Genomic DNA, 72,089 nt, shown 5'->3' with positions numbered 1-72,089 from the left:
CTATAGAAGTAATGAAACATTAGTATGAAAGTTGTCTTCATATTGCAACTAAGAAATTTTTCAAACTACCTCCCTGTAGCACTTGTTCACAGTTTGTAGATATTGTTTAAAGGATATGTCTGCTTATGCCCATATTTTGTTTTTGTTTTTCATATGCACTCTTGTCAAGCATTTAAAAGTGACTGATGCAATGTCGTGGCACAGAGATGAGTTACGTAAACACTAGATAGGGATCTGTTTGCAAATGCTTTTTATTTCCAATATTGTCATTGTGAATGGCACAGTCTAGCTTAAATTCTCTTGTTATTAACCACAAATACCAATAGAAAGTGTGTTTTTGACATGCAAGTAAGAATCTTGAAGCCCCTAAAACAGCTTTTGTGAGGCGTTCAGTTATCAGCTGTACAAAATATTCCTATTGGACCCTTCAGTAGAATAACTACTTTTTCATCTTAACAAAGAACATTGTGCTGTAGGACAGTATGCTGAATGTTTGGTAACAATCTCATCTGCAGATCAACATAATGAGAGATTTGTATGTGTGGACCTGCCAGGCACTTTTTGATTAACGCATTGACTGCCACAAGGCTGGCAATGGCTACACCTTATCCGTGATACTGCGCCCGCAACGGCAACAGAGCCTCACTACTGACGCGGTGTCGTGCGGCTGAAGTACATGACTTCGTGCAGCTCTAAATATGTTGACTTATCCCTGTGCTGGTGTGAAGCCTCACCCATTATATCTCCAATTAATTCTATTTACGTTAGCAGCATGCTATTTTAATTTATTTGGATAAGCATAATCTTAGTCACTGTAAGATTATAGGTTAAGAAATTTGCTGTGAACCATCTGCAATAACTCCTGACAGTTTTGGCTATGGGTGTATTTGAAGAGTTCTCCACTGTCTGGTACATCAGTATGTCAGGAGCTGGCCAAGAACTGGACCTTGTATTACATCATATTTAAGGTTTTCTCCCCGAATATATTCTCATTCCTTTTATTTTTGGCAGTACAAGATTACAGTACTGGTTGAATTATTCACTGGTTCATATAGCTTAATTCAAAAGCATTCTGGGATGCAGGACAGAGGTGAACCAGACCCAGATGAGTTACAGTGGTGGATTATAATTATTGTTGGTATGCTTTTGAGCCAGTGATTTGTTGGCAGTTTCCCATACTCATTTGGGCAAATGCTCATCTCAAATCTCTGCTTCACAGAAGAACAGTTAAAAATGATAAAGACACAAAACAAAGGTTTGCAAAAATCTAATGCCTGCTGGTGTAGTATAAATTTAGTAGCCAGTGATTTGAATTTTATATAATTTGTCTATATTACAGTTTGAGGATTCAATATTACCTTTACTACTGTGAGTGTGCATTTCATGCATACCAATATTCCAACTTGATTTTTTTATTGGAATTTTTTGTGCATAGTGCTGGATGTTTGCCTTGCAGATGCCTCTGAAGAATTTGCATGTTTGACTGTGTGCATTTCTAAGCATTAATTAGAGCTAGTCTTCTCGTTTAAGTAAAGGTATTTCTTTCTGACCACAAGATTATGCTGTTGCTGCAGTTGTCCCTGGCCTGTTGTAAAGAAAAACAGGATTCATAGTTGATGCCACATGGGCGACTTGCGAGTCAATAATGATGAAAATGCTGAGAAGGACACGCAATACCCAGTCCCCGGCCGGGAATCAACCGGGCCCTCGAGACATGTCACTGTGTCAAGCAAGTTGTTCTATCACTACACCATGGGGATGGGCACCTATAAGCAACTGTTCATTCAACAGCAGATATGGGCTACCTACCAGACAGTCCTATCTATCACTACTTACTCAACCTCTCTCTCTCTCTCTCTCTCACACACACACACCTGACTTCGTAGTTAAGGCTATTTTTGGGAGATAAATTTTCCATCTACTGTTCCTATTTTTTCCATTCTGTAAATTCTGTCTAATAGTATATTTCAGCCAGCATTTTGCCCACCAAGCTGGAATAGCTCCTGAGAGCAGTTGTCAGTGCTCTTTATTGCTATCATGTCTGAAAGATTACTAAATGTCGCTGGTTAGTAGAAGTGAATGTGCAAACTGTTGCAATCTTCTGCAAGTGACATGTCCAACAACAAGAAATAATTTTGCTTTACAGTGTATTTGTACTTGTTTGCTCCCTTCTGTTAGCTTGTTGCATGCCATCCATATCACTGAACTGAGAACTGAACACTTTGTATGTAAAAATCTATCTGCTTGTGCATGTAAATTGCAAATGCCACTCAAAAAGCAGGAAGATATTTATGATGTAGGGTGGTGGCATGCTTCACAAAAGGCATGTAGAAGTATGTTAAACCACATGATGAAGACCACACAACAATAATTGTGTATAATTATTCTTATCTTTAAAATAGCCATTCCAAACCAACCCATTTTTATAGATGCTAGACACATGTCCTACTGACCTCATTTTTCTAACATGTATGCACTCTTGAGCACATCTAAATCTGTTTCTTGTAACATTATTTAAATGAATTACTTGAGACATTGTGATACATAAGAAACTAACCAAACGAATAGGAGAAATTTCATCAGTACCAGTACAATTCCTTTTCTGTAAAGCCTGTCAATGCTCTTATATGTTGTGCAATCTTATAATCCTGTCTCAGTCTTATCCTTTCTTTCTCCCTCTTCTCTCACTAATAACTTGATATCTCTTTCCACTATGCATTTTGGAAGACTATACCCACATTATAAAAAGTGGGCTTATATCAATAAGGTATGGCTCTATTTTATGTACAAATTTCAAAAGGTATTTGGCACTGTCTTCTGATGGTCAAAACCTAATTATCCCGTTCAGTTCACATCACATACTAAACTAAGCAAAGGTAGGATATTATGCACTTGACTCTGGCACAAAATTGCTTTTACTGCTGGTGAATTGAATCTCAGAACAAGCACCTGAATTCTCTGAATCATAAAATATCTTCTTCGTTTGGCTTTCACAAGCTCTGTATGATTGGAGAGTCTTATGTACATTTTTTTAAACAGTAATAAACAAAGATGGCATGCAAATGTTTTCTTACTCTGCAATGTAACTGTTGTCATCTGAGTGTTGTGTTAAATTTAACAACATTAAATTTTTAAAATTTTCTATTAATAACTTACAAAAATAGCCGGAAAGAAATTGAGCTCTATAATGGGCTGGATCTAACAGCACACTGTTCCTTGGAATATGGAATGAAAAGTACAAAAAAGTAAGGAGTCTGCTAATATGTACTACCCCAAGTACATATGAATGTTATGAACAAAATCATTGCTTCTGAAGCACAAGTCAGAAACTGCAACATAGTTCACTTGAAAATATCACAGAATAGTGGTTATGGTCAAATGCCAATAAAGGAAGAAAACAACCACAGAAATAAATTGACATGTTACTGATGACAGTAATGAAGCAGCTGCAGCCCTCTGAAGATAGTATGGTTCTAAGCCTACTGAAAAAGTATCGGTGCCTGTTTGCAGTTTCCCTCCATGATCCTTAATTGGGTACAAGTTTTGGTACAGTCACATTTAGTGCTTATGAAATGTGGAAGTAATTTAGTATATCATCTAAGGAATAACAAGTTTGGAACAAAAATTTGCACAAGATAATATCTTTACTTAGAAATTATCCTTACTTTTATTGAGTTCAACTTTTTAATGTCCCACTCAGTGTTTCCCTTTAACTTGGGCAACATGAGGGAGACAAGTACATGATGAACTATCATACTGAGTGGAACATTCCACTTCCTCCATTTCTATTCACCCTCATCCCATGTTAATATCCCTATATGTTGTGAATAGTCAAACATCCAATTCCCCCCTCCCCCATATTGATAGCCCTATACATTGACCTTGAGCAAAGACATCTTTCACTGCAATAATGGAAAATTTGGTGATTTGTATTAATCTTTCTATGTTAATTTCAGACATTACAATTAACATCCATTAATTTTAATATTTTATGTGAAATATCTAACTAGAATGAACTTGCTATTTTGTGATCATACAATCTGAGTCAGGTGGAAAGGTAAATACTTTGAGGGGTGATAGTATTAGAGATTTTGGCTAGAAAACATCATATGAACATACGTCCTGTTCATAACAGTTTATGAAGAAACTGATGAAAACAGTGGGGAACAGGGCAAATGCAGGTGACAGTAAATGAAACATTGTGATCCAATGTTTTGTTTCATTGTGCACATTTTCTCACAAAAGATGTCAAACAGTCCACCATAAACTGCAATGCATTTTGCAGTCTTGTAGACAGCTGCTGTGTAGATGATCTGTGCTCATTTGTACAATCCTTTAACTAGAGCACACGCTTGCAGGATTCGTAGCCCTCCCTCGACAAGTTAAGTGCACTGTAACACAATGAAGTAAAGTAAACACTACGTAATCTAATGTCACTTTGGTCATATCTGCACACGAGTGCTGGCGAAGATGGACATGCGACTCACTTCTGTGATTTTCAAACGGCTGTCTATGTCAGATATACAGTTAAGAAGAGTACACATGTTCATTTGGAGCTTTTGTTCAGAATCACCAATACTATTTATCACCCCTCAAAGCATGTACCTTGCCTCCTGACGTTTAAGGGGAAGTCAAACTAAAATGAGACAGATGGAAAAAGCAAGTAAACTGTTTATTATTTCAAAAGTGATTACCATAACTGTTAGGGCTAATATGTTTATCTCACTGTGTGACAGGATGATCAAGCCTTCATGTAAAAGTGTTTGCAGTTGCCTACGGAACCTTTATTATACCAGTGCAAACACCTCTCTGTCGATGGCCACAAATGCATTTCTTCAGGGCTTCAAAATATGGAAATCACATCGGGAGAGTCTAGGACTGCATTCCCAACGACAATTCAGTAGAGTCGTCTAAACAACTTTGGCAACATGTGGGCAGGCATTATCCTGCAACATAATGTTGTTGTCCATCAACAATACTGGGCATTTGGAATTGGTGTCCTTCAGTTTTTGCAAAGTGTCTATGATCAGTTTATACTCTGATAATGATAGCGCCCAAGATGTCATTACTGGCAACTATATTTTGGTAAAATTTCTGGATGATTTATTTTTTTGTAGCTAAAGTGTATGTATTATTTTGCAGCTAAAGCGGTGCCCAAAAATAAAAATAAATAAATAAAAACCTCAGGTTATGTATAACCAGAAGCGGAAGACTGCAGAGCACGTAGCTTGTATGTCACATAAAGATGTGATAATGTTCCTCCAATGTTGCCTGTGACTAAGAGACTGTCAAATAATATTCCATTTCCAATTAATTTTAACAGACTCTATGCACATTGAATAGAACTTTTTCTATCTTAACATTAATAATTTAACTTATATATTTACGTTTTATGTGTAATTGAAACTATTCAAGTTTTACATTTATTAAAACATAAATCACTGTCATACATAAAATAAGGGAAATGCAATCTTTCATCTATACTGAAGTGATGCATTGAGCACACTAATAACCAACAGAAAACACTGTTCTCCCTAGCTTTCAAGAACTAGCTCTTTTTCTAGCAAACATACACACGTTCTGTACTCCACCTATCAATCCGCTATAGATGAGCAGCTGCCATTCCTTATTTTATGTATTGCTCCACCCAGGAATTTTTGTCATTACCATAAATAAATGTGAAATAGTTGCCATGTTACTTTGAGTTGAAATTTCTTTTGGTAATTAGCTGCCAAATTATTATTTTGTTCCAAACAGTTGGCAAAGAAATGTCCCTTTAAGTAAATACAAGTATTTTGTTCTGTACCAAATAACTGCACAAAAATCATCAAAAGTATAATTTTTGTTTCACTCTGTATTACTTTCTACACGTATAAAAATAATTCATATTTCCTGCTGAGTGAATTTAGTGCTTCTGGTGTTAAAAGAAGCACTCTAATTAAAGGGAAACTGTCTTTTCTGTGGGTAGAATAGCCATGCTATGAAAACAGTTTTGATTCTGGTGGGACTTCGAATCTCTCTCTCTCTCTCTCTCTCTCTCTCTATTTTTTTTATTTTTTTAATCTTCCCCATGTTGAAAAATTACTTTTCTACAGATATGGTGCCTGGTAAACTAACAACTAACAGTGTCTATTTTTTGTACAGTTCAGGTGGAGCATTACATAAATTTCTATTCCTTAGTGAGAACATTAAAGAAAGTGGTACTTCTAAATTAATTCATCAATGAAATATAGCAATTCTTAGCCCCACAAAGCCTATGCTTCCTTTGAATTTCTGTAAGGTTTTCAAATGCAGAGAGAGAAATGTTTGCTCTGTATAGATTGTACCTGATGATATAAGAAAAAATCTGCAAATTGTTTATGGAGCCCATATTTAATCGTAATTCTACAAGTATTTGTTCTCTCTCATAAATAATTCTGCTTGTGTAGGTTTTTTTATGAGCAGTTTAAATCATTGTGGAAAATAACGCAAAGATTTGTAGCCCAGATTTCACATCAACTGACTGTTTTCACTTTTAATGTTTCCACATATGAATGGGATACATGACTCTGTACATTAAAAGTGAAAACAGTAAGTTGATGTGCAATCTGGGCTACAAATCTTTGCGTTATTTTTCACATTGATTTAAACTGCTCATCAAAAAACCTACACAAGCAGAATTATTTATGAGAGAGAACAAATACTTGTAGAATTACGATTAAATATAGGCTCCATAAACAAAGTGCAGTGGTTAGCTGCCTACATGGAGCACATAACAAACACTGATAATACAAGTCCATACATTTTAAACCATGTGATGCTTGCTATACACACTGCAGAAGAATTGACTGCAATTTAAGGAGAGCCATCAAAACAAATATAGAGAAAAGTAAGGCGAAGAAAAACAACAGTGATTCATCAGATTCTTTTAGATTAGCAGTTAACTTTAAATGCCACTGCATTAATGGGGTTGTAGAGGGATACTGCTTCATACAAGATTGTAGAGAACAAAACAAAGATGTGACAGCATTTCATGAAATCCTCCCAGACTCCACGTTATGAGAACATCAGGAAGGGATGCTGAAAAATAAACAATGCAATGACAGCATAAGATGTAATTTGAAAACATAATTGCCACAATAAATTCTTAATATGCTAGAGAAAGGACAGACTGCAACTAACACTTATTATCATGAAAATCGGAGCACCAGAAAAAGAGAATGGTGGTTATGGATTCAGGAACTTGGCATCAATCTTACAACTGTCCTGTCAGAAAATTGAAAATAGGTGATAACTATCTCAGGAATGCCTATTTAAACATTCAAGACACAGAATTGAGTGAGGAATAAAGGAGTATAATATAATCTCCAATCTATCATTTCCATAGGGGTGACAAAGAGATGATTACACTAGTAATAGCACACACAGAGGCAATTAAGTAAACATCTGACATTGAATGAAACAGAAGACGCCTTAGAAAGTGGTACAATGGAAAGTTCCCTCTGCAGAGTGATTTGCAGAGTATCAGTACAAATTTATCCACATGAAGTTATAACTGGTATTATATATTTAAAATGAGTAATATATGAAAACTTCAATTACAATACTGTTAATATTAGCAGCCATTCTTCTTAAGTTGCTGGAACAGTCCCAGTCACAACACAGATACTGTAAAGATAATACTACGTCTCTGTCAGCAGTTATCTTTCCAGATAACTGAAGGTCTCATACAGCATTAAATTATGGTCTTCCATTAATGTGCACTCTCCTGAACACTACATTAACTTCTACAAGCTACCATGAACTGTGCCACACTGGACTGGACTCCATATCTCAGCTATGCAGGTAGCCATATGTACAAACAAATTGTGGGGTGACATTTGTGGACGTCAGACTAACATTTTCAGTAGTTGCAAGGGAAACATACTGGGCGATAAGTGCTGATCTAGTATTGTAACATTAGTCAATATGGATGTACTATGTTCGTAAGTGGGATAGCTGTTAAAAAGGAGAAAGTACACCTATTTTCCAGTTCCATGCAGCTCTATTATCAGTTAATGATGGCACCTTCCTGGGTAAAATATTCCACATTTAAAATACTATCTCGTCATTGCAAATCTGGTGCTCTGCAAATGAAAGTGTGGAATGTTACATCCTTTTTTCACAAAGACAGATTAAAAAACTCAACTGAGCTTAAATATCCTGAGTTAGTGGAGTGCAATAGCAAGCAAAAGGACCATTTTTGACCAAGTGGGTACTGAGTTAACACAAAATCAAACAGGCATAATGCAATACATTTAATAAAGAAAAAGTATGTGACTGACAGCTAGGAACTGAATAGTCAACTTCACCATAACAAAGATAGACCAATTACAACAATACAAAAACATATGCCTTCTGGCTCCGTACACAATGAGACAGTACAGAAAGTAAATGTGAGAAGAAGAAGAAGGAAATTATTAAAAGAATGAATTCTTAGTTCAGATGAGAAACTGGAATTCAGTAGTAGGAAATGAAGAGAAGGAAAAATAGTAGTAGAACATGGACTGCGCAAAATAAACTGAAAGAGAAGCTACCTGATAGTAATAGTTAAACTGAGTCCTGCGGGAAATTCTAACATTTGATTTAGGAATCATAAAAAGAAGGTTGTATTCATTGTAGAGAACTGGAGACAGCAGAAAGTTTTGGGTAGATTATAGGTTGGTACAGTAGATTTAAGAACCAGATTTTAAACTCTTACTGTTTTAAAATCTGTAATACATCTCCAGCAGGTGGAATAGACTGTATTCCCTGAGAATTATTAATATCCTTGGGAGAACAAACCATAACAAAACTTTTACACCTGGAATGCAGAACATATACAAAGCAAATGTCATAAGTCATCTAGTGCAATGCAAATGACCCCAACTGGCTGATACCTGAATGCTAGTTTCATAAATCTTGTTGCTAAATACACATATCAAAAAAAGTTTTGCATCACCTTAGTTCAGAGAGTTCCGGATCCTGTACAGAAAATTGGAATAGAGATCAACATGAATATCATTTCTGCCCTTTTTATTGCTCATGAAAACCACACATTGCATGTTGTACCACCATACAGCAAGACCTTCAGAGGTGGTGGTCCAGATTGCTGTACACACTGGTACCTCTAATACCCAGTACCATGTCCTCTTGCATGGCATAATTTTGCTGGCCATTCTAGTTGAGCATTGTCATTATCCTGAAGAAAGTCATTCACAAGATATGCACAATGGGGGCGCGAATTGTCATCCATGAACATAGATGCCCCGCCGATATGCTGTCGGTATGGTTGTACTATCCGTTGGAGGATGGCATTCACATATCGTACAGCTGTTACGGTGCCATCCATGACCACCAGTGGCTTACATTGGCCCCACATAATGCCACCACAAAACAGCAGGGAATCTCTAACTTGCTGCACTCGCTGGACAGTGTGCATAAGATGTTCAGCCTGACCGGGTTGCCTCCAAACACGTCTCTGACAATTGTCTGGTTGAAGGCATATGCGACACTCATCGATGAAGAGAACTTGATGCCGATCCTGAGTGGTCTATTCGGCATGTTGCTGGGCCCATCTGTGCCGCGCTGCATAGTGTCGTGGCTGCAAAGATGGACCTTGTCATGGATGTCAGGAGTGAAGTTGTCCTTCATGCAGCCTATTTCGCACAGTTAGAGTCGTGACACGATGTCCTGTGGCTGTACAAAAAGCATTATTCAATATGGTGGCATTGCTGTCAGGGTTCCTCTGGGCCATAATCTGTAGATAGTGGTCGTCCACTGCAGTAGTAGCCCTTGGGCGGCCTGAGTGAGGCATGTCATCAACAGTTCCTGTCTCACTGTATCTCCTCCACATCCGAAAAACATCACTTTGGTTCACTCCAAGATGTCTGGACACTTCCCTTGTTTAAAGACCTTTCTGGCACAAAGTAACAATACAGAGGCAAGCAATGGAACTGTGGTATTGACTGTCTAGGCATGGTTGAACTACAGATAACACAAGCCGTGTACCTCCTTCCCGGTGGAATGACTGGAACTGATCGGCTGTCGGATCCCTTCCATCTAATAGGCACTGCTCATGCATGGTTGTTTACATCGTTGGGCAGGTTTAGTGACATCTCTGAACAGTCAAAGGGACTGTGTCTGTTATACAATATCCACAGGCAATGTCTATCTTAAGGAGTTCTGAGAACTGGGGTGAAGCAAAACTTTTTTTGATGTGTGTACTTGCAAAACTTATTTTCAAAACAATGAAACGATTATTAGAAGCTAAACTGGGAAGCAATCAATTTGATTCTGTTGAAATCTTGGAATGGGCGAAATAATGTTGACCCTATCACTATCTTAGCAGACTGTAGAAAGAAACATGTGTGTTCATAAATGTAGAAGCAGCTTTTGATAATGTTCAATGATATTAGGAAAAGGGTGCATTGCTACTCACCATAAAGATGACATGTTGAGTTGCAGACATCCACAATGAAAACATTGTTACACATTTAGCTTCTTTCAGAACCCACACAACATTCCACATGGGAAAAATATATTAAAAACAAAGATTCCAAGACTTACCAAGTGGAAAAGCGCCGGCAGATAGGCACAATAAAAAAACACACACACAAAATTTTGAGCTTTCGCAACTGGCAGTTGCTCCGTCAGGAAAGAGGGAAAGATGAAAGGATGTGGGTTTTAAGGGAGAGGGATCCCGGGAGCGGAAAGACTTACCTTAGGGGAAAAAAAGGATAGGTATATACTCGCATGCGACACGCACGCGCACACACACACACACACACACACACACACACACACACACACACACACACACACATTATTTAAAGGCAAAGAGTAAGAGCAGAGATGTAAGTCGAGGCGGAAGTGTGGTGTGGAGGCAAAGATGTTGTTGAAAGACAGGTGAGGTATGAGTGGCGGCAACTTGAAATTAGCGGAGATTGAGGCCTGGTGGATAATGAGAAGAGAGGATATATTGAAGGGCAAGTTCCCATCTCCGGAGTTCGGATAGGTTGGTGTTGGTGTGAAGTATCCAGATAACTCGGACGGTGTAACACTGAGCCAAGATGTGCTGGCCGTGCACCAAGGCATGTTTAGCCACAGGGTGATCCTCATTACCAACAAACACTGTCTACCTGTGTCCATTCATGCGAATGGACAGTTTGTTGCTGGTCATCCCCACATAGAAAGCATCACAGTGTAGGCAGGTCAGTTGGTAAATCACGTGGGTGCTTTCACAGGATGGATCTCATTTCGGGGCAGGATTTTAGGAAGTCGTATCCCTGCTGGAGAGCCACATTCAGAGTCTGATCCAGTCCCGGGAAGTATCCTGTCACAAGTGGGGCACTTTTGGGGTTCTTCTGTGAGAGGTTCTGGGTTTGAGGGGATGAGGAAGTGGCTCTGGTTTGCTTCTGTACCAGGTCGGGAGGGTAGTTGCGGGATGCGAAAGCTGTTTTCAGGTTGTTGGTGTAATGGTCCAGGGATTCAGGACTGGAGCAGATTCGTTTGCCACGAAGGCATAGGCTGTAGGGAAGGGACCGTTTGATATGAAATGGGTGGCAGATGTCATAATGGAGATATACACAAGTAAGCACACCTTCACACAAGACAGTACACTTCACGCACACTTGGCCGCTATCTCCAGAACCTCCAACTGGAATGCAACAATCATGTTGACTGAAAGCAGCAATCTGGGTAGGTGCGGAGAAGGAGCAGGGATAGACCGTATGAAAGAGGGGATCATATCCCTGGGAAAGATGTAGGTGCAAGCCCTACCAAAGCTATCCACCCAGCCATTCCTATTCCAGCCTTGTCATAAGGCTTATTCTACCCCAGCAGAGGCCAGGCCACCTGTGAAAGCTGCAATCATTGCACAGCTTTTTATACTTATATGACTACCAACCAGCTGTCCACCAGGATGAACAACCACAGCCAAACTGTGGCCAAGAGCAAAGTAGACAACCCTATGCCAAAACATGCAGTTGGACATAACATGCTTTGCAGCTGAATGTAACATGCTTGATTTCAATGGCTGCTTCATAGCTTGACTCATCTGGATCATCCCCTCTACCACCAGCTTTTCTGAACTTCACAAATGAAAGTTATTCTTACAACACATTCTCTGCTCCAAAAATTATCCCGACCTCAGCCTATAGTATCTTACTGCCCCAACCCTTCACCCAACAGTTTCCACCACTGTCCTATCACCACCTCCCTATCCTTGTCCCCTCACCCTCTGTGTGTTTCCCTCTGCCAATGAATCCACCTATCTTTCCCCATCCCCATCCCCCTCCCTACCTCCTTGCCTCACAGCTTCCAGAGACGCTGTGCCTGTTTGCACTCTAGTCACTGTACACTCCATAGCACGCCCCACTCCAGATTGCTGCTTTCGTTCAACATTCTGGTTGGAGCTGCTGGAGATACCAGTCGTGTGTGTGTGTGTGTGTGTGTGTGTGTGTGTGTGTGTGTGTGTGTGTGTGTGTGTTTCTTTTCTGAAGAAGGCTTTGGTGAAAGCTAAATATGTAAGAATCTTTTCGTTGTGTCTGTCTGCAACTTAATGTGACACCTTTACAATGAGTAGCACTCTATCCCTTTCATAATATTCAAAGAAATACTCACTTTGAAATTCTAAAGGTATCAGGAATAGCACACACAGAGCAAAAGAATATCTACAACTTTTACCAAAACAGACCACAGTGAAACGTCGTCGTCCTGAATGCGAGTCCAGTGTGCAAATGACTGTGCCACATCGCACCTGTCAAAAATTTAGAAATAAAACATTAGAGAAAAATCTGATTAACGCCATTTAATGTACACAATTTTGAGCATCATTCAAAGGAACACCATATGTTTCTCTCATCTATTTTATTTCTTACTTTTAGACAAAACATTTGACAAAATGTTTGATTGATTTCATTTAATTTTCAAATTTTGTTCAGAAAGCATGATCTTATTGACAGCTCATTTGACTTCCTCGCATCATCTTTTCACAAAATTTCCTGTTTTTGGTACTCAATTTGGAGGAAACCATTTTGACAGTTAAATATCACATCAATCTAACTTTTGATGCGCAAAATAGCTAGGCAAATAATAAAAAACATGGTCTTGAAAACAAACTTTTTGACACCTCATGTGCCTTCTACACATCTGCTGTTCTTGAAATGTCCTAAATTTAGTACATGATTCAAAGTAAGCCATTTTAAAAATCAAATATCGCAGCAATGCAACTTTCTTATGCAAAATAGCTAGGTCCAGAAGAGATGAAATACTGACACGTCATTTACACAGGTCGCGGCAAATATTTATTTTACAAAACTAGAGTTCAAGTTGGTCAATTTGACACCCCATTTGTCCATTTCCCACTCCTCACTTGGCTATGAAAAACCTGAACGAAAACCCATTAAGTAATTTCTTAAGAGTCTTGTTTTCATTCCACTCAAATATTTGACCAATAAGACACTAAGAGCAGCAGACAAGTTCTGCTATTTTGTGAAGTGAACTAATTGACAATGGCCAAAGTAGAGGATATAAAACAGACTCATAATAGCATAGGAAATATTAACATAAAATACAAATTTAAGTCAAAAAGGACAGACACTGAAATAATTAATTAAAATTTGTGCCAAGGCTGGGACTTGAACCCAGATCTCCTGCTTTCTAAGCAAATGTGCTGACTACTACATCATTGTGGCTCACACAGTTGCATGGACTTACTCCAATGCCCTCTTTAAGACAAACCTCAGTTAATGCCTTCAGCCAATTATCCCATTCTTACATAGTCAATATTCCCAAGGCTCTCCAATATTGGAATAGTATTCCAGTACGTAAGGGGGAAGCCCTGCCTGTGATCACAATTTTAGAAGGAAAAATGGACTGAAGGCATGAATTGAAATTTGTGTTAGGGAGAGCATTGGACTAGCGTAGTCTATGCAGCTGTGTGAGCCACAATGACACAGAATTTCAGTATTTAGCATGTCTGCCTAGTAAGCAGGAGACCATGGTTCAAGTCCCTGACTTGCCATAGATTTTAACTCATTACTTCAACCCTTATCCTCATTGAAGAAAGTTGAGACTCTTAAGCCTCCAAGAAAATTTAATTCCATTACATCAATAAATTTAAATGCTAGGAAGACTTTTCTGCAAGTATTTGACTGGAGTGGTAACCTATGGAAGCAGAATTTGGACATTATGCAATGTTGACACGAGTACAATAGAAACTTTTGAAATGTAGTGTTACACCGGGGAGTGCTAAGGACAGCAGAACACATCAAGTAACTAATGATGGGGTATATCATCATTCTTCCGGCTGACAAGGGTTCCACGACCGTGGTACTTGATCGTCGGGAGTATGTGGCTGAGGGACTGCGTCAGCTTTCACACGACTCTACATACAAAGTTTGCCAAGGTAATCCCATTCCTGATGTCCAAGTGGAGCTTCAAGGAATCCTCAGAACCTTAGGCCCCCTACAAAACCTTTCACCTGACTCCATCAAACTCCTGACCCCACCGACACCTCGCACTCCTACCTTCTACCTACTTCCTAAAATTCACAAACCCAAACATCCTGGCCGCACCATTGTAGCTGGTTACCAAGCCCCCACAGAATGTATCTCTGCCTACGTAGATCAACACCTTCAACCCATTACATGCAGTCTCCCATCCTTCATCAAAGACACCAACCACTTTCTCGAATGCCTGGAATCCATACCCAGTCTGTTACCCTCGGAAACCATCCTTGTAACCATTGATGCCACTTCCCTATACACAAATATCCCGCACGTCCAGGGCCTCGCTGCAATGGAGCACTTCCTTTCACGCCGATCACCTGCCACCCTACCTAAAACCTCTTTCCTGATTACCTTAGCCAGCTTCATCCTGACCCACACCTTCTTCACTTTTGAAGGCCAGACATACCAACAATTAAAGGGAACAGCCATGGGTACCAGGATGGCCCCCTCGTACGCCAACCTATTCATGGGTCGCTTAGAGGAAGCCTTCTTGGTTACCCAGGCCTGCCAACCCAAAGTTTGGTACAGATTTATTGATGACATCTTCATGATCTGGACTCATAGTGAAGAACAACTCCAGAATTTCCTCTCCAACCTCAACTCCTTTGGTTCCATCAGATTCACCTGGTCCTACTCCAAATCCCATGCCACTTTCCTTGACGTTGACCTCCATCTGTCCAATGGCCAGCTTCACACATCCGTCCACATCAAACCCACCAACAAGCAACAGTACTTCCATTATGACAACTGCCACCCATTCCATATCAAACGGTCCTTTCCCTACAGCCTATGCTTTCGTGGCAAACGAATCTGCTGAGTCCCTGGACCATTACACCAACAACCTGAAAACAGCTTTCGCATCCCGCAACTACCCTTCCGACCTGGTACAGAAGCAGATAACCAGAGCCACTTCCTCATCCACTCAAACCCAGAACCTCTCACAGAAGAACCCCAAAAGTGCCCCACTTGTGACAGGATACTTCCCGGGACTGGATCAGACTCTGAATGTGGCTCTCCAGCAGGGATACGACTTCCTAAAATCCTGCCCCGAAATGAGATCCATCCTTCATTAAATCCTCTCCACTCCACCAAGAGTGTCTTTCCGCTGTCCACCTAACCTTCGTAACCTCTTGGTTCATCCCTATGAAATCCCCATACCACCTTTCCTACCCTCTGGCTCCTACCCTTGCAACCGCCCCCCGGTGTAAAACCTGTCCTATGCACCCTCCCACCACCACCTACTCCAGTCCTGTAACCCGGAAGGTGTACACGATCAAAGGCAGAGCCACGTGTGAAAGCACCCACGTGATTTACCAACTGACCTGCCTACACTGTGACACTTTCTATGTGGGAATGACCAGCAACAAACTGTCCACTTGCATGAATGGACACAGGCAGACAGTGTTTGTTGGTAATGAGGATCACCCTGTGGCTAAACATGCCTTTGTGCACGGCCAGCACATCTCGGCACAGTGTTACACCGTCCGAGTTATCTGGATACTTCCCACCAACACCAACCTATCTGAACTCCGGAGATGGGAACTTGCCCTTCAATATATCCTCTCTTCTCATTATCCACCAGGCCTCAATCTCCGCTAATTTCAAGTTGCTGCCACTCATACCTCACCTGTCTTTCAACAACATCTTTGCCTCCACACCACACTTCCGCCTCGACTTACATCTCTGCTCTTACTCTTTGCCTTTAAATAGTGTGTGTGTGTGTGTGTGTGTGTGTGTGTGTGTGTGTGTGTGTGTGTGTGTGAGAGTGTGTGAGAGTGTGTGAGAGTGTGTGAGAGTGTGTGAGAGTGTGTGAGAGTGTGTGAGAGTGTGTGAGAGTGTGTGAGAGTGTGTGAGAGTGTGTGAGAGTGTGTGAGAGTGTGTGAGAGTGTGTGAGAGTGTGTGAGAGTGTGTGAGAGTGTGTGAGAGTGTGTGAGAGTGTGTGAGAGTGTGTGAGAGTGTGTGAGAGTGTGTGAGAGTGTGTGAGAGCGCGCACGCGCGCGCGCGCTTGCGTGCGTGCGTGCGTGCGTGCGTGCCGCATGCGAGTATATACCTACCCTTTTTTTCCCCTAAGGTAAGTCTTTCCGCTCCCGGGATTGGAATGACTCCTTACCCTCTCCCTTAAAACCCACATCCTTTCATCTTTCCTGTTTCTTCCCTCTTTCCTGACGAAGCAGCCGCCGGTTGCGAAAGCTCGAAATTCTGTGTGTGTGTTTGTGTGTTTTATTCATTGTGCCTATCTACCGGCGCTTTCCCGCTTGGTAAGTCTTGGAATCTTTGTTTTTAATATATTTTTCCCATGTGGAAGTTTCTTTCTATTTTATATATATATAGAGAGAGATTGGCAGGACACATCCTGGTGCAATGCTGAAAATATACTGATGTGAATAGACTTACACAGGACAGAGTAGCATCGAGATCTGTATCATCCTGCCTTCCAGCTGAAGTTCATGACAACAACAAGATCTTTCTATTTAGTAAAAATGAAGAAAGGTCCATGCATGCAGTTAAAATAGTCTCGTCGTCGTCGTGATTTCCTTCCAGCGAGCCGGGTAGCAACTTTGTGAATTGATATGCCTCCATTGGTTTCAGTTGTGGTATAGCTTTTCCCTCCCCACTACATCCCATGTTACTCCTCTCCTCCTGAGATCTTCCTTAACTTGTCCATCTCTTTCTAGACTGACCAATTGGTCTTCTGCCTGGTACCTCCATCTCCAAATACTGGCGTGGAGTTCGAGTTGGGTGTATTTGCCTCACATGCCTGAACCACTTCAATCTCAAAGCACTTTCTCTCCTTTGCAGTCAATGTCACCTAGAGGTCTCTCCTAGTTTTTTGTAGAGCTGACCTAAGGAACTTCATTTCGCATCCTTGTATTTCACTCTTCTCTCTTATTTATGACACAGGTCTCTAGAATATACATCATGATTGGCAGAAGATAAGTTTTATACATGGTATGTTTGGCTCTTTGAGTGACTTTCTTCTCCCAGATTAGATTTCATACTTGGTGGAAGAAGCTGGATCCTTTTGTTATTCTGTTTAAGACTTCTAGTTTGGAACTTCCATCATGTGATATGATGCTACCCAGATAATTGAAGCTTTTCACAAGTTCAACCTTCTCCCCCCTTCAGTATGATGTGACAAGGTGGGGGTGTCCTGCTTATCTTCATAGCCACTGTCTTGTTCCTACTAAGAGTTCACTTTAATTTCTTAAATTTGGTGTTCCAGTAATCTATTCTCTGAACCTCCATTTCCATCTCTCCCCAAACGGCAATGTCATCAGCGAAAACAAAAGCACTGAGATCTTCATTTTCTTCTTCCTTTATTTCTTTCATTATTGTGTCCATAAGTGTAATGAAGAGTAAAGGAGAGAACGAACTGCCTTGCTGAACACCTCTCTTTGTCTTAAACCATTTTGATCTTTCAGCTCCTACTTGTATACTGCTCTCACAATCATCATACAGCATCTCGACTTTTTAAATTAATCTATCAGGAACATTATGTTTCCTCAAGCGTTCCCATATTTTAACCCTTGGTACACAATCATATGCTTTTTCCAAATCCACAAATACTACTATCAATTCCTTTCCTTTTTCCCAATATTTCGGCAATAACTGATGAAGGAGAAAATGAGATCTATTGTTCCCCTATTACTTCTGTACCCATGCTGCTGTTCCTCTAATTGGTGTTCTAGAATTTTCTGCACTCTTTTTTCTATGACTTTTTCCATTATCTTAAGGCAGTGTGATAAGAGTGTGATTCCTTGGTAGTTGGTGCATTTCTTTCTACTACCTTTTTTGAACAATGGTATTGTAATTCTTTTTTCCATTCATCCCGCACTGTTTTCTTTCCATATCACCCCCAGCACCTGGTGTAACCATTGTATCCCATGGATTCCTGCGGCTTTAATCATATCTGCTGTCAGCTCATCTACTCCAGCTGCCTTTCCACTTTCCATCTGTTTCAGGGAATTCTCAGTTTCTTACTAAGAGATTGGCTCCTGCTCTTCCTCTAATTCAATGACTTTGGTGTCACTTTTTTTGTGCACCTACCCCATTCAGTAAGATTTCAAAATAATTCATCTCTTCTCTGATACCTTCCATGTCCCTGATAATATCCTCATCCTTTGATACAATTGCTTTTATGTCTTCTCTATCAGATATTTTCCTTTTCAATAACCAATATAGCAGTTTTTGGTTCCCTTTGCTATCCTGCCGTAGTTTCTAAGTGAATATTTTCCAATTATTTTCCTTTTCTTCTTTCACAATTCTCTTTGCTTGGAGTTTCTTTTGTTGCTATTTCTCCTCAAATATTGTAATCTTGTGTTCATCTTTTGGTACCAGCCCCTGGTTCTGATTTCTTTTTTCAAACTCCATGTTTTTGTTTGCCATATTATGTTTTTTAATTGCATCTTTTTTTCTCTATCGTTCCACCAACTGGTTTCTTTGTCTTTCACTTTACCCTTTGTTTTGTTGCATATCTGCACAGCATTGTTAACTATTGATGTTTTAAACAGGTACCACTCTTCCTCTACACTACCCGTTTCAGTTTTTGGCAATTTTTGTGCTACTAGATTTTGGAAACTTTTCTTATTTTCTTCTTCTTCCAACTTCCACTTCTAATTTTTGGCATTCTTTGTACAGCATTAAAACTTTTTCCATCTTATAATTTAGATCAGCTACTATAATCCGTTCATCATATGAATAAACCTGATGTAAACATTGCACTACGTATTCTTCCGCATTTGCTGGAACCTCATTGTGTTTCCATTTCATGTGGGACTGCAGCCAAGCTGTCTCGAGTACTGTCAAGTACGATAACAAGGGTGCGTTTTGTGCTGTGCGTTATACGCACATTGACTTAGCAACAATACGGGACAACAGCTTTACCTGCGCATTTAACTTGGACAGTACTGGCCGGGCAGCTGGTACAGCTAGCCTGCAATGACTTGGCCAGTTGCAGTTCACACATAAAAAGAGACGAGCAGAGGAGCAATACAGCTTCGAATGTCATTTAATTTTTAAGCAGAATGAAATAATACCCTGCACATCTCCCACAATACGCTCATTAGACGACTAGACGAAAACCGTGCCACATTATCAGTTTTAGCTTACAAACTATTGTAATTAAAAACAAGAATGGTGAAAGTTCCTGACTTAACCACAAGGTTATTTTTCTGTATAAGCTGTGTGTAACGTAAGAGTATTGAAGGATTTCACCGTATAGTTAAATATTTAAGCCACGTTAAGTATTACTTACAGTCAGTCATCTCGTGATCTCTGAGCTCCTTCCGTATCCAAATCCGAGAAATAGATTTGAGTTCTGAAACTGTCACCTGTTAAATTGATAATGAGCCTACCAACAATAGAATCCATGAAGCCAACCAGGCGCAACATTTTCTCTTCTTTTATGACGAGCCGTTCTATATCCCACCAGTGTTCGACAAGGACGCGTTAAAAAGCTGTGTGCACTAGTTCCAGTACCTCTGGAAGCTTAACAGCCTTGTTACTTCTCGGGCCAAATCCTGCAGCTTGGGTCCAAATCAGTTTTGCTGGGTTCATATTGTAATAGTACAGTAGCAAATGTAAAAATGCAGCATTTGTATCATGTGCTCGATGGTGTGAAAATTTTTGTTTTTCACATTTCTGCGATACTTATCTACCTCTGGGGTATAAAACGATAAACATATTCCAAATAAAGAGGATTTGGTTTTTCATTCTTACCTTAAAAATTAAACTTACGTTTTCTTAATTTAACCAACTTTTATCAACAGTCCTTCATAAAACATCGATAATTACGAATTTGTATTTGACATGGAAACAGGTATTTTGTGTTGAATATGTAATCAGCAACAAGAAGTGCATTGTTCATAAAAATGATGATGAATTTTATACTTACAACATGTAGGTATTTGAAAATGAATGAGAAAAAAAAGGTTGCATATTGATTTGTACCAGCGCACGAATAACCACAATTGGTCCAATACGCAACCAACTGCACTATACGTTCAATTTTATGATCAATATCAACTACAGTATATTACTGGGAAAACTTCAAAGCTGATTATCTCCATAAATTTATGAAAAACATTAAAAACAGCCTACTTTTCAGCACTTTTTAACTGTGTTCCATGAGCATGTTTCACTTCGGAACAGAAAGCAGCCTCATCCATTTTCATACTGCGCATTAACAGTGCTACAATCAGAAAGCTGCAGAAGCTGTGACTGTACATGATTTTTTGAAATAAAAACTGTTGTTGTTGTTGTTGTTCTTGTTGTTGTTGTGGTCTTCAGTCGTGAGACTGGTTTGATGCAGCTCTCCATGCTACTCTATTCTGTGCAAGCTTCTTCATCTCCCAGTACCTACTGCAACCTACATCCTTCTGAATCTGCTTAGTGCAGTCATCTCTTGATCTCCCTCTATGATTTTTACCCTCCAATACTAAATTGGTGATCCCTTGATGCCTCAGAACATGTCCTACCAACCGATCCCTTCTTCTGGTCAAGTTGTGCCACAAACTTCTCCCCAATCCTATTCAATACTTCCTCATTAGTTATGTGATCTACCCATCTAATCTTCAGCATTCTTCTGTAGCACCACATTTCAAAAGCTTCTATTCTCTTCTTGTCCAAACTATTTATCATCCATGTTTCACTTCCATACATGGCTACACTCCATACAAATACTTTCAGAAACGACTTCCTGCCACTTAAATCTGTACTCAATGTTAACGAACTTCTCTTCTTCAGAAACGCTTCCCTTTCCATAGTCAGTCTATATTTTATATCCTCTCTACTTTGACCATCATCAGTTATTTTGCTCCCTAAATAGCAAAACTCCTTTACTACTTTAAGTGTCTCATTTCCTAATCTAATTCCCTCAGCATCACCCGATTTAATTTGACTACATTCCATTATCCTCATTTTGCTTTTGTTGATGTTCATCTTATACCCTCCTTTCAAGACACTGTCCATTCCGTTCAACTGCTCTTTCAAATCCTTTGCTGCCTCTGACAGAAGTACGATGTCATCGGCGAACCTCAAAGTTTTTAATTCTTCTCCATGGATTTTAATACCTACTCCGAATTTTTCTTTTGTTTCCTTCACTGCTTGCTCAATATACAGATTGAATAACATCGGGGAGAGACTACAACTCTGTCTCACTCCCTTCCCAACCACTGCTTCCCTTTGGTGCACTCGACTCATAACTGCCATCTTGTTTCCGTACAAATTTTAAAACGCCTTTCGCTCCCTGTATTTTACCCCTGCCACCTTCAGAATTTGAAAGAGTATTCCAGTCAACATTGTCAAAAGCTTTCTCTAAGTCTACAAATGCTAGAAACATAGGTTTGCCCTTCTTAATCTAGCTTCTAAGATAAGTCGTAGGGTCAGTACTGCCTCACATGTTCCAACATTTCTATGGAATCCAAACTGATCTTCCCCGAGGTCGGCTTCTACTAGTTTTTCCATTCGTCTGTAAAGAATTCGCGTTAGTATTTTGCAGCTGTGATTTACTAAACTGATAGTTCGGCAATTTTCACATCTGTCAACACCTGCTTTCTTTGGGATTGGAATTATTATATTTTTCTTGAAGTCTGAGGGTATTTCGTCTGTCTCATACATCTTGCTCACCAGATGGTAGAGTTTTGTCACGACTGGCTCTCCCAAGGCCGTCAGTAGTTCCAATGGAATGTTGTCTAATCCGGGGCCCTTGTTTCGACTCAGGTCTTTCAGTGCTCTGTCAAACTCTTCACACAGTATCGTATCTCCCATTTCCTCTTCATCTATATCCTCTTCCATTTTCATAATATTGTCTTCAAGTACATCGCCCTTGTATAAACCCTCTATATACTCCTTCCACCTTTCTGCTTTCCCTTCTTTGCTTAGAACTGGGTGTCCATCTGAGCTATTGATATTCATACAAGTGGTTCTCTTTTCTCCAAAGGTCTCTTTAATTTTCCTGTAGGCAGTATCTATCTTACACCTAGTGAGATAAGCTTCTACATCCTTACATTTGTCCTCTAGCCATCCCTGCTTAGCCATTTTGCACTTCCAGTTAATCTCATTTTTGAGACATCTGTATTCCTTTTTGTCTGCTCCATTTACTGCATTTTTATATTTTCTCCTTTCATCAATTAAATTCAATATTTCTTCTGTTACCCAAGGATTTCTACTAGCCCTCGTCTTTTTACCTACATGATCCTTTGCTGCCTTCACTACTTTATCCCTCAGAGCTACCCATTCTTCTTCTACTGTATTTCTTTCCCCAATTCCTGTCAATTTTTCCATTATACTCTCCCTGAAGCTCTGTACAACCTCTGGTTCTTTTAGTTTATCCAGGTCCCATCTCCTTAAATTCCCACCTTCAGTTTTAATCTACAGGTCACAACCAATAGATTGTGGTCAGGGTCCACATCTGCCCCTGGAAATGTCTTACAATTTAAAATCTGGTTCCTAAATCTCTGTCTTACCATTATATAATCTATCTGAAACCTGTCAGTACCGCCAGGCTTCTTCCATGTATACAGCCTTCTTTTATGATTCTTGAACCAAGTGTTAGCTATGATTAATTTGTGCTCTGTGCAAAATTCTACCAGGTGGCTTCCTCTTTCGTTTCTTTGCCCCAGACCATATTCACCTACTACGTTTCCTTCTCTCCCTTTTCCTACTACCAAATTCCAGTCACCAATGACTATTAAATTTTCGTCACCCTTCACTATCTGAATAATTTCTTTTATTTGATCATACATTTCATCAATTTCTTCGTCATCTGCAGAGCTAGTTGGCATATAAACTTGTACTACTGTAGTAGGTGTGGGCTTTGTATCTATCTTGGCCACAATAATGCGTTCACTATGCTGTTTGTAGTAGCTTACCGGCATTCCTATTCATTAGGAAACCTACTCCTGCATTACCCCTATTTGATTTTGTATTTATAATTCTGTAGTCACCTGACCAGAAGTCTTGTTCCTCCTGCCACCGAACTTCACTAATTCCCACTATATCTAACTTTAACCTGTCCATTTCCCTTTTTAAATTTTCTAACCTACCTGCCCGATTAAGGTACCTGCTCCGATCCGTAGAACGCCAGTTTTCTTTCTCCTGATAACGACATCCTCTTGAGTAGTCCACGCCCGGAGATCTGAATGGGGGACTATTTTACCTCCGGAATATTTTACCCAAGAGGACGCCATCATCATTTATCCATACAGTAAAGCTGCATGCCCTTGGGAAAAATTACGGCCGTAGTTTCCCCTTGCTTTCAGTTGTTCGCAGTACCTGCACAGCAAGGCCGGTTTGGTTATTGTTACAAGGCCAGATCAGTCAATCATCCAGACTGTTGCCCCTGCAACTACTGAAAAGGCTGCTGCCCCTCTTCAGGAACCACACGTTTGTCTGGCCTCTCAACAGATACCCCTCCGTTGTGGTTGCACCTACGGTACGGCTATCTGTATCGCTGAGGCACGCAAGCCTCCCCACCAACGGCAAGGTCCATTGTTCATGGGGGAAATAAAAACTATGTAACTGAAACATAATTAAGAAAAACGTTGATGGCTATTAATACATTTTAATATCTTGAAGTTTCATTTAACGTAACTTAGTAATAAGATATCTAATACATTATTAGGACTTACTTCCAAGAGTGTAACACCACCGTGTACGTGTGCTACAGCTTCTGGCCAGTCATCGCATTTGTGTTTGTTTACATCAGGTTTATTGTTATGATAAACAGATTATAGCACTGGCAAAAAGGGCATTCCTGGCCAAGAGAAGTCTACTAGTATCAAACATAGGCCTTATATTATGGAAGAAATTTCTGAGAATGTAGATTTGGAGCACAGCGAAACATTGACAGTGTGAAAACCAGAACAGAAGAGAATCCAAGCATTTGAGATGTGGTGCTATAGACGAACGTTGAAAATTAGATGGACTGATAAGGTAAGGAATGCGGAGCTTCTAGACAAATTGAGAGAGGAAAGGAATATGTGGAAAACACTGTCGTCATGGAATGACTTCCATGTTACTAGAGGAAGCTGTAGATGGCATAAACTATAGAGGAAGACTGAGATTGGGATATGTCCAGTATATAACTGAGGACATAGGTTCCAAGTGCTATTCTGGGATGAAGAGCTTGGCACAGGAGAGGAATTATTGGTAGGCCACTAAGTAAAAACAATTCTCAACCCTATGGCACAAGCCTACAAAAACACAGCCTATCTTCTCACAGAATGTTTGCTCTCACTGGCTCCAGCCTTCCAGTCAACCTGGAACCAGAGGGCCATGAGCTGTTCTGGGGACAATTTTGCAAATTGTGGGGCTTTGTTGAAACTACATGAGCAAGTTGTTAACCACCAGATGGATTTTCTCAGGTTTTCAGACTTCCTTTATAATTCAGATTTCTTATTTTCAGAATCATATGAGGGGCTTTCAGTTAGTAATGCAACACTTTTTCTCCCACACTGTCGGTTGAGAAAAATGCAGGGCTTTTTGTAAGACATCATGCAATATTCCCCTTCAGCCCCTATACATTCATGAAGTTCCGAAGGTGGTGGCGCTATACGTAGCCTTCAAAATGGTGTAAGTAATGGATGTTCATTCCAAGCAGAAAGCTGTCATTGAGTTTCTTTTGACGGACAACGTTGATGGCTGTTAATAAATTTGATAGGGGAAGAAAGGGAACTGAGACGCAAAAATTGAAATCTAAACAACACTTTAAAAAAAAATCTTTATTGGTTTAATATCTTCTGTAACCATGTAAACTGTGCTTAAGTATGTCCAAAGTGGTACAATAATATTTAAATGTATTGTCTTTCCTTTAAAAAAAATTAATCACGAAAGTGTCTCACTGTACCCATGAATTTTTAATAGTGGGTACAGTGAAACAGTGCCTCAAATTCTAACAAACATCATAAGAAGCAAAGTTAATCTCAAATGAAACAGCAGATTGTTGTCTTTTTGTCTTGCTGTGTGTTTTTGTAGGGTTCAGCAATAACATTTATATGCATTTTGTGTCAATGAACGAAATATCTGGAACTACAGAAATCGCAAATTTGTTCTCTAGTTTCAAACTTTTCCTAAGAAATGTAACTTCGAAATTTAGATGACTCTCCTACAATTGAAAGAATTTTTCCTACATAATATATTTTCTTTTTTGCCTCAAACTCTGCTAAAACAAAGTCACCCATTTTGGGTGAGCGCTATAAGTTTTCAAAGTTAACCATTTCTGGTTCTGGACTCAGTTGTATCCGATTAAAGGTATCATCATCATAAAAATCGTGCAAAATTAATTCACTTTTGTCAGCATCAGTTTCACCAACTAGGAATAAAGCTTGCTTTGATTTAGGTCCCTTAATGTCTTTTCGTTTCCTTTTCATTTGTAGTTCATCCCTTTCTGGTGTGTCAGTCGCAATCATTGTTCTTCCTTTAGGTTTCAGGTTTAAGGTCTTTTTCGGGTGATGCGTGTTTCGAGGCTTTCATTTAGAGGTCTGTCAGTAACAGAGGATGGAAGAAAATCATCCTCATTGAACACATGGCAATCAAAAGGAAATATTCCTGTCTTCTTAAATCCAGCAATGATATTGACAGGAGTCATTCCTCGGGGATATGCTATCCCCACACAGTGAGCAATATTGTAAATTGAAAATGTTCCACCTAGATGAGACATCATCTATGTATCTACAGCAGCATCATGAAAGGTATTGATAGGTTTCATGACACTGACATCAAGAGGCTGCAGTATATTGGTGCAATGAGGTGGAATTGTCAGAATTGTTATCCCATTATCTTTGCACAGATCTATTGCCTCTATTGAGAGGATGATCTCATGGTTATCCATCAGTAACAAAGGTGGATTTGCTTTTGAGCTGGCAGAGAACTTTATGAAGCGACGAATGACATTCACAAAACATTCTGAGTTAACCCAGCTTCCTTTAATGGCAAGACCTAATGTGTCTGCAGGTGCTCCTAATATGATGTGATCTTTGAAATTCACATGTGGCAATATCATGATAGGGGGTTGGCTGCTAGCGAGAGCATTTATAATACAACATGTCATAACCAGTGTTCCACGTTCTGCACTGGTTGCCTTAACTTGTTTCACACCCTTTACGGCCAAAATCTTCTGTGACTTCTGCACCGTTGTTCCAGTTTCATCAAGACAGAAAATACCTGATCCATCAGCAAAATTTGGATGACGTTTGAGTATTTCTTCCAGTTTATCAAAGAAATTTGACACATTAAATTTAATAAAGCCTGTAGCTCTAGATAAGCTGCATCCTTCTGGGGTTTGAAGAGACAGTTGAGGGAATCTCTGTCAAAAACCTTTCATCCAGTCTATAGATGCTTTCTCACTTGCAGTCCAGATTTTGGGTAAAACAATGTTGTTTTTAATACTTAATTCATAAGCCAAGGCATGGCAGTTGTTCATAGTAAGTCCGTAAAACAATTTAGAACACTCAACTAGATATTCACATAAACTAAGCTCCAATTCTGGTGGAATCATGTGGTTCATTGAATAGGTGAGACAAGTTTGAAGTGTTATCCTCATGATATTTCTTAACGTATCGACTAACATTCTGAAAAACCTTCCTATTTCCTTATCAGTCTTCTTTCTCCTGGAATTTTTATAACCTAAAAGAAAAGTTTGCACACTCAAATCTACAGAAATCACTGTTTTATACAGCAAGCATGCTCTGTTGGACACTATGTGCAAGCATTGGGAACAGTGAGACATGTGCAAACACCTTCAGCTTAAAGCAACATTTCAATTAAGGGGATTTATATGTCTCGAAAAAACCATAGTTTTGAGTGACTATGGAAATGATGTGAAAATACCAATCGTCTACTGAGACACCAGCTACGTAAATTTAATAAAAAGATACTTTTCTTACCTCTGAGCACAAATATACCAACAACGAAATCACAACAAGAATGTCAAGTACGAAACATGGAAATCCACAGTCAATAGCACAGCACGGTGCAGGGAATGGCAATTGAATCTCAATGTAGACAAGTGTAAAGTGCTGCAAATACATAGAAAGAAAGATCCTTTATATTTTAGCAACAATATAGCAGATCAGCAAAAAGATGATCATTTGAAACCCAGCTCACGCTATTCGTCCATGAGAGTCAGAGGGCCATAGACACAGGTTTCCAGGTAGAGGCGGTTTGACTTCCGCAAGGCGTTTGATACAGTTCCCCACAGTCGTTAATGAACAAAGTAAGAGCATATGGACTATCAGACCAATTGTGTGATTGGATTGAAGAGTTCCTAGATAACAGAATGCAGCATGTCAGTCTCAATGGAGAGAAGTCTTGCGAAGTAAGAGTGATTTCAGGTGTGCTGCAGGGGAGTGTTGTAGGGCCATTGCTATTCACAATATATATAAATTACCTTGTGGGTAACATCGGAAGTTCACTGAGGCTTTTTGTGGATGATGCTGTAGTATATCGAGAGGTTGTAACAACGGAAAATTGTACTGAAATGCAGGAGGATCTGCAACTAATTGACGCATGGTGCAGAGAATGGCAATTGAATCTCAATGTAGACAAGTGTAATGTGCTGCAAATACATAGAAAGAAAGATCCCTTATCATTTAGCTACAATATAGCAGGCCAGCAACTGGAAGCAGTTAATTCCACAAATTATCTGGGAGTAGGCATTAGGAGCGATTTAAAATGGAATGACCATATAAAATTAATCGTCGGTAAAGCAGATGCCAGACAGATTCATTGGAAGAATGGAAATGGCAGTCCGAAAACAAAGGTAGTAGGTTACAGTACACTTGTTTGCCCACTGCTTGAATACTGCTCACCGGTGTGGGATCTGTACCAGATAGGGTTGATAGAAGAGATAGAGAAGATCCAATGGAGAGCAGCACGCTTCGTTACAGGATCATTTAGTAATCATGAAAGCGTTACAGAGATGATAGATAAACTCCAGTGGAAGACTCTGCAAGACAGATGCTCAGTAGCTCGGTATGGGCTTTTGTTGAAGTTTCGAGAACATACCTTCACTGAGCAGTCAAGCAGTACATTGCTCCCTCCTATGTATATCTCGCGAAAAGACCACAAGGATAAAATCAGAGAGATTAGAGCCCACACAGAGGCATACCGACAATCTTTCTTTCCATGAACAATACGAGGCTGGAATAGAAGGGAGAACCGGTAGAGGTACTCACCGTCAGGTGGCTTGCAGAGTATGGATGTAGATTACAGAGATAAAATCAATGTCTCACTGTTCCCACTCTTCCCCTACCTTAAAGTTTCATTTAACGTAACTTAGTAATAAGAAATCTAATACAGAAGTATGACCTACTTTCAAGAGCGTTACATCACCAGTGTATGTGTGCTACAGCTTCTGACCATTCATCGCGTTTGTGCTTGTTTACATCAGGTTTATTCTTATGTTGAACGAATTATAGTAACTGTGGTTTCTATACGGGCTCACTTGGTATGACTGTCCTCCTTACTTTTCCTCCAATTAATTTGTTCGTTAATATATTGTCTATAACTATCTTAGATTTGCCATCCCAGCCATACCTAGTAATCTTATGGCTATCTGGTTTCTTGAAGAATGTATTCATCGCTAAAAGATGATTCCTTCTGCACAGATATAGAATTTCTTTACCCTCAACATTACATCTTCCGTATCCAAAAGGGCCCATCATCACCTCATATCCATTTCTATTCGTGCCGATCTGAGCAGTAAGATCCCCAATTATCATAATGTTATCTTCTCTTACTTGGTCTTCAAGTAATTTTGTTTTTACTTCCTCACTGCACCCTTGCTGAGGTGTGTACACTTTAAGTATAGTAAAACTATTCTTTCCCAAGTTCACTCTTGCTCTAATTATGCTTTCACTTACAAAGCTCACATCTGTAACTGGGTCAATGTCTTTGTGAAACACAAACCCCACTCCATTTCTGCCTCTTTACTGTGACCCTGCCAGTATAATGTGTACTTACGGCTCTGCAATTTAGAGTTTTTTCCCTTCCACTTGGTCTCACTCAATCCAAAGATATGAATCTTTCTCCTCTCCATCATGTCTACAATCTCTTCAGTCTTTCCTGTCAAGGTTATTACATTTAATGTTACCACTCTCAACTTGTTTTCGTCTTTTTGTTGGGTTCTAGTTTTTTGTTCTTGTTTAGTGTATCTCTTTGTGTTACTTGGTTTTTCTTCAGGCTGTGAAGAGCTGACTGACATTCTTTCCAGGGGAACAAGAAGTGCTGTCTACATGAGGTATTTTTAATCAGAGTCTAGTTCTTTGATTGAAAGCAATGACAACTTTTTCTCATCTGCTGGCCTGTTAAGCCTAACAAGTGGTTCCACTCCTCATTTGCCCTTAGGAGGGAAAGGGTGCCTCCCACGCCAGCTGTGCCGAACCAAGGATGTTCTTTGCCGTAGCTGCCGTTAAGGACTTCACCATATCCCTAGCAAGTGTTTGATAATGGTAAGTAGATGGATTGGATAGGACAGGATACAGGCTAATGACAGGTCATTGTTAAAATAGTAACCTTATAATATGTGGTTTGTTGACCACAAAAATTTGGAGTGAGCTGTCAACCCTGATAAGTATCACTCATGTTGGGGAGAAGTTCTAGCAACACAAATTAAATACAATGAGAGAGAGAGTCTTGCACGTACTATAAATTTGTGTCTTGTCTAGATGGAGGAAGTAAAGGCACCTAGGAGGGCAACATCCAACAGGGCTGTTTCTTACTCGTAAGATGCTGAAATGATGTTGCAGAGTAGATCACCTTTTTTTCTCAGTACCAGGCAATAGGCTATAGTGTGCCACAAAGTGGTCTTGCCAAGCCCTTCTATGATCTAGGTTATTTATATCTTCTTCTGCTTGCTGTGATAGTCCTCCTCCTGAAGGAAATGTGCCAGGAATTATCCATCAGTGTTAATTTACAGTACATTTTTTGAAGATGATGCAGTACACTTAGAAGTCCAAAACATCTTAATTTGCAGAGCACCTTTTCTCTTCAGTCCCCTCCCACTGTTCAACTGTTTCACAACATAACAAGACGAAAGTTGGGAGATGGAGTTGCCATCAGCTTTATTATGGGTATTAAAAGAGAACCATGGCAATTTGGATACTATGAACTTTACTGGTGTTCAAACATAAAAAGGGTATACGGGGAACCTAACTCAAAATTTTTTTTAAGATTGTTCCTGAACATTTTCTGAACATTTTAGTGACAGGGACTCATGTCTCAGAGGCTCATTATTGAGAATAATGACTATATGATTTAGTACACACGGAACAACTTGGCATATCATCATCATGCTGCTCTTCCATTACATTCAGTGAAATCACAGTAGTCAACTACCTCTTCATCAGGATACGTATTCGTACTGTTGTGTTAACGCACAACACACACTACTGAAAAAGCACATCCGAGACAGAACCAGGCAGTACTGAATGAAAGCTGGAGGATGAAGAATGAAATGGATATTACTGGAGGAATAGAAAGAAAGGAGAAAGTATGAATGACTGGAATAAGTAGGTTTCCAAACAAGACACACAGCATATACTAACCACATTTGCAATATTGTATTGATATTTTCAGGTGCAACAGAGATACAAAGAAAGCAAACAAAATTATATCAAACTTCTCAAAACATATATCTGAACAACTTCTGAAATTTTATTGGAGTTTCTCATGTCCCCTCAGTATAATGATAAATGTCAAAGAAATAAATTAAAATAGCCTACATGTAAGTGAGGGAATCTCTATAAAGTGGATGCAGTGGTACCAATAGAGAAATAATATACATGATGTACACTGGCAAACAAGGAATCAGCCTAACACTTTGTGTAAAGTATATGGTGGAATTCACTATAAGTGTGTAAACTAAGTATACCAATGAAAATTAGGAGCAAGAGAATGAAGCAATACAAGGGTCAGACACAGTCATCCAGAGGAAATGATGATATAGCAGTGACCACTATATTTCTGAAAATGATGTACATAATCCCCCCCCCCCCACCACCAATTATAGGAAACCTGGAAGAACTGCTCAAGAATAATATTGTTACTGCCAGGGAGATACTTGTGTTTGGCAGTACCATTGATTTCATTTCAGTTTTTTAAATGTTTTGTGACTGTATTAAATTGTATGCCTTACATCAGCCCAAAGGCCGTGATAAGAAAAACAGAATTCTGGTTAGAATTATTTTGCTGAAGTGCTTAAGTTTTGTATCATTGCTTGAAACTCCCAAACAACTCACTAGAGTACTATGAATCACTAGTAACTATTTCATATATCAATGTTTGTTAATCCTTATGTCTCTGCTCACTGTTGCATATCATAAGTTTTGATTATGTAGTTTCATAGTCGCCATGTCTGTCATACAAGGCCAGATCATATGATCCACTTACAATGAATTTAGTTTTCAGTTCACTCTTCATCTGTAAGCTAACAGTTACAAAGGCAGTTATAATGGGAAAACAAAGAAACTGAAAATCCTTCACAGATCTCATATACAAGTCATAGTGTTGTTTATGCCATTGTGTGCCATTAAGGATAATTTAAAATTCACTGCAGCAATTATCCTTAACATATTAACATCTTAATTTGTTGTAAGTTTATACTTATCCATCAATGTTATCAACAATTTTAGCAATGTTGGGAATGTACAGATTTATCATTTGAAGGCTCATTTCGCAAGAAAAAAAAAGAAAGACAGTATAAACTGATATATGAATTTAAAAAATAAAAATAGGAATGCAGTGTCAACTCCTAAGGATTTTAAAAGAATGAGACTTCACATATATAACAAAATGTGTAAATAATACAGTAACAATTTCCTCTGTTCATTACAATATTACCAATAGATTTTTTGATCAACAGCAGCATTAACAATGATGATTACACTATGTATATAAAAGTCCATTGTTTATTATTAATAAGTAGCATATTGCAAAATACACATTTCTTTCATAACATAGTAATAAATTTTAGAATTCTGAATTTCTCGCAGAGCTTCCTTTTCAACTAAACAGTACACCAGGATAAATGACATAGGCTACTCAGACTATTGTGTACTGTATGGAATGCATGTAGTTTGTTGTGGGATACACAACTGAAAATAAATTTCAGTGACTTTATCACAAAACCAGATGACCTTTATAATTGTGTGTAAACTGATATCCCACTTTCATGTTGAGACACTATGCTTATAACACAAAATAAAAAGGCAGCACTGTGCATATGTCCAAGCACTAAACTAAAGTGTATCTCACAACTGATGATGTGGCATAAAGCAGAACAGCATAATTGAAATATGATAGCATTAGAAATACCACAAGTATGGCAACATCTGAAGTGGTGTTAAGGTCAACTCTCAGCTGAATGGCACACGTTTGACACAACTATGTTATATATATATTACTGTAATGAGATGAAATTACTTCTACACAAACAATGTAAAATACTCTCATAATTTAAAAAAATAAAGCATATTATTACCAACCATATAATTTTTTTTTTTTACCTTAAATGATTCCTGCACATGAATGTCAGATTCATCTCACTCCAGCTTTCCTCCAAAACAGAAATATACCCCACGACCTATACTTTAAACTCCAACAACTATTTCAATGACCCTGATCTATGGGGCTACAAACTTTATTTAAGACCCAATGTCAATAAATTCCACATAGTAAACTATTTTACACTGATGTTTGAGAAAGAATTACTCAGATTATAAATTATTACCGGTACAGCATAGAATGAATGTATAATTTGGACTGCGACACAACTGAAAATAACTGCCAGTAAAACTTTCCTGGCAGATTAACACTGTGTGCCGGACTGAGACACCATATCAGGAACTTTGGTTTTCACTGGCAAGTGCTCTAACAACTTAGCTACCTAAGTGCAACTCATGACCCATCCTCACAGCCTTACTTCTGAAAGTACCTCATCTCCCAACTTCACACAAGTTTTCCTGCAAACTTCAAGACTTGCACTCCTGGAAGAAAGAATATTGCAGAGACATGGCTTAGCCACAGCCTAGGGTATGATTCCAGAATGAAATTTTCACTCTGCAATGGAATGTGTGCTGACATGAAACTTTCCTTGCTAGTTTTGCAAGAGTACTTCTGTGAAGTTGGGAAGGTAGGAACAAAGTACTGGCAGAGGTAAGGCTGTGAGGACGGGTCGTGAGTCGTGCTTGGGTAGCTCAATTGATAAAGCACCTGCCTGTGAAAGGTAAAGGTAGCCTACTGAGTTCAAGTCTCTGTCTGGCACTCATCTGTCAGGAAAGCTTGATACCAGTGCACACACTACTGCTGAGTAAAAATTTCATTCTGGAACTGCCAGTAAATTTATCACAAGACAAGCTGAGCCTTATAAACATGTATAAATTGATAGTCCACATCGATCCAGAAGAGAACCAATCAATATGAACTAGTCACTTATTTGTACTATATTAATGAACAAAATGATCAAAAAGAGATGTGTACTACAAAGGAAGGAAGATTGGCTCTAACTGGGCCAGTATAAGATAGGAAATTATTATGCTCTATAGAAGGAATCATCTTAGCACACACCATATGATGTAGGGAAGCTGTGGAGAACCTATATATGTATCGTCACATGTGGGATTGGTTACCCATTCCTCCAAAATGGAAGTTTAGTTTGGTTAGCTTCATGTTCCATGGATCATCTGCACAATAAGTCATACTGATGTGAAACACTTCATTTTACATTCACATCACAAATTAATTTGTAAATACTAAATACGGCTCTATGCTGAACATTCATACGTTTTCTCCCCACCCCTACTTTCCTATATTTGTGGAAAAGCAGTCAAAGTACGTGCCAAAAACATGTACACTCCTGGAAATGGAAAAAGAACACATTGACACCGGTGTGTCAGACCCACCATACTTGCTCCGGACACTGCGAGAGGGCTGTACAAGCAATGATCACACGCACGGCACAGCGGACACACCAGGAACCGCGGTGTTGGCCGTCGAATGGCGCTAGCTGCGCAGCATTTGTGCACCGCCGCCGTCAGTGTCAGCCAGTTTGCCATGGCATACGGAGCTCCATCGCAGTCTTTAACACTGGTAGCATGCCGCGACAGCGTGGACGTGAACCGTATGTGCAGTTGACGGACGTTGAGCGAGGGCGTATAGTGGGCATGCGGGAGGCCGGGTGGACGTACCGCCGAATTGCTCAACACGTGGGGCGTGAGGTCTCCACAGTACATCGATGTTGTCGCCAGTGGTCGGCAGAAGGTGCACGTGCCCGTCGACCTGGGACCGGACTAGCGACGCACGGATGCATGCCAAGACCATAGGATCCTACGCAGTGCCGTAGGGGACCGCACCACCACTTCCCAGCAAATTAGGGACACTGTTGCTCCTGGGGTATCGGCGAGGACCATTCGCAACCGTCTCCATGAAGCTGGGCTACGGTCCCGCACACCGTTAGGCCGTCTTCCGCTCACGCCCCAACATCGTGCAGTCCGCCTCCAGTGGTGTCGCGACAGGCGTGAATGGAGGGACGAATGGAGACGTGTCGTCTTCAGTGATGAGAGTCGCTTCTGCCTTGGTGCCAATGATGGTCGTATGCGTGTTTGGCGCCGTGCAGGTGAGCGCCACAATCAGGACTGCATATGACCGAGGCACACAGGGCCAACACCCGGCATCATGGTGTGGGGAGCGAACTCCTACACTGGCCGTACACCTCTGGTGATCGTCTAGGGGACACTGAATAGTGCACGGTACATCCAAACCTTCATCGAACCCATCGTTCTACCATTCCTAGACCGGCAAGGGAACTTGCTGTTCCAACAGGACAATGCACGTCCGCATGTATCCCGTGCCATCCAACGTGCTCTAGAAGCTGTAAGTCAACTACCCTGGTCAGCAAGATCTCCGGATCTGTCCCCCATTGAGCATGTTTGGGACTGGATGAAGCGTCGTCTCACGCGCTCTGCACGTCCAGCACGAACGCTGGTCCAACTGAGGCGCCAGGTGGAAATGGCATAGCAAGCCGTTCCACAGGACTACATCCAGCATCTCTACGATCGTCTCCATGGGAGAATAGCAGCCTGCATTGCTGCCAAAGGTGGATATACACTGTACTAGTGCCGACATTGTGCATGCTCTGTTGCCTGTGTCTATGTGCCTGTGGTTCTGTCAGTGTGATCATGTGATGTATCTGACCCCAGGAATGTGTCAATAAAGTTTCCCCTTCCTGGGACAATGAATTCACGGTGTTCTTATTTCAATTTCCAGGAGTGTATATTTAGTTTATACATCATTTTTAATAATGAATATCTTGTTATGGTGGTGAAATGTCCTTTATTTTCTGGATGGCCCTCGTATGTAATTGTAGTATAATATATACAAAGGCCAACCAGATAGTGAAGAATGTTTCACCATCCTAAGATATTCTACAATAATAATAATACCCAGATGTCTATAAACATCTAGGATACAGACAAAAAAATAGGAATAGATAATACAAATATTAAAGAAGAACTAAAAGAAAAACATAGACCAAGACTAACAAAAATACTGAAAACAGAATTGACAGCAAGATACAAAACAAAAGCTATAAATACTTATGCTACACCAATATTGACCTACTCATTTGGAGTAGTGAAATGGAGTAACACAGACCTAGAAGCACTCAATACACTAACACGATCACAATGCCATAAATATAGAATACATCACATACATTCAGCAACAGAAAGATTCACATTAAGCAGAAAGGAAGGAGGAAGGGGATTTATCAACATAAACCTACATTATGGACAGGTAGACAACTTAAGAAAATTCTTTCTAGAACGAACAGAAACTAGCAAAATACAGAAAGCAATCACTCATATAAATGTATCGGCTACACCACTGCAATTTCATAACCACTTCTACAACCCTTTAGATCACATAACATCAACAGATACGAAGAAAGTAAATTGGAAAAAGAAAACACTACATGGCAAGCGCCCGTATCATCTAATACAGCCACACACCGATCAAGACGCATACAACACATGGCTAAGAAAAGGCAATATATACAGTGAGACGGAAGGATTCATGATTGCAATACAGGATCAAACAATAAACACCAGATATTACAGCAAGCATATTATTAAAGATCCCAATACCACAACAGATAAATGCAGACTTTGCAAACAACAAATAGAAGCAGTAGATCACATCACAAGCGGATGTACAATACTAGCAAATACAGAATACCCCAGAAGACATGACAATGTAGCAAAAATAATACATCAACAGCTTGCCTTACAACATAAACTTATAAAACAACACATTCCCACATACAAGTATGCATCACAAAATATACTGGAGAATGATGAATACAAATTATACTGGAACAGAACCAATATAACAGATAAAACAACACCACATAGCAAACCTGACTCATACTCACCAATAAAAAGAACAAATTAACACAACTAATTGAAATATCCATACGTAATACAACAAATATACAAAAGAAAACAGGAGAAAAAATTGAAAAATACATCCAACTGGCTGAGGAAGTCAAGGATATGTGGAATCAGGATAAAGTTGACATTATACCAATTATACTATCAACTACAGGAGTAATACCACACAATATCCACCAGTACATCAATGCAATACAGTTATATCCAAAGTTATATATACAACTAGAGAAATCCGTAGTTATTGATACATGTTCAATTACCCGAAAGTTCCTAAATGCAATATAACATATACCGTACAGTTAAAAGGAAGTCACGCTTGATCAGGGTCCGCGTCACTTTCTACTTCTGACCAGACATAACGTCTGAGATAAGAAAGAAATAATAATACAGAAAAAGAGTATACACATTTTGGCACATACTTTTCCACACAGTAGCCTTTGACATTTAGGCACTTCTTGTACGTTGGCACCATTTGGGTATACCCTCTTCATACCCTATGACTACATGGCTATTCAAGCAGGTCACAACATTATCCTTCAGGAAATCATCATTTGCGAAGCATTAACCAGAAAGTGCTCCTTCAAATTTGGAAACAGAAAAAAGTCTGATGGTGCCAGGTCCAAACTGTAGGTAGGACGCTCGAAAATGTCCCACTGGAATTTCTCATGCAGCAGGTTTGTGTCCATTGGGCAGGATTCGGACACACCGTGTCATGCAACAGAACAATTGAAGACATCCACGGAAAAATAAGCTAACCCTCAACTTAGAGATAAGTGTTGCCATCTGTTGCAGGGTACGTGATATTTAGGGGTGAGACCAATGTCAATTTTAATAGTTCCCGTACCCAGAAACAGATGGGAACACTTATCTTTAAGTTTTTACAGTCAAGGGTTAGCCCATTTTTCCACCCATAACTTCAATTCCACCTGAGAGCTTGCCTCTTCGGTGGTTGCGAATAGCCCAATGAAGACATTCAAGGGTAGTACAGTAAACTTCACTACTGCTTGGTGTGTTGCGGGGCACGAATTCGACAATAGGACCCCTTCACTGTCACAAATATAGAAGCCATCAGTTTTTGAGTTGATGTTTTGTTTTTTTTTGTTTTTTTTTTTTTTTTTTTGTTTTATTTACGCGTCTTCTGTGGCAACTGAAGATGCCTATCCATGGACTTGCTTCATTGTGTGGGTATTATGACAAACACATGTTTAATCCCCTATAACAATCTGGCCAATGAATATGTTGCTGTCCCTTTCATGATGCTCCAAGAATGTTAATGCAGCACCCCTTCTCACAGCTTTCTGGTCATCCGTGACTGTGTGGCAGCCCCTGTGCACAGATTTTGTGGTATCCCTAGTGCTGAGTGTTAATTTCATGTACAATTGGATGTGACACTTCCTAACATTGTTCATACATGCTGTTAATCATGAATCATTAATTTTTTTTTAATGATGCAATCCATGTTTTGTTTCAGTGCATCTGTGATGATGGAGGGTCACCCTTATTTTTCTTCATCATGAATATTTGTTCTCCCATTTTTAAACATTATGCATCGCTTTCAGACACTAGGTGCATTCATCGTACCTTCACCATAAATGCTAACAAGTCTATGGTGAATTTCACAGGGTCTAACGTTTTGCATTTCCAAAAAATGAATAACACTTCGCACCATGCAGTTGGCAGGATCCACAATTGGCACAGACATGGTCACAGCTATCTCTGCATTTATTGTGTAACAAACAGTCAAATGTTGAGAGTTCTGAAGGGACCAAACTGCTAAGGTCATGGGTCCCTATACTGTGTAACAAGATCCAACCTACAACTGCGTGCAGCAACTGTCTGCATCTCACCAAACAAGCGACAGCCTCAAGACAAGTGCATGAATTGTTTGCACAAATGCTCTTCACTTTCTGGATGGACCTCATATTTGAGAATACAAGTTATTAATCAGTTGTACAGTTATTTTTATTTTGCTTTGCCGGTTTTGACATCCTAATCTGTCATCTTCAGAAGCCTGCAAAATTTGGGATAATGTAAATAATAAGAATTTTATCATAAATTATTAAATAAGTTTTTCTAATACACCTCTTATGCTTTACATAAATGTACAGCCAAATTCTTACAATTTAAATTTTGTAGGCTTCGGAAGATGAACGCTTAATCTATCAAAACCGGTAACATAAAATAAAAATACTTTTAACACTGATAGCTGATTCTTCTATGGAATGGCAGGAGTTGTCAAGGAGAAACTTTTTAGTTCGTTTTCAAATTTTATTTTGACCATTGGGTCAGTGATCAAAAAACTTTAGTTGCAGCATTGTGCACCCCTTTTTGTGCTGACAACAACATTACTGTGGAGTAAGTTTTTCCTTCTGATATTGTAATTACATACATTATTGTTCCTTTTGAAATGCAATGGAGTCTTTATAACAAACTTCACAAAGGAATAAAGACACTTTGAACCAGTAGTCACGAGGGAATAAATACAGTGTGAAGCAGTATTCACCCTGCCTAATTCTTTAAATTGATATCTACAAGCCGATTGTGGGTGAGCACCACATATTGTTCTTAAAGTATATTTCTGAGCAACAACGACTACCTTCCTTAGAGATCGGTTACCCCAGAACATTACTCTGTATGACATTAGTAAATGAAAATTTGCAAAATATTGTCAGCTTACCGATTTGTCCCTCCCCATGCTCTACTATGATTCTAAGTGCACATGTTGCTGAATAAGTTGTTTTAAGAGTTCCAATACATGCTTTTTCCAGTTTAAATTCTTGTCTCTCTGGAAAAATACCTTGTATTAGTGATGGATTCAGATAAAATTACAGGACTCTTGTTCAAGCAATGTCCTAATGTTTGCTTGAAATGAATAGCCAATAGCAGACTACAGTAATAAAAAATAACCAGAAGAAGGTATAAACATAGAAAGCTTGATCCCCACCCCCCAAAAAACAAAGAAAACATGGGTGGGGGGTGGGGAAAGAAAGAAAGAGAGTGAAGTACATGTAACTTTAGCTATGGGCTAAATACTGTATCCCCAAAAAGATATTATCAACATATACAAATGAAATACCTGTATACAGTACAGAACTGATCTACATGTAGACAGTAATGTAACATAATAAAGAGTAGTGTCTACTTGGCAGATCCCAAAACAGCAGCAGGTGCACATGTGCACACACTTGTCTGCAAATGCACATGCTAACTAGTTTGAATTTTTTGAGTTTGTGTATGTGTGTTGCCATGTATTTCCTTCTTCAGCTCCTGTCAAGAAAAGACATGCGTGTGACAAGATAATATTGAGTGCCACACAAACTCTAATTTACACCATCTCAAGTTTCAATCAGGCTCTCAGTTCTAAATTATTATATACCATTCAGCACAACAGGAAGGATTCAACTTCCTAGCAATGGCACCATTAGAGACAAAGCATGAAATCAGTTTAAGGACTGTGAAGAAAACTGACACTGCTCTTCTGAAAGACAGAAAGAACAATCTCAGAACCTGCTGGAAGCAATCCTGCAATCTCACTGAAAATCTAAATGTGAATGGCTGGATTGGGATTTCAACCAGTCTGATACTGACTGCAAGTCCAGTATTTGTTTTACAACTACTTTATCTCATTTAGTCAGTGCAACATATGGTAAGCTTATTCATTCTTAGTCTTTTACGATGAATAGTATATAAATTTTCAGTACAATATTAAATTTACTTTACCTGAATAAAACCTCCCATGCAGGGATATGACTGTTCTTACCATATCTATGATTATACTTTTGCAGGAGTAAAATTTCATAGAAAAATTCAGTAGTGAGAGGAGGCTGTGCATGTCACTGCTGCTTGAAAATTGCTACAAGTCAACAGACATGTTATTTGTAGTGATAAGGAGAGAATATCTTTATTCATTCTGCGTACCCACCTTTACATTCCAAGTACGTTTCTCAATATAGTATTCCACACCATTGTGGATTATGAAATGGCACTATACATACCACAATATTTTCTAAAACACGTAATATCTCAAACTGCAGGAGATGCAAAATCTGACAGCCAACTGTAAAACAGTTATTCAAAGACAGGTGAAGTAAAGCATTATCAAATTCCTAACAGCTAGAACCATGAACGAGAAGAAAGACGACCCCCCCCCCCCCCCCCCACACACACACACACACACACACACACACACACAATCTGCAACTCACAATTAAGTGGCTGGTATATTTCTGTGCAAGCTCTGCTTTATCTTACTTTATTATGATGATTATTTCTCCCTATGCAGGTGGGTACCAACAAAATACTTGCACATTCGAAGGGAAAGCAGGTGACAAATTTCATGATGAGATCCTGCTGCAATGAAAAATGCTTTTGTTTTAATGGTTGCTACGCCAATTCGCATAACATCCATGGCACACACTCATCTGTTTCGTGAATAATACAAAACAAGCTGCCCTCTTTCAACTTTTTGGATGTCCTCTGTCAATGCAGTCTGATACAAATCCCACACCACACAGCAATACACCACAGGAGGACAAAGGTGACTCTAGTACACCTGTAGCATTTTCTTTGTGTTCTGGCAATAAAATGCAGTCTTAGTTCACTTTCTCAACAACATTATCTATGTAATCGTTCCAGTTTAAGGTATTCATAACTGTAATATCTTTAGATTTGTGGGATTTAGCATGTAACCAAAATATAGCAGATTCCTTTTAGTAAGTTGAATGACTTCACATTTTTCCATTATTAAAGCCAACTGCCACTTATTGCACCCTACAGATATCTTGTCTACATCATTTTGCAACTGGTTTTGATATCTGATGACTTGACTACTCAGTAAATGACATCATCTGCAAACAATTTGAGAGGGCTGTTTAAATTATTCCTAAATGTTTTATATAGATTAGGATCAGCATAGGACCTCTAATGCTTCCTTCAGGAATGCCAGATATTGCTTTTGTTTTACACAATAACTTGCTGCCAATTACTACCAACTGTGCTCTTTTTGATTGGATATCAAAAGCCAGTCACACAATTGAGACAATACACCGTAAGCACGCAATTTGATTAAAGTCAATTGTGAGGAAGGGTGTCAACAACACTCTGGAAATCTAAAAATACGTGATCAATTTGACAACCCCTGTCAATAGCACTCATTACTTTGGGAGAATAAAGAGCTAGTTGTGTTTGACAAGAATGAAATTTTCTGAAACAGTGTTGGCTATTTGTCAATAAACTGTTTTCTTTCAGGTAATTAATTATCTGTTTTAGTGGCACTTATCGATAACATTCCCACTAACCTGAATAATGTTGCTGATTACATCTTGCCGTTATTGTACTTCACATACAGTCAGAATCCCTTTGGGTTTGCTGCCAGATTTCCAGGCAGAGTTTCATTGCAGAAAGTATTAAAAGTATCTTGAGTTGAAGATCATGCTAAATCTCGAGCTCCTGTAAAACTTCACCGATCTTCGAGAGTTTGCATTCTATTAAAATTGGCATGCTTTTTTCACTGCCTTTGTAACAGTGTTCTGACCTGTTCAGTCTTGCTACAACAATTTTGTGGGTAGTAATCCCTGAGCCATTATGATGTTCTGTATTAGCTCAGGATTACTTGCTGCTCAGAGGTCCAGTATGTTTTCGCAACCAATTACACTGCGTGGGCTCCTGAACTAGTTGTTCAAAATAATGTTCTGAGAAGACATTCAGTGTGATATTTGATAATGTTTTATGGCTATCATCAACTTTAAACATATATTTTCACCCACGTAATGAGGGTAAATAAAAGTAACTTCCAAATACAATTGTACGAGTGGGGTACCTATTTGACTCAAGGTAAAGACTGAAGTTTTCTTTGAACTGTTCACCAAGTGTATCATCTGAGTTGGGGGTTGGTAAGACCAATTATTAATTTATTCTAGTTGATAAGTATAATCTCTATCCATAGTAAGGCACATTAACTATCTACTTGAATTTCACTACAAGGTAAACTACTTCATCATCCTCCATTACCCATGTTCAATTGACTGGGTGAGATATAACATTGCTTTCCATCTGTATGTATCCAGCTTCACTTCTTGCCTCTCAACTCAATACAGTCACACTCCTCTTCCTCCCAGATCATATTTCACTTGGGTGATTTACTATCACTTGTGAAAGCATCTAAGTCTTTTGCCTACAAGCTCCTTTCCAAGCTGTTTTCCTACTGTTCTTTACTGATCCATCCTCTTTATGCATCCAAAACATCTCAATCTTCAGGTTCTTATGCTGTCACATGGTGGTTTCTTTACTTCAGTTTCCTAATGTATGGGTAGTACAGGTTTCAAGGACACGTACAGGATGATTTTTTTTTCCATCGCACACAAACTTAAGGGACTGATTCATTAGAGGATACAGAACAAAACAGATCTAATGAACTTGTGTCCGGAAGTGAGAGAGACCATTTATTCAATCAAACTTGGTTACATAGCCTGAGGTCTAATACAAGCTGTCTCATTCAGCCACAGTTAAAGTATGCATGGTTTCTTCCTAGAGGGTGGTACTGTTCCCCATATGTCAAGCCACAGCACCCTCTCCTGTGATAGTAATTGCTAATGTTTTGTCCGATTCATTTCTCTTGTTGATTCACTTTGTAGTGGATAAGATACAGCGCTGTACACAATGGTTCTGTATTCGAACAGAGCTTGCCGACATGGTGTTTACTTACAGAAAGACAAATGGCAATGAACAGCAGGCAAAAACATTTTATCACAAGACATACCCGTGAACAGAAACCACAGCATTCAATGTTTGCAACAGTGTTTTGCCATTTGGCTGAAACATGGTCATTTCAGGAAGCAGGAAATCATGAAGGATGTACCTGAAACATTTGGGCACCAGACTAGAAAGAAAATTTGATTAACACTGTTGAAGGCGACCGACGTGTCAATACCAAGTAGTTGGCCCACCAGTACAGGGTAAGCCAGACAACCGTGTGAAACATTTTCAATGACAATTGTTACTACCCTTATCACTTACAGCTCGTGCAGAGCTTACTAGCGACAGACTTCCCACACCGGGAGCAGTTTCACCACTAGGCAACATGATTCTGAGATTTGTGTCATTCATCCTATTCGTAAATAAGGCCACATTTACAAAGAGTAGTGTCCCCAACTTTCATAATAGTCACCTGTGTGATGTGTGCAGAACCCCCATGGTACAGTGACAGCAAATCATAAGGGTCGATGCAGCCAGAATATGTAGACTACGATAATTGGCAACTGTATTTTGGGACTAGTCTCCTTCCATGTCTCCTAACAAGCTGTCAATATCAGTGTCTCCTGCAGGTGACTGTCTTCCCTGCTGGAAGAAGTGCCATTGATAGTTCAATGGACTATGTGGCTGCTACATTATGACACTCCAGCCCACTTAGCTGTTAATGTATGGACGTATCTCAACTGTTTCTTTCCTGGTCAATGGATCTGAAGGGGGGTCCAGATGCATGGCCTGCTAATTCACCAACTCTCAACCAGTGCAATTTCTGGTTATGGGGTCATCTCACAGGTATCATGTATGCACAGCCCATTCCAAATGTGGAGACACTGGAGCAGCATATTCATGCTGCCTTCGACACTGTTTGGATGCAGCCTGGTTGCTATGGCATGTAAACGCTTGTGTTGAGGCATATAGAAAATTTTCAACACATACTGTAACTGTGGCTGCATGGTACAGCACATATTAGACTACAGCCTCTATAACAATGTATGACCGAAAGAGTGATATCTCTCTCTCATCGAAACCATGCATTTCTGGACAAGTTTATTACACCTTTTTGTTCTGTATCCTCTCCTCGATCAATCCCCAGAGTTTGTAAACAGTGGAAAAATATCTCTGTGTAGTTTTTGATTAAAAAAAATATTCCTGATTTGGTTGTCCTACAAGAGAATCCTATCTCAGTGGTAAAAGTGAAATCATTTTGAATTATATTAGTTATTTTTGTAGAAGAGTTGGTGTCTCAAATTGTGATACTATGATACTACCAATGTACTGAAAGTGTCAATATCTCCCCATCTGGGTCAATGTTGACACAATCTTTGTCTGCTGGCTGCATGACTGCTTTTTAGACCAAATTCCCTCAATAGGTGGTTCCATATGTTAATTTCTGTTGCACTTTAGTAATTACTTCATCCATCATAGTGATGAATAGGATCAGCATCCATGCAGTGCCCATTTGCTTTCTTTGCTTGTGATCAACCAGCCACTATCTCCTACACAGATGCAACTCTGGCAGTCCTGTGCTGATAAGAGAGACTGGTACATTCCTGCTAGCCAGATTTTCCATAATTTCACTTGGCAAGCTGTTGTAGGCCTTTTTCTAAATCTAGGAAAACAAAGATGTTAACTCTTCTTTTCTCCCAATATTTTTCTGTTATCATCCAAACAGCTAAAATGTGGTCTGCTGTTGTATTATCTCTAAATCCATACATTCTTTTTCAAATTGTGGTTCAATTATAGTTTTTAAATGGTCTTCAATAATTTTCTACATCAATATAAGTCCGTGAAACAGGAATGTGATCCCTATTTGGTTGCCACATTTCCACTAGATCCCTTCTTACACAAGGAAAGACTGGTACAATTACATCATTTTTCCAGCCTGCTGGGACTTTTTCCTTCTTTCCAAAAGGTGTTTATTTCTCTGTATTGATGGTAGAGCCTACGAAGTGCAGCAGGTTTGATCATGCCTGTGTGGCCGAGCGGTTCTAGGCGCTACAGTCTCGAACCGCGCGACCACTGCGGTCGCAGGCTTGAATCCTGCCTCGGGCATGATGTGTGTGATGTCGTTAGGTTAGTTAGGTTAAAGTAGTTCTAAGTTCTAGGGGACTGATGACCTCAGAAGTTAAGTCCCATAGTGCTCAGAGCCATTTGAACCATTTTTGATTATGTCTGCACGCCATCTACACCCACTGATTTGCTTTTGTCCCTGCTCTTCAAGGCATTGACATCAGGCAAAGTCTGTACCATGTTACTTCTCTTTTTCAGACTTTCCTAATTCTTTCTCTGGTCAATCTATTCCAGTTATTCATGATACTTAATCTTTTTTCATATCTTCTCATACCTCCATGTTAGGGTTTCATCTTCCTTCCCCAGAACTTTTATTGGTGCCAATGTATTACTTTTCATTTTTCACAATTCAGCAGAGTGCTTTCTAGTTATTTTTACCCTTCACATTTCTCAGAACACTCTAGACAAGTTTTTTTTTCTTTGCACTATTATCGGGTATCTGAATTTTTATATAAATCTCTAGGCCTTTCCATGTTCTTTTTCCCTAATCCCTTCTCATCTCTCTCTTTTCTTGCTGACTTACTTTATTTTATGGCAAACTGAATGGAAAAATTGAATGGAATTATTCCAAGAAGATGCCTCTCTTTCACTGCTGTACTAATTTTTCCCACTGCATCCGCTGCGTGTCCACAAGAACTTCCTTAAATTCTGTACCCTGCTCAAGTTCCTGTTTAATTTTTGGGTGACTGGACACAAATCCCTACCGATTTCCTTCCATTTCTCAGGCTATTTCAATTCACTTCTACCGTAGGGATAATTCTCAGAATGACAGTAGCTTTTGGTCACTGTCCACATTCTCTCTCCCATGAGGATTTCTGCAAAGATTTAAAGGGTCCCAGTGCCTTTATCAGAAACAACAGAATCAGTCAGTCTCTGTTCACCAAACCAAATATATCTTTTGACTGACTGAGCTGTTTCCTGAAACAAATATTTTCAATAATGAAATTATTCTGTTCCTTGCTCCTAAGCCATTAGGAGCAAGCACACTTTGGTGTCCAAACCTTTCCTCACCAACTTCGTCACTTGAATCTCCCATCACACAAATCTCCAAAGCATGCATCCTTGTCCTCAAGTGCATTCACAATAGTAAGTATCTTTCTGTTTACCTTTCTTGTAGTTTAATTATTATCTCACAGACACCCTATGGATCAGACACGTCATCTACGATGACATCCAGAAAGTAGATTATGTTTTCACCTGCAGTAACAAGGGGTAGGCCTGTATTATTGTCTGAGTGTATCAGTTCAGTTGGCAGTCCACCTGTGCCATTGTGAGGTTTATATAATTTGCCATATTTCACAGTATAAGTTTTAAACATGTGCCACACTTGAAAATTGTGCAAGTTATGAAGTGCACTCAGTAATAAGGTTTTTGTTGGTAAAAAAACAAACTAATAGACATTTATCAGAAACTGGTATGGTGATGTATACAGAAATAATATAATCACTGACGGAGTTTCCTAATAGTGCAAGAGGTTTAAAAGTGGCCAGACTGATGTTCACCATGAAGAGCAAGGTAGATGGCCAAGCATTGTGACTGAATCTGGCCACAAAAGTCAGAAGATTCAAGAAAACCACCTCTTCATAATAGAGCTCCCAAATGGTTTTCCACAAATTTCACCAAGTTTGTTGCATCAAATCGTACACAGAAGCTAAGCTATCACAAACTGACAGAGGATGTGACTAACTGGTTGAAGTCCCAGGTGACAAAATTTTATGACAATGGAATTTCAAAGCTTGCTCACCACTACAATGAGAGCCTAATTTGTGTGGAGATTATGCCTAAAATACAGTACCATTACATACTTTTATTTGATTCTCGTGCCAGGAAAACTTTCAGCATTTCCAATGTGATCCGACATTCTTTCCCTTATACTTGTTCTTACTTGGTCCTAAGATATCAATCTTCCTTCTCTCTATAAAATCAACAAGTGCATCAAACTAATCTGCCAGGACCTACATATCAAAATGCTTAAGACTCAATTCTAGTCTTTTCTGTGTTGATATTCCTTTGTAGTCTTCTGGTTAACTTTGAGTTGTTGGCCACGATATCCTGCAGAGGTGTGCAAAGGTGGGGTCATTTTAGGGACTAACTCAAGATTTCAAAGGGTCTTTTTAATTTTCAAAGCATGTGCAGTTACCCTCCTGCTGCCATGCTAGTCCTAACGTCAGAGGCTTTTCTATTACCATTTGCTCCCTAGCATTTTAAAGTTTCCCACCTAACATGCACGGCAGCAGGTCCACCTCACATATTTCATTGGTTGGACCAACACTGTTGTCTGGGTGATAGCTCTCTGAGTGTTTTCACTAAAAATCTATGACAAACTGATTGTCACAAGATACATAAAACGTAAGCGAAGAAGAAATAAACATAATGACAATGCAAAGCCTGTGGTGAAGCAAGGTTACTTATATACAAAACTTAAAACAGTGTTTGTTCAAGAAGTTCAATCCTATTATTCAAGCACATTTTAACTTTTAGCATTTTTTGTCTAGTTTCAGATTTCACATTAAATGGTGTCCACTGAGCTAGAACACTTACTTTTGTTGAAAATTGTCAGACTTATATAGGGAACACAGAAAACAGCTTCATCAAGTAGTGCGAGGAGGATCCCGACATCACTCATTCCATGGCGGACTGGAGCTGCTGTGAGCTGTGCAACTCACCTTTTGCATAAGCATCACTTTGGCCGTCTGATTGGTGCCAGATGCTGCTATTGTGCCGATGTAAGTGGAAAACTGTGTCAACTCCAGCAGTTAGTGGTTTTTTACTCGGGACTACGACAGCAGCGATAGCCATCGAGAATATAAGCTCACATGGGAAGTATTTTACTTTATTTTTTAAAATGTAATCTACACTGGTTGAAAATGTTAAAATTTTTACGTGTATTACTTCAAGATCTAATGAAATCAGCATTTTTTTTTGTATAGAAGGTTATGGATTACTGTGTTATAAAGGTTAAATGTCATGCCTTGCCCAGAAGAGGATGGACACCAGGTTGAAGAAGTTGAAAAAGTTTGAGAGAAAAGAAACTTTCTGATGGTAAAACCATAAGAGGCAGGCTGGCAGACAAAATGATTGATGAACTAAGGCAGTATTATGGTATGGCCATCAGAAATAATACTGAGGATTTGTTGAAAATGAAGCAGGCAGTATGGGCTACCTTCTTCCACAGACTGTCAACTGATGGAATACCAGTACACTGCCTTTGCTCTCCTGGACCCGATCCATGATGCAATTACCGCAATGCCCAGTACTCAAACAGTTCGTACAGGCATAAACATTTCATCCCAGCAGCAGTCATGTATATCATAAAACCTATTTACAGAGACCTGGCAAATCCTGAATTACCGAAGAAGTGTCTGAATGGTCAAACAATATCCCAATAATCTTGTATAGACCTGCTTACCAAAAAATGATTTTGTTGGAATGACAAAACTAAAGTGGGCAGTCAGTGATGCTGTTATTGATTTTAATGATGGTAACATTGGTCGGGTGAAAGTGCCACAGCATATGGGAATTAATCATGGGGGCAAACTCCATCAGAGAACTTTATGGACAAGGTTCGCACTGATAAAGCAGAGTATGTAGCACAGTAGGCCACTAAGGAGTTCAGAAAGAAGAACAAAAACTTGAAAAAAGATGAAGAGGAGAGTCTCTTGAAACTTTAGAAGCCGTTCCTGATTATTTAAATTTTCTGTTGCATTTTTCCCTAAATCTCAGAAACCACTTTGATTATTCAAATTTTTAGGGAGTAATAATATACGTATCCCGAATCTATTAAACTAAAAGAAGAACATAATGTTATGTATAATTAAAATTATTTAGGATAATGTACAAAAGTACACACAATTTTAACCATGTAATTAAAAAATTGTATTTTCAAACGCAGTGGCTGAAATGCAATTATTGTAGTTCAGTAGATTCAAAACATACAGTTTAATGTCCTGTAAAAGTTTCGTGTCAATGGCTACAGTGGTTCCTGAAATACAGGGAAGCCAAGTCACTAAATTTAACATTGTCAAGATAGGGCTTTCCAACTTCTCTTGAGTCAGTAGTGTGCAAGTGTGAAGATAGAGCCCAATAGCACCCCAGATGTGTTCCACTTGGTTCATAAAACGTGAATTTTGTGGCCAAGACATCAATGTAAGTTCCCTATCACACTTCTCAAAGCAATGTAGCAAGTCTCTGGCCTTGTGACACTGACAGTCATCCACCTGGATGATGCCACTGTCATCAGGGAAGACATTGAGTGTGAAGCGATGCAGGTGGTCCACAATGTTCACATAGTCCATAGCTGTCATGGTTCCTTCAATACACACATCCACATATCTCACAGAAGCCCAAGCAAATGTCCTGCAAAGCATATTACATAATACACCAGCCTGCATCTGCGGTACTGTACATTTTGAGCACCCATTACCTGGATAATAGCTTATACAGACCATCGACCTGATGTACCAAGACACATTTATCTGACCAAGCAACATGTTTCCATTTATCCATGGTCCCTGTTGCTTACTGGTGGTGTCACTGTCCTTCAAGCAGTCTCCACTGATGCTAACGACAGTAGCATGAGAACACACAACTAGCTTCGCTCCTTCTGAGATGCCCGTTCCAGGTGCCGTGCCACATAAATCTGCCCTTTGTCAGTGTCATTTGCGTCAATAGGTTTCCACAATTGTGGCCCATATTACTACTAGAATTCTTACCCATTCATCCTCGCTCCACTTACATACCCTCCTTATCACATCACATGCCCACCACACCAGCAGGTGGCATTGTCTCACAGTGGGCAGTGGTAATTATGTTTTGGCTCAGTGCATTTGCTTAGCCTGAAGTACTGGAAGCTGAGTAATAGTATTTTCTTTTCCTTCAAAATAGGTACTTTACAGGTTTTATAATCTGTCCAAAGAAATGTGTCACCACACTCATGACTTATTGAAAACTCCTTTCTTGATACTATAAGACAATAAGAAATAACCAGTGTAATAGAGGTGAAAGCAAATCGGCATGCTCAGTTCAGCTTAGCAGAATGGACTGTGCCTTCATAATGACCAAGACATTGTGAACAGTCTGTTAATATATGGCTAAATTGTTCTTTTCAAGTTTAGACTGTGTGGACATTGTCACCTTATGGCTATGTAGGTCGATTAGCACAGGGAGTTCCCCACCACACGAGAGTACACCAAATAATCCTTTTCCACCATCTACCTTGGAACATAATAATGAAGAGTTGTCTTAGGAGTCACTCTCAGTCAACATCAGCTGATGACTGCAACCTATAAATTATCAACTGTAGGTACCCCAAGGACAAAGCAACATACTGCGCACTGACTTCTTTGAGGGCTGTGCCAGCCTTAACATTACAGAACTGTTGTCAAATGATCAATTTGGCCTCTAGATGTGCATTACAGACAGCAGTACAAACTCTCACCCCCACTCCCAGCACTGTCATGTGCAAAGGAGGAGGACAACGGAAAAATCTTGAAAGATGCTTGAATCAATAGCACTGAGTTCTCTTTACCTATGAGTAAGACTCCAGAATATGTACCATGGTGATCTACTCCAACTGAAATTACTTTGTGATTGACAGTTTGCAGCAGGAGGGTGCAGTCTTGCCAACGTGCAGCCAACTACATTTCACAAGGTGCTGTATATACCTACAAAACAGGCAACACAGCGAGTGTGCTGCACTCAAGAAAGCCTACCACTCAACTCGTTGAAATATCAATATAAAAATAATTTTAATTGGAGTATAGGATAAGCATGTGAAGTTGCCGAGTATCAATACACTCACCAAGCATTCAGATGGATTATTAGCTTTCTTTTGCAAGGGTATCAGATACGTATATTCACTTTAAAGGGCAATTTGAGGGCTATGCAGTGTTAGCACAGGATGCTCCAAGCTATTATGCAGTCCTACATACACCTCGGCAACAGGGTTGCCTTTCAAGGTAATAGAGCATAGCAACATAGTTACGAAATGTCTTATTCATGCTCTATGGAACAATTATTAACGCAATGTAATGCATATAATAAGGTTAAAAATACTTCAAGACTTTTACATTATCAAACCTACTAAAACGAATATTTTAAATTTAAGTTACGCTTGTTAGCTATCACTGCAGTATTTAATGTGTAATATCATCGTGTAAGTACTATCCGTGACAGTCTTCGCTGAAGACGGGAAATACATACAGACACACAGAAAGAACTTTTATTACACAACATGAAGTCCCGCACACACAAAAAAGTGGAATAGCTGTACACACCACAGTAATGTGTACGATACTGTGGGGCAGTCCGCAGTCCTGGCGGCACTGCGACCTGTTACTGTACTCGGAATACTGACAGCACTGCTATCCCCTGTGACAAGTACTTAACTATTAAATACACTTCCATTCAAATACCGGATTAATTCCGTGTAATTCCTATATTACGAAAAGGATACTTATGACTGCTCTCTCCCACCTCTCTACCATGTACAATTCAGTCACCATTAAATATCTGAAATACCAATAACTGATAAATTTCCAAAGTGACTGGATCATTTCGAAGCTGACAGCACTGCGCTACCTTCCACTAAACATCAACATCAGCGACTATGCTGCAAGCCAAAACCTTCTAAATACAAATACACGTTCCCTTAACTTCAAAGACACTCATAATATAGTATACCACACTCTTCGACCATACATATCTATGGTCGAAGACCACACTCGTATCTCACATCTCTGACTCTTCGACCATAGATACTAATAGACTAGGCAAGCAGTGCAGCGGCTGTACATCTGGCATGGCTGCAACATGGAATCACGTGACTGTTGGCAGAACGTCGGCGGGAGTTCAAGGCAGCATTCTGATTCCTGATTTCACTTCCAGTATTTCTCAGTGGATTTCCTGCTAACTTCACCACATTAAATGTAGTTTAGAAGTGATAAATTATTGCTTAACGACTGTACAAATTTAGTTTTACAGCCATTACTTCACAATGAACTTTATGAACTGCTGAAACACTTTCGATGTTCGGCATATATTCGCCGTGAATGTTTCAGTGTTACAAATTATGAGATGCATTCTCTACTAACAATACGCGTTATGTACTGCATAAAATGTAAATATTGCGTGTGTTTGTTTTAGTGCCTTGGTTGTAGCAAGTGTTATAGACTTCATAAATCGGCATAAACAACGAAACCTGTAACGTAAACACATGTGTTCACATCGAATGTTACGAACTCAATTGTGTCGTTCACCCACAAAACGTAAAGCAGTTTCATTTGAAAGCTCTTTTTTGGTTTAAACAGTTTGTTTCGTAGATGTATCAAATAATATATAATTTATATCTACAAAATCAGTGCCTACTTACATAAATACTTGTTTCACAGATCATGAATACGATACTTCGCATGATGTGTCAGTTTAATGAAAGGTAGACCTATCATTACATGACAATTCTTCCAATCACTTATTTATATCTAAAAAATCGTCTACTGAGTAGGAGCTGTCATTCATAGATTCTTTTAGTTTGATTTTAAATGCTGGTTGCCTATCTGTCAGGCTTTTATTGCTTTTTGGTAAACGACCAAAGATTTTTGTGGCAGCATATTATTTATCCCATGCATTACAGCTTATTATCTGGAAACTAACATAGGCCATGCAATTACCTTTTTGCAAATGGTATTCAGTATCTGTTTCTGATATATGTTTTGTAACTGGGAAGTACAAAATAAAACTAAACCCTGATGAGAAAGGAAACCCCTAACTTGTTTTTGCAAATTATTCTTTATTATTTAAAATAATGGCAGCATAATTCGCCCCTTTTTGTACCAAAGTCAGATTTAATCCAGGATAGTAAAAACCATCCTTTCTTCTAGCATAGTAGCAATGCACATTGCCATTGCTTTTGGAGTGGGAAGGGTTATTGGTAATAAATCTATCTCTGTCTCTCACACACACAATATATATATATATATATATATATATATATATATATATATATATATATATATATCCCCCTAGCTCCTTACAATTCGAGACACTAATATGAAATTCCAACTATCTGTTTAAACTGGCACAGCCCAAATAGCAAACAATTAAGTTATTCTTTCTCCTGCAAAGTATGTTAAGAGTTCTCTTCTTAACTGTCTATGGCAATCTGTTACTAGACTAAGACTATAACATCTTGAATGACAAAGGTATGAGCATAATACAATTAACACAAATTTTTCATAAAACATTTATTTTGCAACACAATACAGTATTTACAAAAAACTTAGCACTGAACAAATTTCTATTTTTTAAAAAAAGTAGACTAAGACTACACACGAACCATTTAGTGTCCCTTAAATAATATTGTTTTTGTAAGCAAGCTCCTTACACATCCTTTCTGCAAGGTTTCTGTTACAGTCTTCCCCAAATGGTGGTTTTTGATCTTGAAATACTCAAATAAAATGGATTTTATAAGAGTTGTACGATGGTTTTCTGTGGGGTCAATGCTCATTATATGTTCATTGATAGATGTAAATACATTGCTGTCAATTTCTGCCATAGCAGATGACTAGAGCACAAGCATTTTTTTTTTTCAGCATACCCTTTGCCCGCTGCAACGATAGGCTTGTTCTGCTACTTTACAGATTTGAGCAACATCCCTGGAAGATGTTACTAAATTTCCCATATTCTTTCTCGTCAGGAGTTCATTTTCGCTTTCTAATAAGCCATATAAAGAATTTGCACATTCACTACAATATATAGTTTTCTTCAACTTACGTACTATAAATCCTGCAATGTACAATACAACACTTGTCACATCCTTTGACAGTTGTTTAAAACAAATAGAAGGGGTACTGTAACAGTGATCATGAGGCACGTTTTCAACATAAGGAATTTCAGCTCGGAAATTTATACATGAAACAAATGGGTTTGTTTTCAGTGCTGAAGATACATTCAGAATAGAACACTCTTCAGTGTCTAAACAAGTTCCAAACTCTGAACCCCTTACTTGCTGATGTATAAGTAACCTTTTGTAAGCAGCTTTGAACTGAGTTGCTGCAGGGTTATTGTTATTACCACCATACCTCTTGATTAAGCTAAAAAAATGTCTCGATGTGATCTTGTAACAACTTGTGTGTCAGTAAGAATTTAAGTTGTGGATTAGGACTGCTTATCGGAGAATTGTATAACCTTTTGACACAATAAAACCAAGGAAACCAGTCTTTCTGTTTGTTAACAAGACAGAGGGGCCATTTGCATCCAGTCTTAAATTCTTTATATATTCTTCAGCTTCATCCAGAAAAGACAAAATGTGGCTAGCAGTCTCCAATGACAGAGGTGCTTTATAATCTTTCGCTAACAGATTTCTACAGTTGAAGCAATCAAAAACATTGTTCATAATCCTTATGAATCTAAATGTTGGATCATAGTCTTTAAAATCGGCCCAGCTACAAATCTTTGCCAAGAAATTCAAGGGCATTAGCTACACTATTACTCAATGTCTGTGCAGCAATTCTGACATTCATCTTATGGCGATACCACTCAACATGCTTCATTTTTACTTTTGTAGCAAGATGAAGTGTCTCCACACATTGCAAATCATGTAACTTGAGTATATAATACCATTTAATAAGATTTCTATCACCATCAAAAATTGTGACCCTACCAGCTAAGGTATTACGTACTAACTTTAGCATGTGACATGGGTCAAGGAAAATACATATTTCATAATTACACAATGGGTGCTTAAAGAAAGATTTTATGTTAGGTAAAGAAAAAGAAGCATCTAGCTTTTCTATCATTGGAGTATTTACATGTGTTCCATCAAAAGTTACTGATATCACCTCAACACCAGCATCAAAAGTAAACTTGAGAGCCTCATTCAGTAGGTTAGATTTTTCTAGTGCACTTAGTCCATTGACTACAAGTAACAAATTGGCAGTTTTCAGGAACTGTTAACAGCAGTTACCATAAATGTTAGTGCCTCATTTGCAACAGGAAGGTTATCATCATCAAGCTCTCCCCCATAATCTACATATCCAACAAATTTATTTTGGCGAAATTCAATGTGTTTCCTTACAGCAATTTCATCAAATGACATAGCACACAGCAATTTCTTGCCCTTGTTCATAAGCTCTTGACTCTCTATTCTGAGAGCAACTGCTTCTTCTTTGCTGAAACCTGGATTTCCATCAATCACACTATACCACCTTCTCAGTGTCCGTGGATGTGGCAGAGATGTATTGAAATTTCTCCTTATGTAACTGTAAGCCTTCCTGCTGTAGAAATTAAGAGTTAAAGCAAAGGTCTGAAGAGCTGCTGGGTACTTTTCTTTTGTTTGACCTCTGCTGACACGCTTTAACATCTCTGAGGTACCTGGTGGCAGCATCTGAAAGCAATATGATACTCTCAGTAAAGAACTGCAAGAGCTAGGCTACAAACTGTCATTCACTCAACATGTTCTGAATATCACATCATGCAGAAGACTCTACATTGATAAGGAATGAGAAAACAACACATAATTAGCAGTTACAAACTAAATTTGTGCATAGAAGGAACAAAATATCATAATTGTTTCTACTATTTGTGTCCATGTATGGTAGATCTAACATAGTTAAGTTTCCAAGAGAGTCTCCACTATAATAAAAGTTACTGCTTTCTCATTTATATTAAATTATGGTGCTTTCTCCTACTTTATTTTATCCATTGTGGTTATTGAACACCACAAGTGTTTTTGTAAATTACACTGTAGGAAATAATGCAACCAGTCACAAGTAGTGATTTGTATTGTACCATTACTAGTTTTGAGTCTGAGCCCATTGTCAGATTGTAGCATTGATTTCTTGCAAGTTTTATGTATGTATCCCAAAATATAACAAAGTTTTAAGAGAGGAAATGTAAAGGAGAGAATTTCATGAAGTAAGTGCAATGTGTACTGTCTATATACAATCTAATACCTTTCAAGAAATATGTAATTTCAAAATTTTAGGACGCACACATAAAACTGCAAGGAATTAGTGGTATTGCATGGCAATGGGTTCCAGGCCGAAACTAGCAATGTTACAATAACAATCACTTCTAAGAAACTTGTTGCTAGTTGCAGTACTTTCCACAGTGTAATTTTACCCTATTATTTACATGAACATGTTGGTATCTTTCAAAACAATGCCTACATTTGCGTGAATAGAGACTTTCTTACAATCAACTATGCCACTTGTCATGGAACCATAAGACAGGTACAATACTAGAATCTACACCACCTGATATTTATAATAATAATGGCAATTTGGTATGTCTTTAATGTCACATGTCAAGAAATTATAAGTACTACTTGAAGTACATAGTTCTATCTTACCTTCAGCAAATTACCCATGGACTCACTTATAAGATTATTCTTTTGAAGGTCACTTATTAATGATTCCAAATTTAAAATTTTCTTCCTCATCCTGTGGGCTGATCGCAGCAAATTACTTAATTTTCTAGCTTTCTTCTTCAGCTGCTTTTTTGCAACACTTCTCATTTTACTAGCTATGCCAGGAACAGCCAAATCATCTTCCTTAAAATCTCCTATGCATCTAAAACTTTTGCTTGTCCCAGCTTTTACTTCAGAAGCTTGTATATCGGCTGCAAACAAAATACCAGTCCACTGAACGAAAATGTACATGAAAGAATTTCCCCTCAGTCTAAAGCATAATACGACAATGTTACTTTAAAAAACGCTGTTGCATTTTTGCAGCCACTGCTTAACACTTTCCTTCTTACATTAACATATTAACACAAAGTAGATCTAGACTTACGAGAATTATGGGAAGTTTCTGCACATGAAATTTCGTCTAATGAATCTCTCTTTGACGGAGGTTTACGAAGCTTGGGTCTTTTTGCTTGCAGATGCTCAGGGAAATCGAATTTTGTCGGCACGGCGTCACTGTGAAACCAATTCCCACCAGTCTTTTCTTTGTCGAAACAAAGTGCTTCGAACAGATGCGTGTGTGCGCAGTAGGCTTGAAATCTTTTCGTTTCACTGCCTGTATCTACATCTGCCTGCGCCCTTCATCCTTTGGAAACCTATACGAAAGAGAAAATGTAGCTTTGTAGCCTACCATTTCAAGAAATACATACGATTGCAATGTGCGCCTGGAAACGCACACAACACTTCAAACCGCCAATTTACGTACCTGTGACGTTCTGGGTAAGGATATGATATACACAATAGTTTATCAGTATTCAAGAAATGCCGCTAAATTAAGCTAATAATACTTACACGTGAAATTTAATGTTACTTCCCTTCACAAAATCATAAGCACAGCACGATACCACCATTGTTTTGTCAATAGTCACGTGGTGCAATAGAGAAGTTGGTGTTACGAAATTACGTCATGACAGTCTACCAATATCTATGGTCGAAGCTCTGACTACACAACAAAGATGATTGCCACGGCTGCGTAGATACCATACCATGGAGGTCATGGAGATGAAAAATTATTATTAAGTGTTCACATGTCCTCCACCTTTAAAAACGATTCTGGCTAGAACAGCGGGAGACAGCGGTCATATGTGTGAGAGTTTGGGGTGTATGATTGTATGGCTAATATTATACTTATAACACAGAAAACACCATTTACTTTCACTACGTAATTGGCACACGATAAATCAAAACACAAAGAAATAGATTTCGACAATCACGGTAACAGTCATGACGAATGTCTCACACCAACTGGTCAACAACCAAAGTCAGTAAAAACGAAGTACAAAAAAGCAAAGATATTACTATTTTCTGGCAGTTCTGCCACAGAGCGCCCCCCCCCCCCCCCCCCCCCAGAGGAGCGCGGAGCGCATAGGAGGAGTGATGAGGAGTAAGTGATAAAGGGAAGATAAAGATTTAAGGCATGACATAATCTTGAAGTCTGAGAGGTGGCCGTACGGTGCGGCCAGCATGGGTGATGGCAATAGGGGTAGGAGGATTCGGGGAAGATGAAGGAGAAGGGGGGGGTTACTCTTATAAATAAAACATTATTGGAGTCTATATAGGCTGAAATGTCATTTTGTGAAGTACCAGGAGCCACACTGAAGCACTGTAATAGCTTAATGTCTTTCTGGTCAGATGACGCAGAATTGTTTTGAATTTCAAATAAAAAAAAGAAAAGTGTCCACAAGTCGTATTTTTATAGAGTCCACATCATAGTCACTCAAGTTCACTTGAAACACTAGTTCATTACTGCTAACACTCGTAGCCGTGAAGTCCAGAAGAGGGGGGCCTTGACTTGCAGAGAGTGTTTGATTAGCTTGTGGAGAAGGGTTAGGACAGGCCTCTAAAGCTTCTTGCAAAACAGATTCATTATCGAGTATGTCGGTGTCATTAAGGATCCATGGTGGTTTCAATAGCTCAATGGACACGACAGATGGTTTGTTCTTAAAGAGGATCGTATAAGTATTTTCATAGCGTGACAGGACCTGGTATGGGCCAGTGTAGGGTGGAGCAATGGGTGGACGCACAGCGTCTTCTCTAAGCATCACATAATGAACTGAGGTGTGGATGAATGAAAACCGGAGGGGTAGCATGCGATCGAGGTTGCGGAAAATGTAACTTGGTGATATGCTGTCGAACCTGTCGTACCAACTAGGGAAGTTGATCCTCAGGAAGTAGAGGAGGATCATCAAGAAAATCCGCCGGAAGCGCGAGGTTTTCTCTGTATACCATCTCAGCAACTGACGCTTTAAGGTCTTCTTTGACAACCGTCCTCAACCCTAAAAGGACCCAAGGGAGTGCCTCAGTCCAAGAGGAAGAATGACACATGAGAGCGTCCTTCAGGGTACGGTGCCATTGTTCTATTAGCCCGTTAGATTGCGGGTGATAGGCTGTAGTTCTGAATTTGTTGATGCCACATAGTTGACAGAGGCGGTTAAACAGATTAGATTTAAATTGTCTCCCCTGGTCTGTGGTAAGTGAAGTAGGGCAACCAAAACGAGAAAGCCAATGGTGGACAAAAGCTACAACGTTGGCCATAATGTCCGTGATGGGGATAGCCTAGGCCCAACGTGTGGTACGAACTATGACGGTCAGTAAGTAACGGAAATTGTTATATATCGGTAACGGACCGACAATGTCCAAGTGGACATGACGGAATCTTCCTGAGGGCACAGTAAATTTGCCTAATGGGGGCTTAGTATGTTTGTGCATTTTGGCCCTCTGGCAAGGTATGCATGCTCTCGCCCACTGAGTACAATCTCTTTTTACATTAGGCCAAACGTATCTTTCTGTAATGAGGCGCGTAGTCGCGCGAATGGTCGGGTGAGTGACGAGATTGTGGATTGTGTCGAAAACGTCTTTCCTAAGAGCTTTAGGGACTATAGGACGAGGATGACCTGTTTTAATGTCACAATACAAAGAGCAATCATCATTAGGGAAGGGAAGTAGAGCAATTTGTAAGGAAGTATCAGAGCCAGAGAGAAGGTGCTGTATCTCTGAGTCGGATAGCTGGAGCTCGTGTAAGTGGTGAGGATCAATAGCTGTCTTCAGGGAGGACAGGCGTGACAGGTAGTCTGCTGCAACATTGTCATTACCCCTGATACATTGAAAGTCTGAAACATATTGTAATACTAAATCCATTTGGCGGAACCTTCTGGGTAGTGCATCTAATGCTGGTTTGCGGAGAGCCTCGACAAGGGGCTTGTGATCCGTGTAAACTGTCACAAGTCGGGCTTCAATATCTGTACGAAAGTACTTTACGGCCTCATAAATGGCGTAAAGTTCACGATCAAATGCGGACCACTTTCTTTGCGTTTCAGTGAGCTTTTTTGAAAAGAAACGAAGGAATGTAGTACCTGTTGGTAGGGTCTGTTGCAAAACTGCGCCAATGGCATTATCGCTAGCGTCTGTTGTTATTGTCAGGGGGGCGTCAGGGTGAGGGTGAGACAGGGTAATAGCGTTCACTAAGACGTACTTAAGCGAGTCGAAGGCTAGCTGCATGGTCTGATCCCATTCTATGTGTCTGTCGCCTATGGTATTCTTTCCCTTTAAGTGAGAGGAGCTTGAAGAGATGCCGCATGTGGAATGGGGAGTCTAAAAAAAATTTACCATTCTGAGGTATCTACGTAACTTTTTATAGGTCTGAGGGAGGGGAAGGTCAAGTATTTGTTGTACTCTATCTGAGGTGGGACGAATGCCCTCATTATTGACCAAATGTCCAAGGAAAATAACCTCTGGCTTCTCCAGTTGGGATTTGTCATGATTAATCTCAACTCCGTGTCATGCCGATCTATCAAAAAACTGTTGGAGGTGTTGTTTGTGTTCCTCTGCAGTTGTGGAGAAAATAATAATGTCGTCTAGGTAGGCATAGCAAAAATTAAGGCCACATAGAATGGTGTCAATGAATCTTTGCTAGGTATGAGCGGCATTCCTCAATCTATAAGGCATAAACAAATATTCATATAGTCTAAATGGGGTGATGATAGCGGTTTTGGGGATATCTTCTGGGTGGATCGGAATCTGATGGTATGCCTTTTTGCAGTCAAAAAGTTGGCACCGAACATGGATTGTGAAAAGTCATGGAGGTGTGGGACAAGGTATTTGTCGAGTATTGTTCTGGTGTACAAACGCCTATAGTCTCCACAGAGTCGAAAGGAATTGTCCTTTTTGGGAACGACATGTATTGGAGAAGACCACGCACTGTCCGAGGGGCGGACTATGCCCAAGCGTAAAAGTTCATTAATACATTCTTTGGCAGCGGTGAGTTTTTTTGCATTGAGGCGACGGGGGCGAGAACGGACAGGCGCTCCCTCAGTTGTGTTAAGCCGGTGACAGACGCCCGTAGTAATGGCCTTGATTTTGTGAATAGGTGTGGCCGAAATACGTGGAGGGACGCAGGAAGGCGCGACGTTATCGTCGGTGCGCGGTAAGTATGAAAGGGAACTAACCTGAAACACGTTATCATTGAACGGTAGTTCAGTGAAAGCTGCACTGTTGTCCGCGGAGCTGCGCTGTGCAACAGCCGGCGGAGTTTCATTGACTATGGTGTCACTGCACGAAGGAATCGTTGCGCGCGCATGCGCGGCGTCGCCTGTAACAGCTGTCGCCTCTGTGTTTTGATGAGAGGCGGACGGTGAAGCGCAGGGTGGGGGGTTGCTGGGCGGGTTGCCGTCTCCGCTGTCCGGGTCGTGGCAGGCGCTGCTGTGGCTGCGTATAAACAGCGGTGCGGTATGCAGGTCCCGTGTAGTTTCGTGCATGTTATTATTTCTGATCTTGATCTCCTCTCTAAAGCTGCGCAAATCATCAGTCAGGGCATCACAACGTTGAAGTAGCTTTGCATTGTCTTCGGACAGTTGGTCGATTTCAAGGTGTTGCGTAACTAAGTTCACTACTGCAGCTTTGACATCCTCAGATAGAATAGAAACTGTCTGTCTTGTTGACAGGACGTATTCGAGTTGCATTCTGTCGGCGTGGATGGGGAAAATCTCGCCTAAAATTTGTTTAAAATGCACTGAGCAGAGGGCAGGTGTAATTAAGTCCAAAGAAAATTTATGAGCAGTTAAAAAGTCCCATCCTAATACTGGCTCGTCGATTTCTACTACCGAAAATGACCATTCATAATTATGTGTATCATCGAAGTAAATGCGAAGTTGCGTTACACCATAAACCTTTAATGAGTAATTGTTGGCTGCTCTGATTTGGTGAGGCGAATGCTTGATTGTAGAAGTGACCACTGAACGTGGAATGACGCTCACATCGGCACCAGTGTCCACTAAAAACCATTTCTGCGAAGCTATATCCTGGATTTACAAACGTCCGAGAGAATAATTCGGAAGTACTAGCCTGTGATCTGTTAGGCAACTTGACGTCACAGTGCGGACCGGTGCGCCTATAGCGGCCCGCTGTGCATGTTTGGGCGCATTGCACAAGGTGAGCGGCAATTCCTGGCTGTATTGCCGTAAACGGAGTGATACCAGCAGAGAGGATAAACTTGCTGATCCTGTGTTGTTACCGGGTGAAGGACGTCACTTGAAGCTGTGGTATGGGATAGTGAAGGACGGTGTGGAATCTGGTGCTCAGCCAGTGTACTCTGTTGTTTTGGAAAGATCGGCCTCTGCCACGCGGCGGAGGCGTAATATCGAGGCGGACTCACGTAGATAACTTTCTTCTGTTGATTATCTTATATGCGGCGTCGGCCAGCAATAATTTCGCTTGTAGAGATTCCTGGTCGTGTGATAGGAGCTGCAGTTGGATAGCTTGCGGCAGATTTGCAACCCAGAAAGAAAGTAAAACTTCATCTGGCATAGTTTTGCTATCGAAGACTGCTTTGATACGTCGCCGCAGTTGTGAAGGAATCGAGTCTTTTGAGATGTACATCTCGCAGTATGTATAAAACAGACTCTTGCGTAGTCTTAGCTAGACGTTCGCAGATCTGTTGTTTTGCCAGTGCGTAACGATTTGCGGGGGCCACCGACAGCACTAAGTCCTGTACCCACTCAGCGTGGTCCTCTAGGGCATTAATAAGCGCAATAAATTTAGCACGGGCGGTGAATATAGTCTCTGCAGAAATAAACCACGTATGCGGATTGTCCATCGTGAACCTTGGTAATTTAGGAATTTTCTCACTCTTGTGTTGTGGATGTAACAGATTTGATAGCACAGCAGACGGGAGTGGCGGAGTGTTTATGAAGCTGTCACTCGCGGCGTTCGCGGCGGCTGGTTTAAACACGGACGGCGCGGGAGGCGCGGCAGGCGCAGCCAGGGGTGCGGAAACAATCGGGGCGGGACGATTGTCCAACCAGTAATTGTCGTCACTGAAATTTGTACCCGTCTGTTATTGTAGAGAGAATGTGTCCAAAACCGATTTATCAGCAATACATGGGGAGGTTCAAGTCATCTGTGGGCTCGAAAAGTCTGTGAGGTTTATAGTGTTGGGGCACTGTTGCACACTACATGTCACAGGAGGTTGTAAATACGACGCACTGTGAGTGACAAATTTAGGGACAGCACTCATGATTGGTTTGTTATAGACGAACGTAGAAAAAGATTTCACACCAGGTGACATCACTGACGGTGTTGAACGAGTCCACAACGGCATTGTTGATGACGGACAAAACTCCACGCCGTTGTACTTATCTTCCAATTTTATCCCAGTTGCTGGTGGCGTTGTGTGTAGGAAACCGTGGAAAGACAGTGTAGAGGCACCATTAGTATCATGTTTATCATGTTGTAGTCCGAAAGGAGCGGAAGGTGAGCGATTGTCGAATCGGACGTATGTTGCGCGTCGGAGGTCACCAGTATGGCGAGTATTATACTAATAACACAAAAAACACCATTTACTTTCACTGCATAATATTTTATTGGCACACGATAAATCAAAACACAAAGAAATAGATTTCGACAATCACGGTAACAGTCATGACGAATGTCTCACACCAACTGGTCAACAACCAAAGTCAGTAAAAACGAAGTACAAAACAGCAAAGATATTAATATTTTCTGGCAGTTCTACCACAATTTTATGAATGTGTATGTGTGTGTGCTTCCTTTCTGAAGAAGCCTTTGGCCTAAAATTTATGTGAGCATTCTTTTCGTCGTGTCTGCAGTGTGCTCGGTGAGTAAACCAATCTGTCGGTTTCACAGGATAGTTATTCCCTAATGAACTTTGCTGTAAATAATCAACTGCACCTCAAAAGGAAAATGACACCACCAGAAGAAACAAATGACGTTCAACGTTAAAGTTGACTGTAGCCGAAACAGGAGTGCACAATGCTGCAATTGAAATTTTAAATCACTTACTCGTTTCACAGCAAAGTAAAATTTCAAACTAAACTGAAAATGTTTCTGTTTGATAACTACTCCTGTTCCACAGCAGATTATCTATTGTTGTAATGTGTAAATGGTGATGAGTAGAAATTAGCGACTGACATCAGTCTGTCTGCAATTAAAAAATATGGAAACTAATAAGCAATCAACATGGAGCCATATTTACAAAATAATGATGTCAGTAAATAATGACTCACTCCATATAATTACGATTTATAGTGCAAATGATACATGAAACTAAGTAAGTAACTATTAGTGCATCATAAAGCATGGTACATCTTTGAAAACCTCGAAATGAAATGCAAATGTAAAATCAATCAGATGATCAAAGTAGACATACATTGCTATTGTGCTACGTTTGGGTATTCTTGAAACCCTGACAGAGTTGCTGGCGAGAAATACTCCGAGAAAAGAACCAAATAGGCTACTGCTGAGAAGGCAGGCCTACATCTTACACAGGTTGAGCTGTCATTACTAAAATGGTACTCACATACATGTTATAGTAAAATATCCATTTTAAGAGGTTGTAAGCATTTGAGACCATTCCCTTCATCACATTTAAAGCATTCCACAATGGTAGAAGATGTTTAAAACATTATATGGTATTTTAATCAAGTAAATTCTTATTATTGGCCACACACTGAATGGTGCATTATAGGTAAGATTTCAAAATGAGAAGATGTGTAAACTACCGTGAGACTAATGCAATGACAATGCCATAAAACAATAACTCTATTCTGTATGGAGGTATACTTCCATGCAGTTCTGTTTCTTTGACGTTTCAGTAATCATTCACTTTGTTGATGTACAAGATACGATAGCATCCCCTTCTTCTTTCCTCATTGCACAATTTTATGGGTAGCAAAAAACATGTGGTTAAGTTTTTTGCAAATGTCAACACTAAAAATGTTATCCATACTAGTTGAAAGCTGAAAATGTAACGCACAAGAAGCAGTATCAATACCAGTAAACAAACAAGCACTGGTTTCGTTGTTCCAGTTTCATTTGCTATCGATACAAATAAAGTGAACTTCTGTTTCCAGTTATCCAAAACATAGCAGCAAAAAACAAGTTACTGTAGCGAGGCCAAATGTGTCGTATTACTAAAGCAAATACGCATTCATGAACAGAAAAACGTTCGAAATTGCTTTCCTGATACTATGTTATTCATATAATCTCTATAGTTTTTAGTATTTAAAACTGTTGTTGCATACACATTACAGAAATAATGAACAACAATCGTAAAAAGTAGTCTGGTAATGTTTAGGGCTACTTAAAATCTCCGCTGGCCCTGCCGACTCTGGCTTCAGAACAACGTGCAGCATAAGTCTGAAGTGCAACCTCCATTCTTTTTTTACCTCTATGCATTCACACGAAATACAACAAACAGTGGAGAGTGTCTCAAAAGTCAAAACAGAATGCACACAGCTACGTTGCGGCATGGCTTCCAATGGTAAATGAAAATTTGTCCAAGAAAATGTTAGTTCAGTTACCTGTGGAAACCTCCTACTGGCTAGCCTTCATGTTAGCAGCCAATACAGTCAGAAAAGTTAAAACTTTATGGTCTCGTACACTTCCTCCCCCACCACCCAGGACATCCATAACAATTGCTATTTATATAAAGAACCTACACAGCCTTATATACACGAAGATAATACTGTAAATATTTGTGAAACTATAATCTGTGAATGATCGTTTGGTTTTGTTTGAAAGACAATCGATGAATGAGATTCCGCTTCCTGCATCACTCTGGTTTTAGTGCACCTTCTGTCTGAGCTGCTGGAATAAGGTGCTCATGTACTTATCTTTCTACTTCTTAGACTAATAAGATATGATGCTTCTATTTAATATTACCATAATTCCTTGGCCTAATTCCGACGTTTAAATAGTTTTACAGCTTTTTTAAATGATGAGCAACAAGTTAAGCTGGGCATTACTAATGCGATGATGCTATTGATTGGCCGCCATTGGAGCATTCCTGAGCCTTAATTGTATATTGCATGGTCCCTAATAGAGCCTGCCTCTACTCTAAATTACTCACTGGAAGTTCTTCTAAAGGATCGCTGGATTGCAAAGCACATACAGGCATTGAATTACTAATGTTTATTCTCATAGTAATGCATCACCCCATAAGCAATTAACCACTGAGCACTGATTACGCCGATTCCTTCCTTGGCTCCCATCGTCAAAATAATTCCACTTTCTCTTCTTGCTAATTATCAAATACAATCAACCTTTAAGATCCAATCCAATAGAAAGAGATATAATAACATCAAGTTCATTACATGACTTATACATATTTTATGTTGTTTGTTTTTATAATACTAAAGGCAACCAAATAAAGTAGGAGATCAACAAAATGAAAGAAAATTATTTACAAGGAAAAGATAAAAAAGGGACCATTATTTAGAAACTACCGTGTCACTACTCAAGGTAAGGACAAGAATTTTCTTTCACTTATGTTTCACATGCATGCCGCATTTAACATTAATAAGACCTTCAGCCATTACAAATAAGAAATTCAAATTTGAAAAAAATATAATTTTTGCTACAAATTGATTTTTTTGCCTCATGATAGCTCTTTTAGTGACATGTAGTACATAATGGCAAATTCACATCACATTCTTGTATGCATGGCACTTAATCATTGATTCAGATAAGTGTGAATATAAAGCAATATTACCAAGTAGATGATGTTTCAAATCATAATACATTCAGAATTCTTTTTATTACGGTAAAAATAGGGAAAAATTACTGAAAGGCTGCAGAAGAAAATCGTGACATGGAACAAAGCAATTTTGCTAATACAGAAATTGACAATTCACATGTTTTAAAATACGTTCTACAACAACACTCTGAAAGTGATAAAAATACAGGGTGTTCATAAATTATCTTTACAACTTACGATTTTAATTTAGATATTAACAAATGATTTTCAACATATGACAAGAAAAGTTGCAAGTTCTGTTTCCTCATTCATACACATCAATCAGTCTTAGTGGCACAAATAATGTTTACTCGGAATTCCAGTTCTCTACACGTACAATTCCAGATCTATGCAGCGACATGTTCAAATGCATTGGGTACGCGAGCCTTCAAATTCTGTAGGTTTCTAACCTGCGTTTTTCCAGCCAGTTCCTTTACAAGATCCCACAGGAAGAAATCTAGTGGTGTACTTGAACCATCTGGTTCAACCCACCTGTCTGGAAACTTTTTACCTAGAAACTGACAGACATTTGGGGACCAGTGGGGTGGTACCCCATCCTGCTGGAAAATGACATCAGGTTGCAGGTGTTTTAATTACGCTGCAGCAAACTTCTGTAACACGTTTAGGTGAACACTACTGTTGATGGCATATTCAATGAAAAATAATGGACTAATGAAGCAATTGCACACCGCTCTGCACTAAAAATTGACCTTGGAACTGCCTCTTTTCTTTTCATGTGTAACATGAGGATGCTGTGAACCCCATGTAAAAGCTCTATAGATTAGATTAGATTAGATTAGATTAATACTTGTTCCATAGATCATGAATACGACGCTTCGTAATGATGTGGGACGTGTCAGGTTAATAAAAGACGCCTGTACAAGATATTGCATTACACAAAATATTGCATGGCACTAATGTTTAAGCTAGTTTGTTTTTTTCCCTCCCTTAATTTATATCTAAAACTTCTGCCAGTCAGTAGAAGGAGTTGTCATCTAGAAATTCTTTTAATTTATTTTTAATTGTTGGTTGACTATCTGTCGGGCTTTTGATGCTGTTTGGTAGGTGACCAAAGACTTTTGTGGCAGCATAATTTACCCCTTTCTGTGCCAAAGTCAGATTTAACCCTGCATAGTGAAGATCATCCTTTCTCCTGGTGTTACAGCAATGCACACTGCTATTACTTTTGAACTGGGTAGGATTATTAACAACAAATTTCATAAGTGAATATATATACTGTGAGGTTAGTGTGAGGATCCCTAGATCCTTAAATAGATGTCTGCAGTATGACTGTGGGTGGGCTCCAGCAATTATTCTGATTACACGTTTTTGAGCAATGAATACTTTTCTACTCAACGATGAATTACCCCAGAATATGATGCCATATGAAAGCAGTGAATGAAAGTAGGCATAGTAAGCTAATTTACTGAGATTCTTGTCACCAATGTTTGCAATGACCCTAATAGCATACGTAGCTGAACTCAGATGTTTCAGCAGACCATCAATGTGTTGCTTCCAGTTTAACCTCTCATCAATGGACACACCTAAAAATTTTGAAAATTCTACCTTAGCTACAGACATCTGTTCAAAGTCCATATTTATTACTGGAGTTGTGCCATTTACTGTACGGAACTGTATATACTGTGTTTTACCAAACTTTAAATAGAGTTTGTTTGCTGAGAACCACTTAATAATTTTGTGAAAGACATCATTTACAATTACATCACTTAGTTCTTGGTTTTTGGATGTTATTACTATACTTGTATCATCAGCAAAAAGAACTAACTTTGCATCTTCATCAATGTGGAATGGTAAGTAATTAATATATAACAAGAACAGTAAAGGACCTAAGACCAAACTCTGTGGAACCCTGTTCTTGATAGCCCCCCAGTTTGAGGAATCAGCTGTTGTTTTAACATTACATGAATCACTTATTTCAACTTTCTGCATTCTTCCAGTTAAGTATGAATTAAACCATTTGTGCACTGCCCCCCTCAAACCATAATGATTTAGCGTATCTAAAAGAATTCCATGATTTACACAATCCAAGGCCTTTGAGACATCACAAAAAATACAAATGGGTGATGTCCGGTTATTCAGAGCATTTAATATTTTATAAGTGAAAGTGTATATAGCATTTTCTGTTGAAAAGCCTTTCTGAAAACCAAACTGACATTTTGTTAGTACTTTATTTTTACAAATATGGGAGGCTACTCTTGAATACATTACTTTCTCAAAAATTTTTGATAGAGCTGTCAGAAGAGAGATTGGGCGATAGTTGTTGACAGTACAGTTTGCTGTATGTGTGAAACAGTTCCTCACCATAGAAACAAATCTTTTCTAAAAAGTCATTATTTCAATCTTGGTAGCACATCCACTATAAACTGTTCTTGCTGAGGTTTTTCTGTAGGCCATAATGTCTGAAGATGCTGCACCTTGTAGGATATAGATGTAACCTCTTACGCAAGACACTGCGCATTGTTGATTGTCTCATTTTCAACTTTCTGGCTGTCTTATGCAACGATTTTGTTGGACTCTTTCAAACACCTGCTCTACTTTGTCCACATTGCTGTCTGAAATAGACCCAGCATCTTTTCGTGAAGACCACTAATGTTTTCATAAATGATATATGTCAAGACTGAATAGTCAGTCGGAATGGTGGTTCTCTTCTATACCATGTTCGAAAGTTCTGTTGCACTTGTATATTGTGCGTCATATGCATGAAGCAGGTCACAAACTGAGCTTTTTCATGTGGCGATCAGATTTTATCAGGTTTCAGGTTCAGTTTTGTGTCAAAATTGTGGCACTTGGAAGGAAAAATAAGCTTAATGAGTTATCTTATGACATGTTGAAACCATTTGTTAATATCAAGCATAGATATAAAGTAATTAAATTCCATATATTTAAAGATTATTTACGGACACCCTGTACTTTAAATGATAATTATGTATGTGAAATTGATGTTGATACAGATTGTACTTTAAGTAATGTAATTATTCAACTGAACGATGTTTCATGTGAAGTAAATGTTACAATGGACGATACTTTGCGGGAATAAAAGGTGCAAACAATTAATCAGCCAGTTGACCCAATGACACTACTGTTACGAAGTGTTTGAGCAATGGAAGATAGTTTAAAAGGTCTTAAGACTGAATAACAGATGCACTTTAACAACATATTGAGGCAATTATAGAAACAATTCACAAGCCATTAAATAATTCATATGAACTTAAAAAGCAATGTGATTATATGAGAACATTGACTACTAATTTTTACAATTTATCACTGCAGTTTAATACTTTAACAGGCGGAGCTAACCAAATAAAGATGGTATACTCCGATTAAATTTACTTGAGAGCTGACACTTCGTGCCATGAAGGTGATTTCCTCCAGTCCAAGTGCTCAATGTCATTCCCTTGCCACTCACCTTTGTCAAAGTGCGACAACAATAACTGGTCAGCTCACTTCCAGTTCCTTGTCTGGCTTTCTTCCTTAATGTGTTTGGATCCCATATCATGGATCTGGTACTTTTATTTCGTGTTTCATAACATACACACAACGATGCTAACAAAATACATACATTTCACAAATAGCACTAACCAAGCACTATGGCATACTTCCACACAACACACAATTCAGCATTATGTATACAGTTATCATAGTATTTGATGATAAGTTCAAAAATACTTATGTGCACCATATGGATCTGATGCCACATGACATATTTTGCCAAATTACTTCATCCTGTGGGCGAAATGAGGGGCTGTTGCTCAAGAAATAAACTGAATGCTTCATTGCGATGACGTTGAACCATTTAACTCCCTGTCCTGTAGTCTATTGGTAGCAGTACATAAGCCTAATGGCAATATTCGTTTAGTCTTTGATGCATTTGCCATTAACAAAATAATTGTACCAGTTTGCACACAACCTGAAAATTTAGAGCATCTCTTCCAGCAATTTAACAGTGTACATTTTGTATCTAACGTTGGTCTCAGATTTTCCTACTGGCAAGTCCTATTGCCTAATGAATCTAGGATGTAAATGGCTTTTGTCCACACTGATAGAAATTAACAATTTTGTGTATTACTCTTTGGCCTCACTGTAAGATTTGGTGAGTTTATTGTTGTACTACATAAAGTTCTAGGACCCAACCTGCTAGGTCAAGTGACACTGTATGTAGATGATACCTGAACTGCTACTGCTATATAGGAGGAACAGCTTGATGTACTTGATAGAACATATGTAAATTTTCACTGGCTAGAGTGATAACCAACGTACAAAAATCGAGCTTTGGTCAGGGAAAAATTAAATTTTTGGGCACATTGTGTCTCCTTCAGGAATAGCACCTGACACTAGTAAAATAAGTGCAGTTAGGAATTTTCCAGTTCCTAGAACAATGCAGAAGCTAATTATTGGTCTCTGTTCGTTTTTCTGTCGTTTCTTGCTGACAAATTGCGCCATAGCCAAATGCTGTTAAATTTGCTAAAGAAAAATGCAAGAATGAGTTGGATGAGTCATTTCTGTCACATTTTAAATCTATAAAAATACTTTAGTAAATTCTGAAATCTTGTGTCATCCCAACAATAATTTGAACTCTTGTATTGCAACAGAGATATCTTTTTCTGGACATGGCCCCTGATATTTCAAATATCTCAGTAGAAAAACAGAGTTGAAGTTAACATAATTAGTTTTCCTAGTCGAACACTTTCAGAATACGAGTGTGAATATTTGGTTACTGACCTGGCAGCTCTGGCCATAACATGGGTAGTCAATAAATGTAACTACTACAGTCATGGTAAGCTGATTGAAGTATTTTCTAATCATGA

At 39.3% G+C, this 72,089-nt stretch overlaps 2 protein-coding genes across 3 annotated transcripts; both read right to left on the bottom strand.

Annotated features, from left to right (window-relative positions):
• Window positions 1-26,172: 26,172 nt before the first annotated feature.
• Window positions 26,173-46,832, bottom strand: LOC126335795 (uncharacterized). Its single transcript, XM_049999259.1, has 2 exons — window positions 46,680-46,832; window positions 26,173-26,814 (listed from the first exon to the last, which is right to left on the bottom strand). Exons 1-2 carry the CDS (start codon window positions 46,830-46,832, stop codon window positions 26,173-26,175), a joined length of 795 nt encoding a protein of 264 aa, XP_049855216.1.
• Window positions 46,833-55,324: 8,492 nt separating this feature from the next.
• Window positions 55,325-58,433, bottom strand: LOC126336165 (uncharacterized). 2 transcript variants are annotated; one of them, XM_049999658.1, is made up of 4 exons: window positions 57,940-58,433; window positions 57,562-57,829; window positions 57,120-57,388; window positions 55,325-56,153 (listed from the first exon to the last, which is right to left on the bottom strand). In XM_049999658.1, exons 3-4 carry the CDS (start codon window positions 57,282-57,284, stop codon window positions 55,710-55,712), a joined length of 609 nt encoding a protein of 202 aa, XP_049855615.1. In that variant the 5' UTR covers window positions 57,285-57,388; window positions 57,562-57,829; window positions 57,940-58,433; the 3' UTR covers window positions 55,325-55,709. The 2 variants fall into 2 exon arrangements, with proteins under 2 accessions (XP_049855615.1, XP_049855616.1); XM_049999659.1 differs by having other exon boundaries at window positions 57,562-58,433.
• Window positions 58,434-72,089: the final 13,656 nt, after the last annotated feature.

This window comes from Schistocerca gregaria, chromosome 2, assembly GCF_023897955.1.
Source record: "Schistocerca gregaria isolate iqSchGreg1 chromosome 2, iqSchGreg1.2, whole genome shotgun sequence".
NCBI lineage: Eukaryota > Metazoa > Arthropoda > Insecta > Orthoptera > Acrididae > Schistocerca > Schistocerca gregaria.
The sequence above is the reverse complement of the archived record's forward strand: the minus strand, read 5'-3'. Positions and strand labels throughout refer to the sequence as shown.

Excerpts from the sequence above, each read along its gene's own strand:
- LOC126335795 (XM_049999259.1), bottom strand. The coding sequence starts at position 46,832 with ATGCATGCTTTGGAGATTTGTGTGATGGGAGATTCAAGTGACGAAGTT. Across the intron at positions 26,815-46,679 it reads TTGTTTCAGGAAACAGCTCA|AGATTCCCTCAACTGTCTCT; the intron begins GTCAGTCAAAAG and ends GGTTTTTGACAG.
- LOC126336165 (XM_049999659.1), bottom strand. The coding sequence starts at position 57,284 with ATGAGAAGTGTTGCAAAAAAGCAGCTGAAGAAGAAAGCTAGAAAATTA. Across the intron at positions 56,154-57,119 it reads CCATGGGTAATTTGCTGAAG|ATGCTGCCACCAGGTACCTC; the intron begins GTAAGATAGAAC and ends TATTGCTTTCAG.